Below are 71,933 nucleotides of genomic sequence, written 5' to 3'. Positions count from 1 at the left end.
TCCTCCAGATTCTGGGCTATCGTGGTACAAATAAAGCACCCTGAAAACCAGTGTTGGTGGGACTTGATAGCGACCTTCCATAAAAATCAGTTGTTTAGTGCCTTCCCACAATTTTACTTCATTGATTTCTTCCGGTTGTTCCTTGTTGGCCTGTATCATCAGTCTAGACAATGCATCTGCAACATTAAAAAGGAGTCCAGGTCTGTGGGAGACGATGAAGTCGAACTGTTGCAAGAAGTTCACCCATCTGGTGATACGTCCCTTAGGTTGGGCCATTTTCAAGAGATAAGTAAGGGTCTGGTGATCGGTGAACAAAGTAAACATCGCACCTTCTAGCTACGTACGGAAGTACTGAATTACTTTAAGGACTACAAGTTCTTCCTTTTCAGTAGTGTTGTGGTTGACTTCAGATGGCTTGAGGGTGTAGCTGTAGTAACCGACTACGTGTCGCTTATCTCGACCGGATGCCTCTGGACATTTCTGGTACAAGACGGCACCTGTTCCATAGTGAGGCGTCGGTATTCAGTTCAAAGGGTAAAGTGAAATCTGGTATGCGTAGAATAGAATCAGCAGAGATTCTGTGCACCAGATCACGGTAGACTCTCACATTCGTGATCCCACTAAAATAGAACTTCTTTCTGCGTTCGGCGCGCGAGGCAACTTGTTTTTATGGTAAAGCCTTTTATGAAAGATCTGAAATGTTCCGCTAATCCCAAAACACACGCAATGAGTGGACATCATATGGTTTTACCAGTTGGGATATCCTCTCGATGGACTCTTGTTCCGTGCTTTTGGTAGCCCCTTTCAAGACTTTTGCAAGAAACACAACTTTTCTTTGAAAGAATGCACTTTTCTTAACCTTTCTTAACTTTGAGGTGTTCCAAGCTACAGGCATTTAATACCTGAAACAGGTGTTCCTAATGCTCAGCCTCTGTTTTGGAGAAGACGATAATATCGTCTATGTACTCGTTACAAAAGACACCTAGGAAAGGCTTCAGGACTTCGTTCATAATATTCTGGAACCATGCTGGGGTGTTCTTCCACTCGAAAGGAAGCCGGTTATACTCATACAGATCGAAGGGCGTGATAAAAGCAGTGTACATTTTTGTTTCCTTGGTTAGCGGGATCTGCCAGAAATCTTTGCACAAGTCAATACGTGAAAAACTTCGGCAACCACCTGTCTCATCTATAATCGTGTCTATCTTCGGCTTGGGAAAGGGTATAAGTTCTGTCTGGCGATTGAGAACCCTGTAGTTCGGGCACAGTCTGCAAGTTCCATCTTCCTTCGGCGCAATTGTTATGCGAGAGGCGAAGGGTGACACCGAAGGTCGGATTATATCGGCCTCTAGCATCTCCTGCAACTCCTTATTCTACCATATCTTGCGCTTGGTTGACATGTTATAAGGTGATTTTCGGATGACAGTCTTATCAGTTAGTTCGAAAGGTACCTTGTGTGACTTCATCGCTTGTGGATAGCTTCCTATGCATACCAGTTCAGGGTAGGTCGTTGCAACATCCTCCGCGCACTTGACAACTCGTAGGTTATCTTTTCTACCCTGCAGTGCATCTTCCCTTGATAGTCCTTCCACTAAAACTGCATCGTCCCAGTATACGTTGATATTTTTTTTCTTTATATCTGGTCTGGATAGCAGAAAATCGTACGTCGCACCCTCTATCACCAGTACTTCACTCTATTTCATGACCTTGGAACTCGATGCTTATTGAGGCCCACTGATTATGCATTGTCACTTTTCCATCGTGACCGTGTACTCGTAGTACTCTTTCACTGTGCAGGTGAATTGCATCTACCAGCTTGACATTTATTATAGACACAGAAGCACCGCTGTCAACCAAAGCCATCATATGTCTGTTTCCCACTTTGACGGGAATGTGAAGTACGCTAGAGCAAGTTAAATAAACAGTCTCAGTTGTGGTCATCGGGTCAGACTGAACACCCTTGTTTATTAGTTTGTTGTCGTCGGAAACTCTTGAGCGTGCCAAAGTAGGAGGACAGGGTCGTTGTCAACGTTATTCACCCGACCTCTGGGAGCGTGCCACAACAAGTTCTCTGTGCTGCCTGCAAGGTGACTCGGTTCTCGCGGCTTACGGCTTGACCAATCCGCACCGGTCCGTCTGAAGCGACTGCTTGAGTTAGCTGTTATATTTTCTACTGAAGTAGATGATATGTCCTTAAGGCACTCCAGGAGCCCACCTGTAGTTTTAGGTGATCGTACTTCCACTTGCTTAAGGACTTCCGTGTGTAGTCCATTATTATTGCTTCTACGGCAGAAGAAAGCATAGGCTCGGCCAGCTTTAAAAGACGGCGTTTTTCAAAGAAATACTCGACGAGGGTACCCTGGATGAATTTGAAATTAAGCACGGCGTCCCATCTTTGTACTGTGTTGCTTCGGAATGTCGTCAAGAATTTATCCTTCCATTGGTTCCAAGAGTTGCCACCGTCTTCAATAATGTGCAGATCGTACCCCTTCCGTGCAACACCTCTTAAGTAACTACGCATGTTAGTAATATTGTCCTCATTAGAGAGCCAGTTGTTCTTCACAGCGGCATATTCATAGAATTGATGGCAACTTTCTGGACTTGAAGACATGCCGTCGAACTATTCGGGTTCTACAAATTTAATCACCGGCTTCTCAGCGTTTAGAGAACTTCAATGCGATGTCACCAGTTGGTTTTGTTGCGCACTCTGTTCAGTTCAGTTCAGTTTATTTTCTTAAAGGCCCATTTATCAGTGGTGTTACAGAAGGGGTGGGGTACGTCATGCAGCGAATAATTCAACGTAATACCAAATGTGATCGACATTTCCAAAATGAAAGGTACACTGTGCAAACACACACGCGATAAATGTAGAATTTCTATAAGAAAAATAATTATTTTCGCAAAACAGAATAAGCATCGCAATGGACAATGCAACGTAATAAATACTGAAACACTTGAAAACAAAGCATACACAATGTATACAATGAAAATCACACGTTAAATGATGATTTTGTACAAAAAGGGTAATTAATTAGGCAAAACAGAAGAAACATCTGCCATGAACATACGGAGACTATTTGTAGATACAGCATGGTGGGGAAGAGCATTCCAAACTGTCACTGTTCGATGCTTTAGCTAAAGAGCTTTCAAAACGAGGCTCAGATCTTGTGTCGAAGACCATGATTCAGAGTCCTGTCGACGCATCGGTTTAACTAATTCGTCTGAAGATCGCCAGAAGCAAGTTAACTTTCGCAGCACCCTTCCGACGTAAGTCGGCAGTCTCCATGAAGCCTTCTCTAAACCAGGTTCACGAGTTCTGCCGAGTTGAGTTCGCGAGGTAGTTCCACCGCTGGCTCATCTTGTGCTTGGTATCTCGAAAAGGTGATCTTCTATGCGGAGGTCTCCTCAAGGAAAAATGTCACCCACATGTTGGATTCGATTGTCAGCTACGCCCAAAATAATGTAGCGTTCCTAGTTAAAGGACACAATAGACGTAGAGCATTACTGTGGAACTGGCGTCCATCTTGCTTGCTTCCTATACCATAGGCGCATACCCACCACGGGGGATTGGCCAAGAAGCCCGCGGTTAAACAGGTGGGTGGGGGGCAGAAAACTTAGGGAAAAAGTACTGAGGAGAAGAACAAGTTTGTTCAAAGCAATACATCTGGAAATCATTCGTACGCCGGCTCGTTCCTTTCGTGGCATCCTCTTGCTGGTATAACACATAGAAACACCAAAGGGCCGAGAAGAGGAAAAAAAGAGCAATCACCCTTTATATCGCCCAGACCCAACTCGTGTTAGAACTGGCATTCGCGAATTATGCAGCTCCTGTTTACATATAATCACGCGCTCTCGTTTCGCTCTTTCTTCGCTGCATGCCTGTGCCACACTTTATTAACTATTATTTTTTTAGCTGTTATATCTGCAGCGCTTCCCTATTGTTCACGCCTCCATCTTCACATAAGATTGCGCTCGCCAACACTCGCTTTTCTTTTTTTATGTTTGCGCCAATGTGATTGGTCAGGAAACGCACAAAGAGCGCGCTTCACAAAAAAAAGTGGATTGTCTTCTGGGCCACAGTGCGCGGCGTCCATTCCTCGACTATACCAGTGGTCGTTCTACCGCTGAATACGCCACACTCCCCGTATACGACTCTTTTGCGCTTCTTCTCCCCAGCAATGAGTTACCATTTCAGAGACGTGAGTGAAACTGGCGAGAAGCCGCTCTGTACTTTATAAAAAAGGTGCTTCAGTGCAAGTTCCACAAGCTGTACGCCTCTCTACGCTTTATAACAAACTTGTTTCAGAGCGACATAACGCATTCATCGCCTTTTTCGGTGCGCCTTGCAGCCAACATATTTACTAACTGCCATCGCACTGCTTCTTTTTGCTATTCTGCCATGAATTCTTATACCGACATGTGCCTTTATCCGAGCGGCGACCCGGTGATATCATACAGAAGATCTGGTCTGGAATGTGATGAACATGAAAGTAAAAGTGAATACCTATTTTTGGCCACTCGTATATTTTTTATCCATGGTGCCCTGTTCCCTTAACTCTGTATTCTCGTAAAAAGAAGACATTCGCGTTCTTTTTTTTTTCTTTCCGTAATTTGTTCTTGAATTGCGCGCAGCAAGGCGAAATTTTAGATGGCACAGAAAAGCTCATTGAGCTAATCACAGTGGAGAGATGTTATGTTTCCGCCCAATTGGTTATCGATTTCTGTATTATACTGCACAAAATCTAGCGCTAGACATGTCAATTACGACATTGATTATTTTGTTGCGTTTCTGCATTTCTGCATATCTGAAAAACGGGTTTGCTTCTATTACAGAAAATTTATTCCGTACGACTAATACATACTCTCAACGTTGATTTTACCAGCTGAGAAAATTCAGTAAAGTATTTGGACATGTAATAATTCATGAAAACTTGGGCATTCTTCATGTTGGGATGTAGTGATTGAAGCGATGTGAATGAGCTCGCCAAAGTGAGAGGGTGCCTGCAGTCATCATATTCGTAATTCTGCAAAAAGAAAAAAAAACGTGTCAAATGAATCATAACGGTACCCCCTCAGTTACTTTCCTTTTTGTCTTGAGACCTCAATAATACCCTTTGAGTTGAAAGATTTTCCGCTATGTGGGCAACAACGCAATGCCGAAATCACAAAAATATATCTAAATATAGGGCATTGGTACCGGTAAACCTCAATGACACAGTTAGATAAAAATGGCCTGCCACTCTTAAAAACTTATAGCTTACTTGGATGCAGAGGCTGGGAGCAAAATACTTGTGGCTCTGCAAGCGTGTGCCCATTATTCAGTGGGACAAAAGTGGACGAGACATACACCACACAGAGTGCTAATTCGCGCTCTCCGTAGCGCGTGTTCGTTCATATATGTCCCTGGTAATAACAGAGCGTTTATCCAAACATGTGTAGAAACTGGCCCGAATTACAGATTTAGGTGCGCTAAGGTGGGTTCTTTCTCTGTGTGACGAAGCAAACGCACGGCGGGAAGACAAATCATTCCACATGCCCGTGCTATCGTGCTGGTGTGTCGGCCAATACAAAGGGCGTTATACAAGGCGTTTATTTCGCCGCTACGTTTGTATCAACAGTTTTGCACGCCCGCCGTTCATCAATCTCGCAGCATTTTATCCCCCGCCCCAAACATTCAGTAGGCAATTTCACCTTTAGAATGTGAGGTTTTAAATATTTATTCATTGCGGCACAGTGCCTTCCCGCTTGTCTAATAATCATAACAATGCGCTGTTCTAAAACATTTATTACTGCATTGACACAGGATCTTCCGCATAGCACTTACCGCATGAGCAGGAGCAAGAATTGGGCCAGTCTGAGGTGCAGTTGGGATATCCACCTCCGGGACACCGGAGCCACGCCATCGGTGGGCACGGGATTCCTCTGAGAACTAGAGATCGAAATTCACATTTAAATTAAAAAGACAACACAGAGCCAAACCATAGATGTTTATGTAAGTTTTCACGTTCATGCAAAAAAGAAAACGGGAATGAAATCTCTTGTTTAAAGGAAACGGACAGTTCAAGATGACTGAGTTGCCTCAAAGTGTGCATTATAAACATGCGTCCCGTTGGAAACAAGAGTTTAATTTTTCTATATTTTCCTTCAGAGCTACCTACAATACATGGCTGCAGATTTTTAAAAATTACGACATAATCACTCCAGTATACCGAGCGTAGCATGAAATCTTCTCAATAGTTACTCAATGGTCACTCTCTCCTCCCCGTGGCCTTCGCGAGAAAAGAAACGCGAACGTGTGCAACATTTCATGAACACTCGTAAAACAAAGCTCTAGAAAGCCGAATATCCTTACAGCAAGTGGTGTAACAATCTCTTCCACCATGCCAGCCTCTGAAACATGCTGACATTTCTCCTGGACACACTGGGAGGTGACACGAATCTGCCACTGAAATTAGGACAAAAAGAGAGTTCAATAGATACCATCATCATCTGCACGTACGATTCCACAAATACATATTTATTTCTCATTTCTTGCATTGTAAGGTGCGCTGCTTTGAAAATCTGCTTGAATGTACCGTTATCCAAAGCCACCTTCTGCAGCCTATTCTAGTTATGCAAGTTGTTACTATCGTAAACAGTGCTCACTAAAACGTTTATCCTTATTCTTAACAAACTAGTTTCTTTATTAACAAACCTTGCTTAGAAAGCTAACACGGCTAGGAATAGCTTCACAGTATTATTTACATATAGTAAACGAAACAATGCTTGAGTTCATTTTAACTAGACAAGGAATCTTATAGGGCACTTCACAAGTCATCTCTTAAGCCTGCTTGTAATAGTTAGAAATGAAGTATAAGTTGTTCATTGTAACCTTTAGGGGATGCTTACGCCGTTATGTCGTTGGAAACATGCATGCAATATTTATCTAGTCCTATTGGTAAACTAATATACTCAGGCATTAAGTTTCCTTCTTTGTTAAAATGTTTACTACAGCTCCCACTACTCTACCTACTCCCGTGTTTTTGTCCATGGGTTGCTTTCATTATATTCAAGAACGTCAAAATTATATTGTTGAACTTTAGTATAAAGCATGTCTCCAAAGTCGTATTTGCTTATGATGATCAAAGGCAAAATATTTGTGTCACACTGTTACTCTAAGCTATGGCTTAAAAAACTATTTCCACACCGTCTGAGGCGCTATTATGCATTCCTGCATTCAATGAAACGGTTAGCCCCACTCTACCAGTATCACTTCGCTAACTGGTGGCGCCATCTAGTCACATAAGCACGAGCTCTTGATTGAGCAACACATAGCAATATATTACAACTTAGTGCGATGTAACCGGTTGAATTACAGGAATGGCTAATCATCAATATAATCCGGCTACATTAAAGGCTCTATAATAATAGTCGCCCGACTTGCACCGACTCGCTTCATATTATTATGTAGATTTATCTGCAACAGCCGAGCGATATGACGTTTTCTTAATAAGCACCAAGCCCAGTGGTCTTCGGGACAATTTCCTGCTCGCCACAGTGTACACAAACTGCTGTAAAAGGACAGATAATTTCGTTATGTTTTATCATTCATAGTTCTGGCATTTTTCACAAAAACAGGCTTGAAATATACCTGTCAGTTGATTAGACAATTTAACCTTATCAATGCCTATGTTGTATTTGTTGGCATTGTTGCAATATGAAACTTTTTATTGTAATATTTAGTATATCTCAAGATCTGTTTTTAAATTTCCGACTTCGTATAGCTTGAAGTATAGGTCTAAAACATTGTTGGGCACATTTACTCTGAGGCGCGTATTTAAGTAATTGAACACCTGCAAATATCTTTTATTGGCATCTCGTTGGGGTGCGCTAAAGAACCAGGAAACCTGGCGTACTTCCTAGGGAAAAAAGATGAATTTTAACACCGATCAGTGGGAAGCAGAATTCGCTAGCTCGGACCCAGAGGTGCAGCTACCACATCTGATCAAGTCCGGTGGCCGGCTAAGGCCAGTGGGGCCCTGGACATATAGTCCCACTCATAATGATCCACGCCCCGTCCTCCTCCCCTTTTTTAATTTAGGTTTTTTTCATCTTTCTCACACTGAAAATTAAGCCATAGCACTGGATTAGGGTTACCGGTACAGCCAGTGCTTTTCATAGATCTATGTCGATGTTCTACGTATAAACAGTCGCCACTATAGAATGCTTCTTTATATCGCAAGACTCAGTACGTTTGAACACCTAGCCAGTAGGATTCTGATGTTCGAGAAAACGACACAATCAACTAACGTTTTCTTGAAAGCAATCAGAAGTGATGTAAAGACTTGGGTATATATTTATTTCTTACCTGGTATAAATTTGCTTGAAATCTCTGGGATATAAGATATAATGAGAATGACTGGAACTGCAAGGCTGGCCGGAATCATAATTAGCTGAAACAAACATTTAGAAACTTAAAATAACTGCAAGTGCCACTACTTCTGTCTTCGAAGTTTTCACCTACAGTATGTTTTAAGTGTGTTACGTTTTGTGCAGAAGACGAAGGTAATCTTCAATAACATGACAAGAAAACAAGAATTCAGGATCGCCAGTCAGCCCCTACATTCTGTGAAGGAGTACGTTTATCTAAGTCAATTACCCTCAGGGGACACTCATCATGAGAAGAAAATTTACAGAATGATAAAATTGGGCTGGAGTGCATGGGGCAGGCATTGCCAAATCCTGACCGGGAGTTCACCACTGTCGTTGAAAATAAGAGTGTGCAATCATTGTGGTATATAATTACGTTGCATGTCCATTTTATCGCTCATCACCCACGCAAGTAGCAATGGCCTTATCACGGGTTTTTTCATACTATAAAAGGACTGTGCGTCAATAAACACATGTTCATTCGCAGAGAAAAAATAATTTGCTCATTTCTTAGGCGGCCCTGCTTTTACATCCTTTCCTCTTCTTTTTAGGTAGCATGTTCTTTTGAGAAGTTCTACCCTCCTCTTTTGAACGGCAGGCTTTTGCTATGCGTCCAACGTTTTTGCACTTGAAACATGCCGCCTGTCTAAAACTGCATAAACGCGGAGCGTGCTTACCGTTGCAGCGGTAGCAACTGGAATCTTTCGCCGTGGTGTCTTGTTTCGTGCGAGTTGCTTGTATTAGCCTCTGGCTGTCTTTTGTCTCGTCTCGCCCCTGGTTGCGTACGGCTCGCTGCTGTTTTGCCGCAGCTTCTGCTGTCAGGGCGATGTCGTACGCCACCTGGAGCGTAAGGTTGTGCTCTGCGGGAAGCCGCTGCTGGACTGCTTCGTTCTCGATGCCGCATACAAAACGATCCCGCGCATCATGACGTCCAGCGGTAACTGCTTGTCACCAAAACCACAGTCTTCGGCTAGCTTTCGTAGAGCAGTAACGTAGTCTGCCACCGATTCTTCAGCCGCCTGGTTTCTTCTGTAGAACAAAAATCTGCCGTACAGCTCCGAAGGCCTCGGATGCAGGTGCTTGCGAACCACCGTCTTGATTTCGTCGAAGCTAGCTGTGGTTGGTCTTACTGCCTCCACCAGGGTTACGATGAGCCCGTACGCTGCTTCGCCGCAACAACTCGGCAGAACTGTTCTCTTCTGCTCGTCCGTTGTTACCTCGTTGGTGACGCAAAACATTTCCAACCGCTCGACGTACTCATCCCAAGACGCATCCGTGTCGAGACGATACTCGCCGATCTTGCCGACAGCCATCCCGCCTTCTTCGACAGTGGCCTCGCCGGGCCGGTCCGCCTCGTCGCCAATGTAGTAAATCAGCCGGATGCCCAGGTGCGAAGGACGCACGGTCCTTTCATTGTATGAAAAAAACCCGTGATATAGCCACTGCTATTTGCGTTGGTGGTAAGCGAAAAAATGGACATGCAACATCACTACATAACGCATTGCATTCTACCATTGCTAACATATGGGGCAGAAACTTAGAGGTTAACAAAGAAGCTCGAGAACAAGTTAAGGGCCACACTAAGGGCGATGGAACGAAAAAAGTCAGGCCTAACGTTAAGAGACAGGAAGAGAGCGGTGTGGATCAGAGAGCAAACGGATATAGCCGATATTCTAATTGACATTAATAGGAAACAATGGAGCTGGGCAGGCTATGTAATGGGTAGGGTAGATAATCAATGGACTATTACCCCCGTATTCAGAAACGCAACTTCGCTTGAAGTCATTGCTTGACTTGATTTAAATGACGCCTATTGTGAGCGTGCCGGAGCAAACGCAATGCGCGTCCCGGGCATGTTCAATCCAGGCGTCCTTTAAATCAAGTCGGGTATGGGCTTCAAGCTAAGTTGCATTTCTGAATACGGTGGTTAGAGTTACAGACTGGTGCCAAGAGAAGGGAAGTGCAGTCGAGGACGGCAGAAAACTAGGTGAGGTGATGAAGGTAGAAAATTTGCAGGCGCAAGTTAGAATCAACTAGCGCTAGATAGAGGTAATTGAAAACCGCAGAGAGGCCTTCGTCCTGCAGTGGACATAAATATAGGCTGATGATGATTATGGGGATGTTTTACACTAATGAAGGGTTCGAGAGGATAACAACATAGACGAATAAAGTACCTCCTCCTACGCAGCTTTAACAAAAATGCGTTGCGTTCTCGGTGGCAGTTTGAAAGCAAGAAAATATCTAAAGTGTAAATATCTTAATGTCTAACATATCTAATATGTAAAGTTAGTACATGCAAAATATTTTTAAAGTGGTCTGAGGCAGGGAGCACAGTTCTAATCCTTGAGTTGGTTTCTTCGAATAGGTGACCATTACTTGCACAAGAAACTGAAATGCACATTCGCGTAATTAACAAAGAATCACTAATTACCTTATGACACGTATAGCAATTTGCACATTCTAGTGGGTGAGCTGCAAAGCCTATCCACTTGAAAATAATTGTGTGAATGACACCATTTACAGGCTTTGCTCCAGTAAACTTGCGGTAAAATGAAATATCGTTCAACTTTCTTAAGAAAACGTCATGTTATGCAATAAAGCACCAAATACCTGGAACGCCAATGCGTTCTTCGGAAAGTTCGGGAAGTAATATCTCGAAACTGGTGCTACCCTGAGATGTCGTTCTAAGTGGATCGACCATGAGAACTCCGCGGCTAGAATTTGTAAATTGCAATATGTGCCATAGGGTAATTAGTTCAAAACTAAATTAGTGACTTGTCATTATTAGTGCGAAAGAATTATGTGCCCATTTCGCGAAAATCCGGTGGCGGCGTGACGAAAACATGGCACCAAAAATGGGTGACGGCGCAAAGAATAAACACATGCTTGGATTGACGTCACATTTCTCACTGTCTCACACAACCCAGCCTCGTGTTTCCATGTATGCAAGAGTACACGCAACACTTTTGATGGTGTGCGGGTCACCGTAGTCATCGTCGTCTATCACGCGCTAACGATCCTTCAATATGAAATGGTAGCGATACGCTCCGCATATCCATTTCTTGGCCAATCTCCCATAGTGGGTAGGGCCATAAAACAACAACAACGCTCTCGACGCCATATCGTCAGTGTATGCAATCAGGTGTACCACCACCATCTTAACTCAAAAGGAAGGTCGTGCAAGTTTACAACGTGCACGACGACATGCGGATGAATACCTAAGAGAAAACATACCACCAAAGCGACTGCAACGATTTCGCATTCCGACACATAAGCAGTCTATAAGTGTGTCTGTCGAACTTTTCTTTTTAGTCGATTGTGCATTTCAATATTTTGTGCACGTAATGTCCGCCTCTTCGAGTAGAACATCGCAAGGACTAGGATTGTGTGGCCACAGATTATTTAAAAACATTTTGAAAGAGTTTGCTGAGAGAACCAGTACAACGCAGTGGTTTTTCAACCTGTCTCAATTTCGAACTATTCTCACTCATGCTCTGCAACTTCGGATGGCGTATATAGCACAGCTCACTGCCCAACTGTCTGGAGATAAGGGAAGCTACAGAACACATCCTGCACTCATGTAACACTGCCATTATCTCTCCTTGTTTCTCTTACCCTCCCCCTCCTTCCTGGAGTGCTTGGCTTCACTCGGAATCGGCGGATCATCAGCGGGCCTTTGCGGAGCAAGCGCTCTTCTTTACTGGGCCCTAGTGCTGGCCCTAAATAAAATTTCTTCCTCCCCCTGCTCCTCACGCATTTATACATAACTGAGTCAGTGAATGTGCGTGGGTAGCCTCTTAGAACAGCTGCCAGCTTCTTCTAAGGTAGCTATTCTTCCTTATGACCAACTTCGGAGTATGAATATACACACGTATTCAAGAACGAAGACTGCATGGGTTTCGCACCGCTTTCACTCTTTATGTATCTTTTGCTGGGAGCTGTAATGTTTTAGAATATTTTCCCAAATCTAACACAAGCACATATTCACTTTCTAAAAAGCGACACTTTCTTTGCCTTCTGCTAGAGATCTAGTTTGTTTGGTTGGCCAGTTTACCATCGAGTAAAGCGAGCTCATCTCGAAAAGAGGGTAAGATATAGGTAGATCACGTAGATGGGTGCAATGAGAAATTTATCGATCTGGCCGATAGTGTAAGAAAATCTTTATGAACCCCGAAGCATGTTTAATCAAAGCTTCGCCTATCCCGATGACACTCTATTGCCGAGTCACGCGGCTCACGTGTGTTGTGACGTGACGGTTACGTTGTGTCGTGCCATCTTGCCACACAGGCATCTCATCGCTATGTTGCAAAATCTGTATGAACCCCGAAGCATGTTTAATCAAAGCTTCGCCGATCCTGATGACACTTTATTGCCGAGTCACGCGGGTCACGTGTGTTGTGACGTGACGGTTACGTTGTGTCGAGCCATCTTGCCACACAGGCATCTCATCGCTATGTTGCAAAACGCGGTGCATAAGATGAACAGTTACAAGAAGCGTGACCGCAAATTTACGCCACGCATCATCACAGCGAAACCAAAAATATTACTCTTCTAGCGTGGTTAAGAACAGTGGGCAGACAGCTGCTCCCAAATTTTGCAGTAACGTAAATAGCGGCACACTATTTCCACGTTGCAATTTTGTATGCATAGGCCACAATTTTGTCGTCACATGTATTTGGATCAGTTTGATGACAGCCTTAAATCTTGAGCAGTAGCTGTAATGCTCGAGCAAAGTAGATAAACAGTTTAAATCCATACTGCACAATACCAAAGAAACTTACTTACAGGCACCATACCATTCAACAGCGTCGTGGGAAATAAGGTGTGAACCTCTATTTTGGCTGCAGTATAATATATCAGGAACTCAGGATGGTCGCAAATTAAGACCTGTGAAATAACTGGCTAACTCGTGTATAAAATCAAGCCTTATATTATATCTTCTCGGTATTAGGTTCTCTGGCGCATTTTCTTGAAAATGCTATCATGCGAGTTTTTTGCAGACAATTGTGAGACTGCAGTGGTACTTTTTCACTTCTGCCTGAATTATGTTGTATTATTGGAATGCTTATAAAGACAGTCGAACATATCCTTCTGAAGCTCTGGATTGTGTTTGATGTGTTTTTATTTTTTCTGATAACAATATATGCAATTGTCTTCTCTATGCGTCAACAAATTCATAACCACATGTGTGCGTCAGCGCTTGTAGAATCTGTATGACAAGTGTGTGTGTTTCCTTATTACATATAGCCGTTTAAATTGCAAAGAAAGGCTGCGCGTTGCATGAAAAAAAATGGACGGAGAGTGCACGTGGACAAGTTTTTTTTTGTTTTTATAGAATTTAGGCTAGCTCCAAGGTTTTGTAAAAGTCACCAGAACATTGTCGCTGAAATCCCCATAAAATTACAATGGAAAAGTGTTTGTTTTCCAATATCAGCACTTCCAAGAACACTAGATCCCAGAAGAATACCGTGCTGGTATTGTAAACATTTGTTATAATCCACCGCTCGGCGGAGGGCTGTCTCGCCCACTAACGACAGCTGGAGCAGAAGTCTTGGGAATATAATCGATACATCATTCCCGCCCACGTGCCGTACTTTTCCGCCAGAAGATCATGCGACTGTTCTGCAGCATGCCCTCCGCAAACTACTTTCTAGCAACCTATGTCGTGTTGAACATGCGACACCATGAATTGCTTGTCACATACTTATTCCGATGGTGACGGCAATTTATTCCGAATAGAATATTCGACAATATCGCAGTAGTAGTAGTAGTAAAACTTTATTATATTCAGAAACCGGACAGGCTCCTACCCTAGTCCACAGAGGGGGTAGGGGGTTAAAGACGAAGTGTTTCCAGCAGGGTGGTGCCCATATTCCAAGGCCCCACTAGCACGGGCCATCCGCTCAGCTCGTTTGATCAGTCGTAGCTGATCTTCCAGGGCTGTCAATCAGGGGTGCCAATGCTGTCTTGGAACAAAATGCAGCCTAATCTACACACCTTTGCATGCTTTTTCGTAGCAATGACCCCTAGACAAGTTTTACCATTTTGTAGGAGGCTGTACCTGGTTCTATAGCAGAGATGCTCCGTTTTAATGTTTAATTAACACGCAGTTGAGAGTTTTGATGCCTGCTCACTGAGATATCTCGTGCGCTAATTTGAATCTGCATCCCAAACTGGCAAATCACTTTCGTAAAGGTGGGTTTCTTTCCCTGTAACCATGTGTTCAGTAAAAAAAGTATATCGCGCTAATTCCGTCCAACCCCAGCGATCCTCCTATACATGTATAAGTTATCCAGAACATTCTGCAGTATAGCCGCTATATCGTTTCTTTGCTGAACCACATAGGGCATGCATGTCGACTGCGCTTGGTAGGATGCATCTGGTTAAAGTAGGTAGCACGACAGACGCAAATACATGTGTTCAAAATACTGATCCGTTTTTGTGGCCTCCGAATGGCGTCAGCACGTTTAACTGCCAACTAAACTAGTAATATACCGGTCGTGGTAGCTGAGTGTCTATGACATTGCGCTGCTAAACTGGAGATCATCGGCATGATCGCGGCGGTGACAGCCACACTTCGGCGGGGGCAAAACACAGAAACGCTCGTGCCCACTATTTCGTGATCAAAATTATTTCATCGTTCCTTACTGCGGCACCGCTCACAATCAGATTCTGGTATGGAAGGGGAAACCCAATAATTCCACTTATTGAAATCGTGATAATGTCTCCGGTACAGCGTCATTGATTACCATAGAAATGCACATGCACAACGTGACGCGCAACATCAGAACCACACCACACTGAACACTTTCAAGTGTATACTCCATCTTCATGATACCGTGCTATGTTTATTAGCTTGTATAAATGTGCAATTTCTATTGCCGTATTTATAATTACGTATTATGTAGTTGCATATTCCTGTATGGCGTTCCATTTCTGAGTTATACATGTCTTTTATTGCATGCTCATAAAAGAAACCATGCACATATTTGCAATAGGAAGCCCTCTTACAACCTCATAGTTTTCGGGTTCCACTCCAATTGATGTGCCTGTTTGTGTCATCTTTCGTGGAACGTAGGTTATTATTTATTTGTGAAAATTTAAATCAAATTTGGAGACACAGCTGAAATCACAAATATACTGAGTGGTAGTGCTTCCTGTGGTAATAGGGAGCCATATTTCATAAGGCTCCGCCAATCACAGCTATCGCTGCAAGCTTGAAAATTTACTTTAGTTGACAGCTTGTTTTGACAGCCATGGCAGTATATGCGCTAAGCTTAGTGTCAATTCTGCAAGTGATGGTGCCCGTAAATTGATTATTCGTTAATATACGTTTTGCCATAGCAAGTGCAATTTAAACATGGCATTACAATCACCAGACTGTTGCGCAAATAAAAGAATTCTTTTTTTTATCTAGCAACGCAGTCAGAGCGAATCGCTTACTCAGTAAAACCAGCCTCAGAATGAATCACCCGTGTGCCTGTTTGCTGAAAGATCATCTTGAGCCTTACGAGAACCGTTTGCGTGCTATTTATAAGTCCAGTCAATTATTAGGTAAGATATTGTTGCTTGGAATAAAGCAGAAAAAACATGTTCGTGGTGTTCTGAAAAGGCACTTTCTGTCATCATACAACTTAGATATGGGTAGGAGAACGCTAGAGCTCTAAGAGAGAAATGACCCATTCAATCCCCCGACAATGTCCTGTGAAATTCATAAGCCTGTTGCGGGCACTCAATCAGGATTTTGTATAACTTGAACTTCTTCCTAATTAGTATATTCCCTAAAATCCCATTTGCCAGTAAAAGATTTATCGAAATGCCTTTCCTAAATATTACTTTAATAATGTTACAGCGAGAGCTGTTTATACATAGGAGATGGTGAAGAATGGTTGTTACAGAGCTGGGAAAGTCGCGGCGGGAGGACTGCTGGAAGCCCTTTCCTCCGTACTTGTCTGGGGCACATCAAGCAATATGGCACCAACGTTTACATTGAAGAGACGCTGGCGGTCTCTCGAAGTGTGGTAGCAGCGTGCCTACAGACACTACAACAAAAGAAAGCAAGGGGTTCATCGCTCCAAATCTTCCGGAAGCTTCTCTGGATTCGAGGTGCTCATCCTACCCTCGGGCACTGGCGGGTCTTATGCGAATTTTTAAGCTGGTTCACCCTCCCCCCGCCTCCCGGTCACGATCAAGGCGCACTTTAAATTCCGTGGCGTTAACGGCCATGCAGGCTGCTTCATACGGTGTACAGGTACGGTTGACGTGTCCACAAGCGTGGAGGCAGCTTCACGTCGATCAGGTTATTCGCGCACTATTTGTCGTATAGTGGCCGCAAGGTTATAGGATGCCCGAGGACTCTCGTCAAATCTTGCTCCAAGGTATCCTTCCGTATGAGGAAGTTGTAGACGCCCTTAGTAATTGATTTAAGAAGGTGCCCGACCTTGTATTCTTCTTTCATGCGATATCTACAGGCTTGCAATATTTCATCATTTTCTCTTACAGCCTGTGCAGGTCTCCTCTGGGACTTAACACACAGTATCAAGTTTTCTAAGTGCGCTACTTCTCTTTAAAGGTGGATTCCGAAAACGCTGCTTGACTTCTTCGATGAAATTTTCCCATGTGGCCCGAGTCTCTTTGTGGTTTTCATAGCAGATCAGCGTGCTCCCTTCGAGAAAAAATGCCACGTTCGTCAGAAAAATATTGGAATCCCGACCGTTCTCGCACCTCACTCAATTGCAGAGGCTTAGTCGCTTCTTCGACGTCTCCTGGGACTTTTACAGCGAACACATGGCTCGATGTATTGTTGCAAGTTAGCACCAGACGAACGCCGTGTGCTGTCGCCGTCAAACTTTATCTTCAGTGAAAGTGCGGGTATTCTGGCTTTCACTTCGCTCCCGGTACTTGGCTCCCGGTATTTTGCGAATACACTCAAAATACCTCTAGGGGCCAGTCGCACGGCAATTTTGCGTGTATTCGCGGGCTTCTTTCACGGTCGGAAAACACTTTTATTGCGATAGCAATTATATGGACGCTACAAACAAATTTCTGCCGTCATCGTCGCCATCGCCGTGAGGTTCCGTATAAAGTCCAAGGGCGATAAAAATTGGAGGATGCTTAAGGTTCGCCTTTAAGACTGGAACGCGATGGCGTTATCGGGCGCCATTCGCATCGCATTTTTGTTTCAGTAGGATTCACCGCCACACACAGAACGTGGGAAAGAAGCTTACGAAGACCAAGCTTACACCGATCCCCTTAAGGTCGGCTTCACTTTTAAACAGAAGTGCATTGCTGGGAAGACGGTTTTTTCAGGGCCAATATAAGTCGTCTTATATTAAAATGTTAAGGCCCTAGCACCTTTTCTTATTATTTTATTTATTGTTTGCTATTGCCCCGACGCGCGCGCGTGTCCAAAACGCATTAGGCAGGTGAAGCCCCAATTTTACCTGCCGAAGATGGGAGCGCCATCCGGATAGCATTTTCGCAAGTGAATTATCCGAGCTCGTCGTGTTGGTATGGTAGAAATGCTCGAAAAGAGGTTTGTGTTGAGTTTCCTCGTAACAGAATTATGTTTTCTCATACATTCAAGTTACAATCCGACGCCACCATGTCTGTAGGTTGTGGTTGAGTCGTACTTTACCATTTTACTGACGGATTTCATTGTGAAAAATGCAATTTTTCTTCACCAAAACCCTGCACCACGTGGAGGGCCTGCGCGGTCTCGGGGTGGTTCGGGATGATTTTCTCCTTCGCTAACACCTTGCGCGAACGCGGAGGGCCTGCGCGGTCAGGCTAGTTGGGGATTATTTTTTCCCCCACGGACGCCGACATCCACACCGACGCCGACGCCGGATTTTCTGCGACACGGGGCCCTTAACGCTATCGCATTAAAGTCGCCGCGTGCCGTATGCTCTATGTGCGAGTGAAAGCGTGCGACGGTGAGCCGGCAATCGCGGCTCGCGCACGCAAGGGCGGGAAGCCGGAACGGAAGTCATGCACAACGCTCCGGGGGAGGTGGAAGGCCGCGCTTTACTGAGGCCGAGCGCACCCTCCGGGCCAGAAGTCTCCAGGTGGGCAGGTGGAGAGCCCGCGCTGTACTGCAGCCCCGTGCTCCCCGTGGCCGGAAGGCTCCGGGGGGAGGGTGGGAGGGGGGCGGGTGTTCTGCGCCGCGAGCGCCAGCCCCCGCGGCTGTACGGGCTGTATCTTAAAAGCCATCTGCGGCGGGGGGAGAGTCCGGCCTCCCTGTGTTTTCGCGGCTAAGTTGCGAGCGCCGGCACGAAGCTCTCATGCACATTACTCTCTTGCACATAGGTTTAAAAGAAAGGTTGAGTTCAACTTGTGCTGGTTATAACCGTATTTGTGCCACTATAGACGGACACCATATTTAGGACTCAAGAAACTCCCAGGTGGACGTAGGCTCTGGCATTTAATATTAGCCATCGAAACTGTAAAAAAACATTACTGTAGCCATTACTCTCCCCTGACACGCAGCAAATAGGTGCACTAACTTTTTGTAGCTTTGTTTTCGGCGAGACATCGATGATGTCATCTTTTTTGAGCAAATTTGGTGCACTGAAATAAACCACCGGGAAAGCCTACACTTGCCTGTATTTAGTCTACGAACATACTTGTAACACATGTTCCCATGACAGATTTGTGCCTGTACCATTTGGTGAGGCTGATCATCTGCGCCATAGTCAGGGGCAAGTGGCTGCCCTCATGAAACCTGCCCCCTGAAGGGCATCTCTCGTTGTAGTACTCCCCCTCCCCCCCAGGGAGTAAAATGCTGGCACTGACCCCAAGACCAGGTTATTCATTTGTTAGCCTCATGATAGTGCTACATATATGAGAAAGGTGTAGCTTTGAAGTTGCCAACGTTAACATTTTGTGAACAATCGCTCAGAAGTACTCTTAGTGCTTCAGACCCGACACAATCAATTTTTTGTGTGTTCATCAAACGCTTAATATATAGTTATCCAAACAAGAAACAAGTTCAGGGGGAAATGAAGCATTTATGTGATGAGAACGAATGTCAAACAAGGACGGTAGCTCCAGCCTGACGATAGTCCTCGTTCAATGACTTCACATAATATATAGTTAGGCATTCAAACACAGTGAAGGTATCTAAGCAGGTCATCAACTATCTGCAGGCGTCAAAGCGAACGTAGGGGCCATTGCGTGATCACGCAGAATGCTTAAATAGCTAATGACGAACAAAACAGCTGACGGTGACGGACGTACGTCGTTATAACACGTACCACGCCTTTTTTCATCTGTTGAAGCGAGATCAGGCTCCACTACGACTTCTCTTGTGATTGAAGACGGACGGCACGTAGTCAGGATGGTGGTGGAAGCGTGATGGCTCTCCTGCAAAAACGTGATAAACTTCATTCAATCATCTGTCGTGTGCACGCGTGTACGGTTGCACTCGATTGGTGCCTAAAACTTCACTCAGATAGCAGGTGCCAAGAGCTGTTATAGCATATCCCCGAAAATGCAGGCGTCTTAACGAGCATTTTCTTTACTTCGTAGCTAACAAAAGTGCACTAGATAGTAATTGCGTAGGTGCGGTGGCCACAACCGCTGGCGGCCATTTTAGCGACGGTTAGACCAGCAGCAGCTTCCTGACGGCGCTGCACCACATTGCTTGTGACTACATAGAAAAAGCAAAGTAACTTACCTTGTAAGATATGCCTACTGCATACCCGAGAGTTGGCGGATGGTTGCCACGAGGAGCCGTCGAGATTGACGCGGCTCAATGCCTCCATCCATTTTGCTCATTTAGCAGCATGTAGGCCGGCGGCAGGAAATCTAAACAGACTGCCAGCTCCATCTTTGCTTCTGACATTCGCGCAGCCTGCGGCAGCACACCAGGTTCGGCATTGCCTGCGATTTGCTGCTTCCGTTCGCAAAAATCACGGAGAAAATTGGCCAACACACAAGCTCCAATGCTCTCGCTGCGGGAAAGAGCGCGACCACGAGACCCTCAAAAGAAATGGCGTCGTATGCCATCCCACGATGCACGGCATGGCAACAGGCCGCGCATGCGCCGTAGGTGCACCTGAAAAAGGCCCATTCGCTCGCTGCTGCACTGACTCACTCCAGCGTTTCGACAGCGAGTCCGCGGTGATCGTGTGCGATGCGTTTAGGTTTGCTTGTGCACGCGTGACACCATGCTTGTTCATTTAGTTAGTCTGCCTATGTTACAAGTTTATACGGCCGACAACTACTATCCTTACTCTGTATAGCTGTCCACTAATTTACTATTGCAATCGACGCTTCCCCTTTCGGGAAAAACGGCCACTTTTTATGTATTACGTATAGAGCAACAGAACGCTGTATCAGGAGTTTTTCATGTTGCTCTAGAATTCACACTTTTCATGTACTTATAATATTTGAGAAGGTTCCTAATTAATTAGGAATAAATATGAAATTAGGCGGAATGGAAAAAGTCATCTGAGTTTCTCCAAGCGATGACAAACAACATTACCTTGGTTCTATCCAGCTGCGTGGAATTGGTGCTTCTTCAAATCTTGGTGCATAATAGTTGAGACACCCTGCATATGCACACGCTGAACAATGCTTTAGTGCAAAAAGAGCAAGATGTGTCTCTGCATAGAATAAGGTGGACCAACAAACTGCACAGAGAGTGATCCTGTAGTTCTAGCGCACACAAATGTGCACGTTCATTTTATTGAAATAAATAAGGTTCAGTGAAAGAGGTTTATTTTGTCTCTATCATTTGATACCTCGTAATGAAATGTCAACTATTTATTATCTGCTTCTTCGACTACTAGCCGCATGGGATACAAACGGGTAAGTGCATGTTCAAAAATCCCACGTGGTCAGAACTAATGCGGAAGCCCATTACGGCATGACTCGTAATTGGATATTGGTTTCGGCAGGTAAAACCTTGGTGTAAGGCTGCTGCTGAAAAGTGCGAGTTATTTCTATATTTGGTACTCGGTAAGTTTGTGATCCGCGTTTTCTTTCACCCTGGTGTCGCCGAACGGAACGGCGGCAAAGAGGCGGTGAAAAAACGGCTAGTTGTATGTTGCTGATAGTCCTTGCTTGACGAGCGAAGCACACAGGGATAATCTGATTGCCAGCGGCGGGCGCCCGTCGTAGTGACGGCGCCGAGATGAGACAGGTGTGCGGTTCAGCACTACGGCCGACTATCCCGGCACGTGGAGGGGCGATTACAGCCAGCAATTCGTGACGTGTCAACGACCCTGGTCGATTGCGAAGCACGGTTCCTAAATTCTTTCGGGGACACGCTTTCAAGTGGTGTCAAACGGGACGAATGCGATTACGGTTAACCAGATGTACTTGCGAGCGGGCTGGCTCTGAGCAATCCCGAGGGGGCGCAAAACGACGCGATTAGTGCCCGTTAGTGCACAAAGCTCACCTTAACAAGAATCAATATCGGTACTTCGTCTCGTACATCTCGTGTGGTATGAGCGGACCAGATATGCGCGGTCCAGGCGTGTCATCGGCACAGAACTCATGAACGACGTACCGATCATTCCCGGCGCGCGCCCTCTCCTATTGTAACAGTTGTGGCAACCCGTTTCGGAGACTGTTGCCAATTGACCACCATGAAAACCTTCGCTGAGCAAGCATTTACTCAACAGGGGCACGTGAGCCTAAAGCGTCGCGTTGACAGCTTTCAATGACCTATGGCCCGCAGCTACTACGCTATCGGTTTTTCCAAAAGGTGTGCAGAGGAACGAGCGGGGAAGGGGTCACAGCATAGGTCAATCGCCTTATCTTGCAGATTCTGCCTCTTTATTCGCATTTTATTGCGCCCGTTGTGTTGAGCTGTGTGGCTTTGCGAGGTGTAAGATTGCTTTTTGTTTGTAACCCGGTACCTTGTTGCTTTTAAGGGCAAAGCACCTTAGGGCTGTGCCTTGTCCCTCGTCGTCGTCCGTCGTCTGTAGCTCTGCTTTGCATGGAGACCGCTAGGGGCACTGCGGTGCACAAGGGCGTTCGTTCCCGACGCTACAGTTGCTAGAATGGGGCCACTGCGCCGACGCGCGCTCTCTTTCTCTCTCGTCCGTAGTTCTGGTTTGCATGTAGTCCGCTAGGGGCGCTGCGGTGCACAAGGGCGTTCGTTCCCGACGCGTGCTCTCTTTCTCACTTCAGCCATCGATGATAACGGTCGCTTCTGATAACGGCGCACCCGCTATGGATGAAAAGGTGAGAGTGGCGGCTCAACTGTAAGCGGAGTCGAGGGTTCGCAAAGCTGCTGCAGCATGGCGACGCAGACAAAAAAAATTGTCGCAGTTTCACCCGAAAGGAGAAGCATCAATTGCGATAGCAAATTAGTAGAGAGCTATACAGAGTAAGGATAGTAGTTTTATCAGCTGATAAACTTGGACATGCAGCAGCCCCAGCAACGCGCAGAACTGTTGTCGACGCCGTCGGCGTTTTGCCCGCGTTCGCACCGAACTCGCGCGGCGTTTTTATATAAATACGCATTTGGTGCCGCAGCTAAACATCGCCTCCCCTCCCTCCCTCCCGTCCCCCCCCACAGCCTTTCGCGTGACGGAAACAGTCACGTTTGCTCTCTATATATGGAAAGGAGGAAAGAGACGCTTAATTCTGCAGCACTTCAGGGAGCACGGCGCAGAATGCGTGTTTGCTCTCCGACGTGCGTTCGCTCCCTGTGAAAGCGCGCGTCCCTCGCGCCCTTTCAGTCGCACATACAGCGTCCGGAGCGCGGCGACGATTTCATCGCCGTTGATGTCATACGGAACCTCACGGCGATGGCGACGGCGACGCCGACGCCAGAAATCCGATTTGGAGTGTCCATATATTTGCTATCGCAATAAAAGCGGACCCGCAGTCTAGGGCGTAGGAAGCTGCAGCAAAACGGCAACGCCGGCAAGCGGCCCCCGAACTGAGGGCTCGCGAAGCTGCAGCAGCACGGCAATGCCGGCATGCGGTCCCGGAGCGGAGGGCTCGCCGGCAAGCGGACCCGGAGTGCATTCTAGCCACTGTACCCGGAGCTTAGGGCTCGCGAAGCTCGCGCTTGAACCGAGCATCGGCACCACCAACCTCAGGTAAAGAACGCTTCCGGCGTTTTGCCGCCGCTTCCTGCGCTCTCGCCGCCTCTGGGTCCACTTGCCGGCGTCGCACTTGAGCCGAGCATCGGCGCCACCAACCTCAGGTAGAGAACGCTTCCGGCGTTTGGCCGCCGCTTTCCGCGCTCTCGCATGTACAGAGGATTCATGGTTACCTGAATGATCACCCGGTGCTTCGCCCACTCATCATCATTCACTTCGTAGATAAGCGGTGTTTTTTGTGTATGTTGTTTTTTTTATGTACAGGAGCTAACGCCTTGAACCGTGGTAAAATAAGTTGGGCGTAGACGAGGAGGAATGCTTTAATAGCTGACGGAACTCTCACGCTACAATCATCGTACATGATTGGTGATTGGTGTGCCGGTGGACCACTCTGTTAGCCACTCGTTGGCGATTGGGCTGTAAATGTTTGGGGCGGGCACTAAAGGATAGAAAACGCGGTCACGTTGCCCCGACCAGGCCTTCTGATCTCAACTTGCGGTGTTAGGCACCATCGGCTCTGCCGATGTGGGGTCGCCCTTTCAGTGCGAGTCCCAACTTGGATTTCTATGTATATATATTGTAATAAGTTGTAAATGCAAAGTTCTATCAAGCTTCATCCGTATCTGCTTAAAATCCATCCGAAGCCTCCAGCGAACCTGTCGCCGCTATCCGTAGCGTCAGTATTCTTCACTTGCGTGGACCATCTCCGGTGGTGCATTTCGGACGCCCAAGTGGCGAAGCAACAACCGTACCCTCGAGAGAGAGCGAGAGAGAGAGAGAGAGAGAGAGAGGTAAAAGAACCTGGACACAACTCTCGGAAATTTTATGGGCGAAGCACCTTAGGGCCGAGCATTTTACCTCCCTCGTCCTCGCCCGAGCGTCACTTTCTTCTTCAATAAAATCACTACTACTAGCTGTGGTTTGCATGGAGTCCGCTAGGGGCGCCGCGGTGCACAAGGGCGTTCGTTCCCGACGCGCGCTCTCTTTCTCACTTCAGCCATGGATGATAACGGTCGCTTCTGATAACGGCGCGCCCGCTATGGATGAAAAGGCGAGAGTGGCGGCTCAACTGCAAGCGGAGTCGAGGGCTCGCAAAGCTGCTGCAGCACGGCGACACAGAGAACAGGCGGACCCGGAGTCTAGGGCGCGGGAAGCTACAGCAAAATGGAAACGCCGGCAAGTGGACCCGGAGCTGAGGGCTCGCGAAGCTGCAGCAGCACGGCAACGCGGGCATGCGGACCCGGACCTGAGGGCTCGCAAAGCTGCAGCAGTACGGCAACGCCGGCAAGTGGACCCGGAGCTGATTGCTCGCGAAACTCACGGTTTAACCGAGCATCGGCGTCACCAACCCCAGGTAGAGAACGCTTCCGGCGTTTTGCCACCGCTTCCCGCGCTCTCGCCGCGTCTGGGTCCGCTTGCCGGCGTCGCGCTTGAACCGAGCATCGGCGCCACCAACCTCAGGTAGAGAACGCTTCCGGCATTTTGCCGTACGGGGGATTCACGGTTACTGAAATGTTTCCCGGTGCTTCGCCCACTCATCATCATTCACTTCGTGGATATGCGGTTATTTTGTTTTGCGGTAAACATCATTTTTATTGCAAGCAACATAAACTCTACTGGTTCATGCGCATCACCATCAATACGCCATTGAACGTAACTCCTTACGTCGTTCCCTATTTCTTGGTATCGCGTCTAGGTGACCTTCAGGCTTCAGCATTTTGTATTTTATAGTACGTGTATATTATTCTCCTTGTGCGCGTTTATCTTCTAGGAAAAGGTCGAGCTGCCGCTCATCGTGGGAGAATGGCTGCCGCATGCATTCCACGCCATTTTTATTCTCACATGACTGTTACGAAACAACTTCACCTAAACATGTGCTGCCGAACGAGCGCGCCCTGTGCAGCTTGTGTTTCTCACTCGGACATTGTTTGGATTGGATCACTAACTGCTGTCTATGGAAAATATGATTCACATCTTCAGATCCAATTTGACGACGTGGCTTATCACGGTACATCAGATGCCACTGCTTAAATGTGCTTCCAAGCTACAGGGGCCATCCTGAAGATCGGGGCGACCAATGTTAAATCGTCGATTGTAGCAGTAGCACTTCCGTAACTCACCCCTTTACGACCAAGGCAACAGTTTGCTCTCAGACTGCGATTTCTCACCGTCAAAGTGATGGCTCATCTTGAGTCACACAACACAAGCACGTGACCTTACATGTAGACTGGCACGTGGAAGCACATGCTTTCCGTTCAACGCGCACGGCAAGGACTGGGCTTGTCTGGAATAGGGCACTGCACGGGCCAATGTTTTCAGCCCGTGCCCGGCCCGGGCCCGTTTTTACGTTGGGCTGCCCGCCCGAGCCCGCCCGAAAGTTTTATGGCGAGACCCGGGCCCGGCCCGGGCCCGGAAATAATCTGCCTTACCCGCCCGGCCCGGCCCGCCACCCCTTTACCTTAGGCCCGAGCCCGGCCCGGCCCGAACCCGGCCCGAGACCGTAGAAGACCACCGAGCGGCATTTAACAAATAATTTAAAGAATAGAATGAAATTAATTTATTCTTAAGGCATAAATACATGTCATATGCAATTATTAACACCATTTGAGCGGTCTGAACGCAAATACCAGTGCGCAAAGTAGTACGAATGATCCTGCCGAGCAGCATCGCCTGCAGTTTCCAACGGCGCGTCCTTGATGCGGCCCAAAACACTTCTATCGCAGCGCCGCCACAGTATTTTTCCACGTCGGGCGCCTCACTGCAAAGCATGCGCCACCCCAGTCGTTCGTCCCACCTCAACCGTATTCTAGTACGCTCTAGCCGAAGCGCAGCCACGACCGGTCGTGAGCGCAGCGCATGGATGGAGTAAATGGAGAAAGAAAGCTTCTCGTTCCTCCATGGTGCAGCGTAATGTGCTGCTGTAAGGCCGCCGGTTGAGAACATGCGTGTAATCATGGATGGACGCAGTGCCATATTTCAGCCGCGTGACGAATTATCTTATCTCACCAGTCATCGTTTTACCAATTCGCCTTTGAAGAATCTGGAAGTGGCGAATGCGCTTGCACCGCACTGAAAGTATTAATTACATTGATTTAGGTAAGGAATACAAGGGCATCCTTTGATTTGAGATGACTTCGGTCTTTCAGAAATTTTACATTCTGTTCAAACAGCATAAAATACGAAGGAAGACGTAAGGGAAGTACACAGGAGTTGCACGGCTAGCTTCCAGCTGCGCCGGGGCAACAGATTTTTCAGATTCGAGACGCGCGAGGATAACTCGCTGCACGTTACATGCACACCACTAGAAAGTGCTAGCCCGGCCCGGGCCCGCGTCAAAATACCCGAGCCCGGCCCGGGCCCGGGTCAAAAACCACATGCCGTGCCCGAGCCCGGCCCGAGCCCATGAAAAAATTTCCCTACCTGGTCCGACCCGGCCCACAGGCCGGGCCGGGCTCGGGCTTTCGGGTAAGCCCGAGCCCGTGCAGTGCTCTAGTCTGGAATGAGCCGGTTCAAGTACGTAGTGAGGCGAACACACATGTGTTGGTATAATGTGGCCTTTACCTGGCATCTCTACTAGACGGTTTCAGCATACCATTCGGCGATTGGGTCAGCGTAATTGTATCTCTGATCTTTTCTCTTTGTGTATTTCCAGAAATATCCTGCTGATATTATCATGATTGTGCTGCACATTGTGAACAAGGAAATAAGTGATACTTAAATAAATTAGTAACAATGAAAGAAAGAATGGTGCGCGAGATATAAAAAAAGTATGGGGGTAATAGCAAGCAAAATATACCTGAAAAATTATTCCCATAGGGGTGATGCGAAAATTTGAACACTGCACATTTGACTAAATGTTTTCTATTGCACAGAGCGATGCCTATTACGTAGTTGCAATGTTATTCTAGAATACAATTGTTTTTTAAGAACTATATTACGCTATTTTGTAGTTCGAATCAGTGATGGACAGAAAATGCAAATGCGCTTGGTGAGTAATTACGCCTTCCACTCGCTTATTAGACAACGCCACGTAACACTGTGTATGCCTGTTGGAGGTGCTAATACTATGGCGGTTATGTCTAGTTTCTTCATAGTCAACATACGCAGTCAGACTCCTACCTACCTGTTCAAGTTAAACTGGAATATGTTCCTACCTTTTTGCTTGATCAATAACAAATTAAAGGAGTTCCATTGATCTGACGCAGAAAGAAATTCGAACAGCTATGATGTTTCTATTTCGCGGGACGCAGCCAGGGCAGAGTGTGATGACATTATTTAGGCTGCATCGGGGAAGGCGTTATTTTTGTGTGCAACAGTGAATAAATGTGACGCAGCTTTATTAAATAATTAATCCCCGAAAACCTAAGAAAGTGACCCTTTCGTTAAATGTGGAGAGCATTTTCTCAGTCATTTACGAAAGATAACCACATTAGTTCAGCATGTACCAAATACACTAACATATAAAGAAAACCTCTCAGCAGCATCTTTCTCGAATTTTGAACTAAAATACAGTCACAATAGATCGAGTGTCTCCCGAGAGTTTTAAACATTACAGAAAGCACGAACGCGAGTAAAGTCAGATGGAAATTGTTTGGGATATGCAGGTGGACGAAGCTGCTTCCATGTGTGACAGAGGTCAATACGCATAACATATCGTTTTTTTTGTGATATCGATCCACCCAAAAAAAGTAATAGCCGTGAAAAACGTGTACGTATGTTTCCATTTCGAGTAGAATCCCTTCTTGTTCTAGTTTTTACAAGGTATTTAAGTAAGAGTTAACATATAATTTTAACAACTTTCACGAGGTAATGGTAAAGAACCGCGATTGTTCTATTAACAAAGCTTTAGCACTTAGAACGTGGCTTGTATTAAGCTTTGAACGTCCTGCCACTTGTCATTTAATAGCTTAGATTTATTACATACTTATTGCTAGTTCTGGAAGCTAAGAACGTAATGTAAGATGATTTTGTTTAACTATTCCTGGAATTGAGGCATAGGCACTGCACTCGAAAGAGCCTGCTCGCCATTTGAGAGCATGGTTCATTTTATGTTCATGCTGTTGAATGATTCTCGAAACGGAACCAAAAATGAATTTGCAAAGATCCCTCGCCGCCCCACATACACAAAGTATGAGCAAACTACACCACGTTATCTCCCCCTGTAAGGCGTTCAAGTTCTATTGTTTCCAGCACCTGCAGAGAGAGAGAGAATAAACATCTTTAATATATAAACGCAGCTTTGGAGAGGCGTCCTCATTCCAAAATGCCTTGAGCTCGGGTCGCTTCCTGGGCCCTCGCAATCAGCCGTTGCTGACCTTCGAAGTCGGAGCTGGCCAAGGTTCTCTCCCAAAGCTCGTTGGTGTGGTAAGGGTTCGGAGGATTGAGTGGTGCCTCTCTGCAGCCCCCTACTATGTGCCTGAGGGACCCGGGCTCTGCGCAGAAGCGGCATGGCGGAAAGAATTGTGTAGGGGCTATGAGGTGGTTTTTGGTTGGGTGGGGGAATGTATTAACCTGTAGAGCTCGGAAGAATCGATCCTGCTCTCTAGGGACGTGCGGTAGGCTGAAACCCGAAATACTGTGTCTATTCTGTTGATTTAATTGCTAAGATAAATTCATATATCAATCGACAATCGTGCATCAGGTATAGCGCTCCTTCATGTTTTCTTAAGTGTTCTCATGGAAACTTGTGATTGAGATTTCTTCATTTGCACGCTATTATAGTTATGCTGCAGTACTTGCAGTGTGACCCACAACCTCTTGGAGCCTTAAAATAGCTGCTAATAAATGTACAATAAACAAATAATTCTGGCCTATTTTTTGTTTTCTCTAATATTCATAGCACATTAACAGCACAGTACGTCTCTGCGAGGTTTGCTATGTAATAATATAATTTCTTCTCATTTAGCGTCTTTCTTAACCTCCAAGTTTCTGACGTAAGTCTTAGTGCCGGTATAACACATGAAGGGCTACTATGCTTCTCCTGAATATTGGTGAGCTGCCGGACATTATGTTGCAACGTGCGATCTATGAATTACAAATTGTTATGATTATTTTTTTAAACTTCTCTCAATCAGTGTCCCTAGTGTGTAGTTGGCCTAGTTTAATGCACCAATGCCCATATTTTAAAGCTGTGTATTTTTCCATAGGCCAATTATATTAGTAGGAACCATTTCGTCGACAAAGCCACCACGGCTGGCCCTTTCCTACACCGTTGGTAGGCACGGCTGGTAGAATAATGTCGCCCTGGAACCACCTGAACATGCAAGTTAAAAATTTCGCTAAAGAATTATGTAAATACTAGGTTTCTTTAATCGTTCCCGAGTATGTGTTTAATGAGCATTTGATATTCTATGGCATACACTTAATGTATTCCATACAGGCATACACTTATTTACCGTAGATACCATGGAGTAAGCATTCTCACCTAAAACCTTGTAATCGAGACAACATAAGTTTCGTGTTCTAGAACGTCCATGCATACAACACTCCGCTTCAATTGGAGATAGTAAGCAACACTTGTTGCCACCACACAGCTGAAGGGAACACTCAAATTTGCCAATATTTAGAAATGTCTGATTCTAAATTTTTAACCGGGTGCACTAAGCGTCTGCAGTAACAAAATCGCCATGTGATAGGAACCCCTCAAAACATTAGGCAACAGCAGTGCCTTACTTGGTGTCGAGGAAGAGGCCTGAGTCTAGTCTTTAGTAATGTCAGCTTTTCGCCTCGCTAAGCGACTCGGCCGAAACAAAACAAAACAAAAAAACATGAATTCAAACCAATTCGACAAACTGTTTGACCACTGTTAGTTTATTTGATACGATGATAGTCCGTCCTACCTTCGTATGTGCTTGTCCGCACGATCATGATTACAGGGAGCTGTGTAGTATTGATGAGGTCGCTTACACAGGCTTGGAAAACGATTTCGCTGCTTCCGTGAACATGTTCCTGAGTGCAGATGTAACTATTTCCAAGAGCAGAGACTTCAGAGGCGAACGTAGAGATTCCTGAACAACACTCATGAGGGTGTGCGCAATGATTCCAGAGCCATCCATATATATGCTGATGGAATCAACTTTGGCACCGTAGAAGTTCACCAGACTTATCGTAGCCCCGCTGTCACTGGTTTCAACGCTGAAGACGGTTTCGGCCTGTACGCCAGCCAGAGATACTGTAAGGTTTCCGGACTCACCGGGGCAGGATGTTTCCCAGGGCAGAATGATATTGATGGGAGCTTTAAATCTTATCAGGTTGCCGACCTTACGCTGTCGAACGCATGCTCTCAGCTGCCCCCTTACCAAACTATCCAGTTCAGTCAAAAGAGCGTGGTTGAATCGAACTCCTGGAAATAAAGTGATGTTTCCCAAGCCCACCGCAAGGACGTACGTTTCTGGAAGAGTTCTGAACATTTCTACCAAGGCTCGGTGTTGCAGTTGGGTGCATTCTGCATAAAAAGTAATAAAGGTTGTTTATTTATGGCGAAGGCAGTGTAAGCAGCAGGCACTCATTCATGATTCCACATCTTTCTCGACTAACACATTGACGCGGCTTCAAAATGTATTGGACACGTTGTCTATGAAGAGTTTGATGAAAATTCAATAAATTTACTATAACACGATACAAAAATATACCTAATAAGGAACCACATTTTAGAAAGCTTATTCTGCTCCATTTAAAAGTGGCACAATATGTGTTACAGACGAAAATATTGCAGAGTCACGTATTACGGACAGTATTATATACAATTATTGATTATTGAATAATCAAAGTGGAATTCCTCTACTATTGTCAAATGGCCTCTAAAATGGGAGCACTGCATGTTTTCAGGTGGCGCTACCGCATTCTACTTTCTCCTAAAATAATAGCTTTCATTTAAAGAATTTCATTAAGTCTTCTGTTCACAAAAACAAACTGCCTTGTGCACACGAAAACATGCCAATTACGCACTTACCAGCATTTATGTCTGCTTTGCCCGTTGACGATAACAATATGAAGACGCAAACAATCCCGCCAACTCGAACGACTGCCATTGTGATCTGATGCAGAGTAAAAGAGAGAAAATGCATGTTCATAGCCTACACCTGGGTAGCCAACTGATTATCACAATTTCAAATATCATGTAATGCATTATAGTGTAATGATATAATTAATAACATTTCATTTCCCTTATTTAGTTTCGTTTGGCGGTCCTGCTTTAGGAACACCCGAGTGTCAGAGTGGTTTAACTAGGTCGCTCGACCGCAGGAACTTAACAAGCACCTTCGTCACTTTGTAGTGCGAGCAAGTAAGAGCCAGCACTCTAAGATCTACTGAAAAAGCGACTGGTCGTCCAGGCGAACCAATGCTGACGCGAGGGGCGTTATCCTGGAGCTGTAGCGAGTAAAACCGCAGAAGACAATTTTGAAACATCTCTCTCTCTCTCTCTCTGCGTGCGCTTTTGTACAACGAATGCGCTTTACGCCGGGTTGGACGAAAAATAGATCGCGTGTGCGTACGTCACGCAATATTCGTTACGCAAATCTACGATATGGTGATACTTTGCAATTTTGTGCCTAGCTAATGGTTTGAAAAGTAGCCATAGAAAAGTTACAAAGGTTTGCCATATAAAAAATTCCGCTTTCATTCCACCCCGCCAAAGTGGACGTGGGGCGAAGCTTGTGCGGACGTTAGACGACGTTACACAAGCACCACCACCACAAGCGACGTACATCAGGTGCGCACGAACGTGAGCGGAAGCGCACCATACATCCTAATTCTTCTTTGCCGTCCACCAAGCACAAGTGCCTTGTTGAAGTAAATTAATGTTGAAAATTTTATTGAGGGAGAAAATGCGTCAAGTACGACTTGCACAGAAGCTGCATACAAGATAACTTCGGATAGTTATTCGAATATACCAGAAAACATAAATCTTTGACGCGGAAACTGAAAGACAAAGCCCTTTCCAGCTGCCCTTCGAGGTCTGTCTGAGTGGCCGTGGCCGTTTGGTGGTGGTAGGGTTAGCACAGCATACATACTATTTCAATATGCATTCGAAATAATGCACATGTAGTTGGAAGACTGGTTGTTCATACAGTTGTATATTGATTGTATTTGTACACTGGTCGCATATTGTTTTGTTGTACTTTAATTCTGGTCGTATATTCTGCTACTGCTATTTGTCAATGGCCACAGTAGTAGACAAAATCCACTTGTTATTTTCTGCCGTTGTGCATGTATTACATGTATGTTAATTTCAGTCTTGTACAAGAACACTTCGCGGAATGAATGCTAATATGGTGCTAGAGGCCTAGTCAAGTGACTATAAAATGTCACCTTTTGCCCCAAGCATCGTGCAAATCTTCTATTGTTAACCAAATAAACAAACAAACAAATAAACAATCATCGTCATTCTTGTAGGCGCTCCACCCTGCGCAAGTGCGTTATTGAAGTAATAGACATTTCTCGAAATAAACTGTGTCACAAAATTCATAAAGTACAGTTTACAGACAAAATACAGACATGATAGCATCGGATTGTATCTCGAATATGCGAGTAAAACATTCTGTTACTCGGAAACTCAAACAGAAACCCCTTTTCCTGCTACTGTTTTTTGAGTGAGCACGCCACGAAAAACCCCTACCAACTAGAGACTAGCAACTTCGCTCTAAAAAAAAGTGTTCCTAAAGAAGTATATTTGGTACAATGAGGGTAATAAAGTACCACTTGTTCTGTAGCTCAGTATTTATGTGGTAATGTGGCTGGCAACCTGGAAACCTTCTAGCATAGTAAAGGTGGTAGTGGTTGGAAGTGTCTTGCAGTTATTGCTTCCCGTATTGTAAGTACCTAATGGTTAGAGAAAAAGGCTGAATTACCCAAAGCGCCGATATTTCTTTATAGGATCTCCAGATGTGTGTTTTCATATAGTGCCGCTATTACAACGGAGTATGATAATCAAAATTCCTGGTACAACACTCGACAAATCCAGCATCTGGGATGGCATGTGGACGCCAGTTGTTGAAACTATTAAAACCAAGGTTAGATCCATCGATGATTTGGATTTCCGTCTTCTTGAGTGGTGATGCCTAATTCACAGTGCTTCTCGGCGCTTTCTCGTATTTGTGTCATGAAGCGAAGTCCCCCTCCGTGTAATGCGTACCACACAGACTAATGCCAACTTTTCATTTGGACTGCAGTGCAGAATTGCTGTCACAACCGGTATTGGGACAATCGAGCTAACGTGGCGTTTTTTTTTTCTTTCTTAATGTCTCGGTAACCAAATGAGTACTTTCATTGCGCACTTTTATGCGAAACATGGCAGGTGGCGATACATCCACGAAGAACGCTAGCCAAGTACTCTCTCGTCTCTTCATTGTGTTGTCAGAAGCCGTCCAATCCTGGGCCTCAGTTCATGAACGCACCCGCAACATACAAGTCTAGGGTTGCGTTGTGTCCCGCAGGCTGTACTCACGGCTACCTGCCCTCATGTCGGCATCGCCACTGACCGGGAGTTGACGTCATGGGTGTCCTTCTACTACATTTGGTTCCGACAGACCGGTGCCCCCTCATGCACCGAATTCAATGGAAACTGCTCACAATGAATACCCTATCTGGCCACATGAGTGATTTCGTTTGGTGCCTCAGCTGGGATTTACTTCCTACTCGGGGAAGACTTGAGAGCTTGGGAATCGTGCGCGTCTCTGCACGTCCCAACAGCCGGATAGTTGAACCAAACAGACACATGACAATCAAGTGTGTTATCGTGCGCGCATTTTGCCGCGAGGTTCATACGGCATTCCCGGGCCAGTGCATGCGGGTCTTCGTTTCCACGGCCGCTTGCCGCACGGCTGTTTCGCGGGTTTTCTGATGGCGGCGGGCCTGTTTATCCTGTAGCAAAATCGGTTACGAAGCTGTGACAGGCGACTGTCGCCGTCAGGCAGGATGGCCTATGCTAGTCCGGTTAAGGCGAGTGATGCTCGCCTTCCTTTGGGACGCTCTGGTGTTCTTGGTGGAACGCGAGTTTCTCCGTCACTGGTCATACCCTTTTGCTTTTGTACAGACCGACGAGTTCATTGGTTTTTCACCCAGAGTCGTGATAAACGCCGCCTCCGGTACTCTCCCAGTATTTCTTTACCTATCACGTTGCTTACTAAAATTGTCCGTGGTACTCGTACCTCTGTAGGGCCTGTTTCCTAGTTTGCAATTTTTATTATCGTGCACGATGTCATGCACCTACGTTGATAATTGTTATTTTTGGAATAGATTGTAAATGAGGTTTTTCTAAATAGGGTTAGAGATGTTAGAAAGTTTGCTTTATTAAACAAATTGTGTTCTTGATGACATTTTTCCTTGTAATCAGGAAATTTAGATGTAATTTATTTTAACAATGAGTCAATTTGTAAAAAAATATGACCGCTAAGCCAGGAGTGCTATAAGAATGTTACAGATGCTACTTCTTGGAAGTGTCGTCAGACTAACACAATACGCGTCTATGGGCGACGGTCTTCCCGGCGCGTTTCTGGCAGTTTTTTCGAAGGAAATCCCTATAGCCGCTCGGTGGCACCGCGGCGGCTCACACGGTTTTCACGCGTCTGTTTAACCTTTGGAGATGTGCACAGGTGAGCGCGGGAATCCGCCAATGTAATAACAATGCAGTGTCACCACGTACGCACACATTATTGCATCGGATATACCTAAGACGCCCGGTACACTTCGGGGCGCTATTTACACTACGCAGAATCATAGGCCCCCAGAGATGTGAGGGCTCGCAAAAAAGAAAACAAGACATTTTGGAAAATGAACTTTTTTTCGTTGAATTTTATAGAGAGAATAAAAAAGCAAAATAGCAAATGGTTCATAGTGGCCCACTCAAATTTATTGTAATTATTTGTCTGATTTTGTGAGTATAAGCGTTCAGGCGTCAGATTTCAGCCAATCTGTGTAACATTTGTGATGATGGCGGTGTGCTACATCTCAATTGCTCGTTGCTCACAAATAAGACCTCGATATGTGTCCCTTGTGGACAGAACCGGACCTTCCAAAGGTAAAAAAAAGCAACAGCAAGAGCAGTCCTGATAACCCCATCATTAATAAAGTTCAACCAAAGCCAGTGTTGGAAGTGACGTGTGATGCCTTTCCTAGTCTGTCAATGGACGTCTGAGTGGCTGCACATAACGGAAAATGCCCTTGTTTTAACCTACTGCCAACGTACACCTGAGTCGGGAGATTGGAAATTCAGTGCAGTATTTTTGAGTAGATACTTTTTGACTCATGTTCCTTTGTGCCAAACTAAGCGCAGCAACATACAACAGTTTCAAGTAATTTTCACTGTAGCGGCACAAAAGCACACCCTCCCTATCCATTGTATGTTTATAATTTATTTAGTTATTAGTTTGTTTCTGCAAAGACACAGCTTGCCTTCATTTTCAGTCTCATTCTAACGATGAAATAATCGGTAAAAGTGTTTACGCTTGACTCTAACTTTCAATGCAAGCATTTATGCTGTGATATTCTAAGGTGGTAGGCTGTCCGGCTGCACCACTTGAACTGACTCCTTTTAACGTAGGGACGAATATAAACAAGAATTTGGAGGCGTTGCATTCAACAAACGAATTCCTTCACTAGATTTGATGTCAGGCCGAGAAATTTGACACTTAAAACAAAGTAAAGAAAATGTGTCTGTGGTATTGGAACATCACACCTCGCAGTGTTGAAGATCCCCCATTTACATTGAGAAGTAAGACAAATCACGCAAAAAATTAAATCTGGGTTGCACTGCTGCCTTGGGGTTCCCCGCACTGGCTGGTCAAAACGTCATACATTTTCACGGGGTTTGAAAAGATCCATAGTCAACTGTTTTTCATTAAAAAAGGTGCCAGTCTACACCGCATTGTGAATAAAAAAAACCCTCTGGGGGCTATAAACTGCCCAAATATAAGACCCAAATTTTAAAGTTGTTACGTTACGTATGCATGAATCGTCTGAGGCAACCAAGAAAAAATTCAGAAAAGGAAGTTTCACGTTGATTTCTTCAGTTATTTAGCAGTTTTTTAATAGAATAAACAAACACATTTGGAAGACTACCTTACCATTATTAATTGGTTTCAATCGGGTCGCAGAAGAGAATCTATTTACGACTGCTGATTTCCCACCGACATTCCGCACGTCTAAAGTCACCCACAAGTTTCACTTATTCTTCCTGTCATGGCGAACCACCATCATGCTCTCGACCACGTAGCCATCTTGAATCCGAACAGATAAACTTTGCCTAATAAAATAAAAAATGGCGCTTTCCTGGGGCGCCATAACGCTAAAGCTATTCCAAACTTTTCTATTCCAATTCTGCTATCAGCCCACTACGATTGGTCAAAACATTTTCGGCCCACTCCCAACTTCGCCTGTCTGTCACACGACGTGACGAAAACCGTGATAGCTCCCCATCTGATATAACGTGTACACACTGATTATGCATAAATAAACCGGGCAAAATAAAAATAATTATTAATGATTTGACGTCTTTTCACCATTAGCCCTCTGCTATTGGGTAATGTTTTCGGGCTGCACCCACTTCGCCTGTCTGTCACGCGACCTCACAAAACCGCGAAAACTCACCGCGTCAAAGTGACGTGCACGCGAAAAAATTCATTAATATGCCGAACAAAACTGACAATTTTTCTGAATAGCCAGAGACTGCCCCGTTCCGACAGGCTATCAATATAAGATGGCTGCGCGCCGATCGCTCAGGGCCTCGCTACTCGCACTTGCAGGTGAGCATGTATTTATTTGCGCATGATAAACCTTTTTTGCGTGGCAGTAAAACTTTATCGAGCCCTTTCGGCATGCGCACTACATCGCTCTACCAACTCTTCTTACTTGCTGAGGATCCGTTTTAGCGGCATTCTTATCCTTCCGTTGCACGCCGCCGCGATTTTCGACCAGCCACCGTCAGCTAAGTAAGACGAAGTGGACCAATCGGAGAAGCCGGCACCACCCTCTTCATGCGGTTATCTATTTTCATTGTGCTGGCTCGGCCCCATCGAAACCCTCTTCCACTAGAGCGTGCTTCTCGCCTCTTGTCAGCCAATTAAATAACAAACACCTCTCAGTGCAGGCAATGTTATTCGTTTTAAAAGCGAACAAAGGTGACCTCCTCTAAACGAGGAGAGTGTTTGATTGGGTTGTTCAGACAACGCTGCGGGTCACCGCCCGATGCTTGCGTCGGTGGTTACGCAAGTTTGACGTCAGGAAATTGGAATAAATACAGTTTGGAATAGCTTTACGTTATAGCGCCTATCGTTGGTACATGGCTGAGAAGGGAATTCCCGCGAATAAAACGCAATGCATTTATATAGAACGTGGACATCTTGCCATATCTTTTGAAAACATGTCTCTGTATGCACACTTGCCTGCTCTTATATTTAGTTCCATGTTCTAAGAAAGCCAGTTGCTTAATCTTTCCTTAATTTATAGAAAAATAGATAGCAGAGGTGTTTAGAGGTTCAAAGTACCACCATACTTTGATCTGAAATGCAACTAAAACAGCTTAGACTACCCATACATTCATAGACCATCTGTAATTTAGGTACTCATCCGTACGTGTTTACATTCCATAAACTGTAGTGGTGTCTGCTTTGGCGCACACAGAGCTTCCGGCCGACAATGTCACGTGAACCACTTTGTGCTCAAGCTTTGTATGGGAGGACGCTGTGGAAAGTTTCACGAGATAAAATGGCATCAAGTCACCTCGCCGCACCCATTATGATGCGCAGTGCACTATACATGCATGCAAGTGTGCACCGACATTTCACAGGACGAAGAAAATGCATCACTCTGGAAACTAAAAAAAAACGGCAAAATTATTGAAGCCTTTACTTTTAAGGCTATTCCGCATGGCACATGTATCTGAATACCTTTCTTACCTCTGTGACAACAAAGAAAGCAAAGATTAGTGTAATTGGTGACAATCGAATCCGTCGGTAGGCTCGAGGACGTGTTCGTTGGGCATGCCAGGTTGCCATAAGTATATGCTCAATGTTACAGGGAAATAAACAAATAATATTATTTGCTTGCTGTGCATTGTCTGGGTAGATTCTTCACTTTATTTTTTGTAGCCATCTGCGCATTAATGTTTTTATATAAAATGCCCGCAGTTTGTATGGGCATATTTCAAATACTCTAATTTCGCTACTTAAAAACTTACCTGGACGAAAAGCTGACGCGGTTAGTATGCTCCACCTGGAAACGCATGATCATTGGCACAGTAGCTTCACATTCTGGTCTTTTACCTGCTAAAATCACGATGTGAATATGAAGCACGCCAAAGCGAGAGACTCGGGAAATACTTTGACCATCTGGGGTTCTTTAACGCGCACCTAAATCTATATAAGTACATGACCGTTCTTGCATTGCCCTCCCCTCCCCCCCTCCCCCATCAAAATTCGGCGGCCGCGACTGGGATCAAACCAGCAACCTCGAGACGAACAGTACAGCGTATTATCCACTGGACTGCCATGGTGGGTGGTTCAATACCTCTATAGTAAGATACATAATTTTTTCATATGATAGAGTGCCTGGAACAACATTGTTAACAATGAAGCCCAGAACGAATGAACACCGTCAATTCCTAGCTGTTAGCTGTATAACGATGCATAAATCTCGTCGAAACTAAGCGCCGAACAATATAGCCACAAAACGCACCGCGGCCTCACTGGTTTCTTACTTTGGAAATGTCGCGTACGATTTGAAACGCATTCATTTTTAGGTAGTGCCTCTGAAGCTTGGCTAATACAGGTGCTACCCTAATTTGTTCTTCATGTTACTCGGTTCGTGCAATAACTAAGATTTTTTGCCTAGCATATACCCGTGTCTGTAAGGAGCCGCTCACAAACGCAATATGCGATATTTGTCGCCATATACGATGGAGGAACCCATATAACTTAAGAGCAAGCTTCCTAAGTCACACATTCGCACATTTGTACTTCTTAAATTAGATTATCGGGTTTTACATGCCAAAACCAGTTCTGATTATGAGGCATGCCGTAGTGGAGGACTCCGGAAATTTGGACCACCTGGGGTTCTTTAACGTGCACCTCAATCTAAGCACACGGGTGTTTTCGCATTTCGCCCCATCGAAATGCGGCCGCCGTGGCCGGGATTCGATCCCGCGACCTCGTGCTCAGCAGCCCAACACCATAGCCACTGAGCAACCACGGCGGGTGTTTGTAATTCTTATTATTGGTATTGTTTTTTAGGAGTTTCTTTTTTTTAAGTTTTACGCATCGCCCTTACAATAGCAACTACTAGAAAACAAATGTCAGTCTTTGTCACGATTTTGCAACTTCCACGATAAATTTCCACGAATCTGCACAGCTCGCAATTCTGCTGCCAACCGATCTATCAATTGCGTTGCAGATTACCTGCAATATGCCCGTGTTCTGGGAAAACTTATGCAAGTCGGAAGCGTACTTTTCTGAAATTTAGCGCAGAAGGTTATGCTGGCTGCAAGTTTTTTTTTTCTTTTTTTTTTCTCTAGCACTACCACCTTCCCTATAAGACTGGTAGTACTGCTTCAAGCGGTCGCTGTGTGCTTGGCAATAAACAGCTGGTACTTCGTCGCACCATTATCCGCGCTTTCTGGGGCAGAATCCCGTATCCAATGAAAGTCTACATCATTTTAAAGTGAATCCAAAGAAATGCCTGTAAGAGTGAACGGCGGTGTAATACAAGCATATCCGTGAAAAGGCCAAACCCTTCGTTGGCCTCAGGCAGTCTAATGTTGTAGAGCATCCTAGGCGAAACATGACCGTTCCATCAATTTAACTGATTGACAGTGTTTGTTGGCTATCATTGGCGTGCGACAATAGCGGAGTTTGAGGCTATAGGCATGCTCATGTATTGCGGAGGAAACGCCAAATTGTGTGCTCACACAGATAGCGCTTTAGCGCTGACTGAATTGTGGAAAGCGTTATGACAAGGTTTTTCTTTTGTCAGTCATGAGAACTAAAATTACGGTTAAGCCGATGGTATCCAAGAACAGAAGAAACATGAGCATAACATCAAACAGCGCTAAGAAGACAAGGACAGGAACCGAAAACACACACAAGACGAGCGGAACTGCAAACTGAAAAATTGATTGAAGCAATAGCTAGCTTTATCATATGTCAAGAACACCAATGACAACCATAAGGTTGAAGGGAATGCCTACTAGGTCAGCAAGTACAGCTGTTTATCTACAAAAACTATGTCAAGTTTTGTTAGACTGAGTGACGCTAAGCTGACACATTTATTCTGTGAAAACTTTCACTGTAGCATTGCTGCAGTGAGGCTGCTCTACTAAATGAAACTTTACAGTGGCGCCAGTGAGCACGCTTTAGATAGTGGCCGCGGGCCGCTTAACCCGTGGTATGCCGGGTAACGGATTACCACCCTGCTGCGTTTAGCTCCCCCATAGCGCTGCAGAGACACATTAACGCACGCGCGTGTGAGATTGGTAATGTAGCAGCATATACCTGCTGTAAACGAAACGCTCATGCCTATGGGATTTATTACATCGTGGGCTATATAAAAAAAATCCAATCACATTTACATAACGAAGCGTTTTGCGTGGACGTGGTATTTTTACCATTTAGGTGATGTTCATCCTTTTAGATTGTAGGGACGCGTCTTCAACAAAATATATCTGTGCGTAATTGAGAAATGAACTGGCATATTCGGCCTTCCTCTTTGTTGGCTTGTCGCTTAGTGTATATGAAAAACGTGAAGGTGCTGTTCCATTCAGACCTAACGGTGGCAAATTTTCTCAGATCAGCGTACACGTGCACGCTTGCCATTGCAGAAATGAAGCGCATTCGCGTGGGCATCTCTACAATGATCAAAATATGTACGGGGTATTCTCTGACTGGCGCCACGCGTAGAAATTTAGTAGGCACGATAATTTGGACTACTTCACTCACACATACTTTACACTTGCGAAGCATCGGTAGGGATGTGGTCACCGTGCCATTCGGAAGTCTACAAGCTTTTATGACGTATTGCGCGTACGTCATAAAATGACTTACGTTGACAATATAAAAAAACAGACTAAAGCTTACGCATAACAATTTTACTATTTTAACTCCTTTTCGCACCCGTAATAACTGTTTTAAATACTCATTTCTTCCACGAACGATTACTGATTGGAATAACCTCACTAACAATGAAGTGTTGCAACCTTCACTCACGTTATTCGCAGAACATATTACTTAGTGTGCGTTACTGCATTTCATGACTTTACTGCGCTATTGTGTATTTTATTTTTACTGTTTGATATCTTGTTCAAATGTTGTATTCCTGATGCTGGCTGCAGAGCTTCAACCTGCTCCCTTATTACTTTTGTTTACATTTTGCCAGTTTTGTGAAACTGCTTAATTCTTCTTTCCCATCCTGCTATAATCCCGATACCGGAATTGCAGTATCAATAAATAAATAAATAAATCAATTCAGTGCACAGCATGCCTACGCTTGATGCAAACACATTTTGCTAGACTGGCAATGAGGTAATATGCAAAAGTTCACCAAATTGTTTCCCCAAAGCATTTTAAGTGTTTGTAAGCGCCACATAAAGAGGGCAACCGACGCTGGAATATGTATTTCTTCATTGTAGAATAATAGCTTTAAAAATGCTAATAAAAGTGGTGGCACAACTTCACCTCGGCTCGCTCTCTTATTCTCCGACAATGTGTATACTTACGTGGCATCAAAACAATTTATGAAAGATTTACAACGAGTTAATCTATGACTTGTAGCTGTCTTCATCGATTTATACTTTCGCTCACTGAATACAGAGACCTTAAAACTGAATGATTTGACATACCTTGAATAGTAAAAACCAGTCAAACGACGAAGGACAGAGAAGAGACGTGGCACGCACGAGGACTGGACTAACAACTGTGCTTTATTGAGAAACCCCGTCTCCCAGGAAAACCCGGCGAGCATGCGCAGCTCAAAAGCCAACACCCTCACACAAAGTTGATTGCAAAACGCCACGTAGCTAACGCCAGTGCGATAGGAAACTAAGTTCCTTCTGCATCAGTGAGAGAGAGGTGGAACTGATGCAATTATCCCCTTGCAAATTGATATGGCAAGCTTCGAGAATTTCACGCTCCGTCTTGCTCTTGCCTCTACCAAGGATTTTAACATTGGAAAAAAGCGGGACGCAGCCGCATTCCCGACAATGGCGAGGCAGATTTGCTCCATCAGAGGTGTTCAAAGAAGGTAGTGTTCTCGCAGCCTCTCATTAATACACCGGCATGTTTGAGCGATGTAAACTTTTTCACAAATCAGCGGAAGCTCATACACCACACGTGTAGCACAAGACCGTTGTCATGACAGGGGGGGGGGTCTATTCCTGCCACGCGCCACACGTGAACAAAGGCCTGAAAGTTTGCAGGAAGCAGGAAAAACAGCGTCAACACCCGGCCTCGCAGCCACTTTCTTGACGTTGTGTGAGACCCTATGTACATAGGGCATCACTTCAAGTCTTTTCCGTTCAGCCGCCCTTGGGTCAGCCCTTTTTCGCTCTCGCCTCTTAATCTTTTGCAGCAATGTTTCCGCCACTGCCTTCAAAAGCGCTTTTGGGAAACCAGCGGCCACCAAACACTCCAACTGGTTGTCAAAACTTGATTTTATGCTGTGGTGGCAACTCTTTTGCAAGGCATTGCGAAAACAATTCATAGCAATCCCTCTCTTAACGACTTTAGAGTGTGCGGACGTGTACGGTAACAACGCCTTCTTACTCCACGGCAAGAAGCACCAGCACACATGGCCATCGTCAAGAAAAGTTAGTTCAATTTCTAAAAATCTAATCGAGTGGTTAGTAGGCAGTTCCTGTGTAAAGCAAAGTGCACTCGAACAAGCCTTAAAAACCGTTAAGACCTGGTCTACTACGACAGGCAAGGAGTCATTCGGTGAAAGATTTAAAATAATCAAGAAATCGTCAACATATCTGAAAACTTGGCACACACGTTTATCAACAAGAGAGCCTTGAAGTATGTTGTCAAACTTCGCTAAAATATCTGGCATAGAACTGGTGCAATGCTAGCCCCTATACATATTTCTTTCTTCTGTAGGAAGAGGGACTCCTTGAAAACTACTACGGTGGAGGAAAGGTACACTGTTAACAGTTCCAAGAACGCATCAACAGAGTCTCCCAAAGCATTTTGGAAGGCGACTAGGCCATTCTGATCAATCAGTTCACGCACCGCCGCAAACAGTTCACCATGAGGTATGCTGTAAAACAGGTCATCTATGTCCACTGAAAAGGCACTGTTGGCACCAGGAATGCCGTTGCTGAGCACTTCAACTACTGCCGTAGTATTCACTACACTGTAAGGGTCCTGCACGGAAAGGGAATGCAAGCGAAGCTGCAAAAACTGACCCACCACCTTCTTCCACGTGCCTGTCTCTGTAGCGATAGCCCTTAACGGGCACTCAACCTTGTGGGTTTTTGCAGTGAAGAACACTTGGAGTTGAGTTCCTTTGCATTTCTTCACCTTTTGAGACAGGGTTAACAAATTATTGGCCTTTAGGAAACTAACAGCTGAAGACTTCAGTTTTGAGGGCTTCTGTTGCGTAGGCTGGGAGTTCTTGGCCACTGCAGCCGAAGCTTTCTCGCCGAAGGCGATTGTGGGAAGGACCACAAAGCCCCCCCCCTCCTTGATAAACGTGTTCTTCTTCCCACTCTCTTCTTGATAAACGTGTGCGAAGTTTTCAGATATGTTGAAGATTTCTTGATTATTTTAAATCTTTCACCGAATGACTCCTTGCCTGTCGTAGTAGACCAGGTCTTAACGGTTTTTAAGGCTGGTTCGAGTGCACTTTGCTTTACACAGGAACTGCCTACTAACCACTCGATTAGATTTTTAGAAATTGAACTAACTTTTCTTGACGATGGCCATATGTGCTGGTGCTTCTTGCCGAGGAGTAAGAAGGCGTGGTTACCGTACGCGTCCGCACACTCTAAAGTCGTTAAGAGAGGGATTGCTATGAATTGTTTTCGCAATGCCTTGCAAAAGAGTTGCCACCACAGCATAAAATCAAGTTTTGACAACCAGTTCGAGCGTTTGGTGGCCGCTGGTTTCCCAAAAGCGCTTTTGAAGGCAGTGGCAGAAACGTTGCTGCAAAAGATTAAGAGGCGAGAGCGAAAAAGGGATGACCCAACGGCGGCTGAACGGAAAAGACTTGAAGTGATGCCCTATGTACATATGGTCTCCCACAACGTCAAGAAAGTGGCTGCGAGGCAGGGCGTTGACGTTGTTTTTTCTGCTCCCTGCAAACTTTCAGGCCTTTGTTCACGTGTGGCGCGCGGCAGGAATAGACCCCCCGCGTGTCATGACAACGGTTACATGTCTTGTGCTACACGTGTGGTGTATGAGTTTCCGCTGATTTGTGAAAAAGTTTTCATCGGTCAAACAGGCCGGTGTATTAATGAGAGGCTGCGAGAACACTACAATTCTTTGAACACCTCTGATGGAGCAAATCTGCCTCGCCATTGTCGGGAATGCGGCTGCGTCCCGCTTTTTTCCAATGCTAAAATCCTTGGTAGAGACAGGGCAAGACGGAGCGTGAAATTCTCGAGCCTTACCATATCAATTTGCAAGGGGATAATTGCATCAGTTCTACCTCTCTCTCACTGATGCAGAAGGAACTTAGTTTCCTATCGCACTGGCGTTAGCTACGTGGCGTTTTGCAATCAACTTTGTTTGTGTGTGGGTATTGGCTTTTCAGCTGCGCATGCTCGCCGGGTTTTCCTGGGAGACGGGGTTTTTCAATAAAGCACAGTTGTTAGTCCAGTCGTCGTGTGTGCCACGTCTCTTCTCCGTCCTTCTTCTTTTGACTGGTTTTTACTATTCAGTATGTACCAACTGACCCAGACAGCTACTCTACTGCAAGACATACCTTGGTTCAACTGAGGAAGCTACCAACGTGCAAATATGCACGATATAATGTGTTCTTTGCGAGGAATAGATAATACATTCACCAGCATTTTATATTAACTTCTCCATCACCTTCAGGTGCTTGTCATGTCACTAGTGGTAACTGAATACCTTTTACAGCCAAGCTACAGTGTATATGGCTAAGTTTTGGCGGATTGCGTCCGTGGACAAAACGACACGCAGAACAACTTTCAGCGGCGGATATACATCGACTTATGTATAAAGTGCCTTAGCACAGGTGTCAAAACGGATGATGGATGGCTCATTGTTATACCCCTCGCCATCGCTGATGCCTCTTTCACAAGGGTCGCGACACTAGGCGGTGGCACGTCGCACCAATCGTTGTGGCCCTTTGTCTCGTGACGCAGAGATCGCGTCAGCGCTGTTATCAGCAGTTGTCCGTTGGATTTGCTCTGGGATGGACGCTCGTTTAACCACATCTTCCACAATCCTGGCGTCAGGATCCTGACGATGCCGTGCAGTATGCCGCCGCTATGAACGCTGTTGCTCATACGCTAGTCTATGACGGCAGGGTGGGCTTGACGCAGCAAACCCACTACCTGGCCATCGCGCCGGGAGAACACAAGACGCCGGTGTCCTTGCTCTTTGACGAACATGCCGAAGAGGCTCAACATAATCAATAATGATAATATATAAATTCGCTATAGCAATATTCACTACAGCAGGCCCACCACTGTCGCAGCTTCGCTGGCTTCTATATTCACAGTAGTGGAAGGGCTCTGAATTTTTTTATGATGCCTACGTCTGTTTTCAATAAAGCACAGACGGGACTAGAATTGCAATTCCGCATGACATTGCCTGCATAGAAGAAGCCAAACATAGCAGGACAACTGCACAAAATTGAAAGTTTCTCAGCTTTCATTTATCGTTTGTTCTTTTTAAGCGTCGGAGTTTAACGGCCTTCACAGATGGCACATTCGCTAAACAATGATGCCAGTGGTGTCGGATAGTACTCCTCGCAGGAAGTTTTCGATTTTTTTTTCAAAACTTACTGCGAATTCACCCTCATCAGCTAGCAGCTCTCATGCTCCATACGTCTTTGAATGCTGTCCAGTATTTAGCTACACAACACTGGGTATCGATATATAAAACTAAACGACATTCAAATAAAAATTCGTTTTGCATTGGCGCCTGCCAGCCACCAGCCAGCCCGTTGTGTACGCACTAGAGTTGTACTGTTTTTAGTGGCACGAGAATCGAGTGACACTCTTGTTTGTTGGATTTCATGGGTTTCATCATAGCTATGATATCAGAGCATACGTTTAGTTGCAAGTTGAGTTACTGAAGTGTCTGGAATAATGAAATTACTTAGCTGAGACGACCGGGAACGAATTTCAAAATAAATCAGAGAAAATCGAAGAAATAGTACAGTCCAAAGTTCATGTGTTTCATTATAGATTTGAAATCAGAGCCTAAGTTTCGTTACAAGTTGAGCTACTGTAGTGTCTGGAATAATTAGAAATAATTAGCCGAGAGGATCGGAGACGAAGTTCAAAGTATATCAGAAAAAAATGAAAAAATGGCTATTCGTTGGCTGTCACTTGCCTATTGCAAGGTATTGGCCACGTATTTGGCCTAAGCTAAGCACTACCAAGTCATCCCCAGCATTTGCCGCAATTTATTGATTATTCATCGATTAGGGATTGGCTATTTATTGGCGATCGCAAGTATTGGCCACGTATTTAGGCTAGGCTTAAACACCTTCGCTATTTCACAGGGGCATGCACCATTGCGCTTGGACCCTTTCTGCAATACCGCCTGGATCGGCCCCCGTTTTCTGATCGCTCTGCACGGACTAAGCACTCCGCTGTTAAAAATGACATAGCTGTCATGCCTTATGTCTACCCTAGCTTATTCATGCGTGCACAAAATGGGCATTACCTTTATTAAGCAGATTACGTGTTTTTTAGAAGCAGGTTTTCCTTGTGTTTCCGTAGCGACTGCTTTGAAATGCTTCAAAAGGTCATGCCTCAGCACATGATGTGTTCGAGTTCGCACATTTCCGCAGAATGTTTTCTGAGTAATCGGAAGACAATTGTGGCTATTCATTACTTTCGCACTCCTTCACCTCGGCTTAAGAAATTTAGTATAGAGTAAATATGTAGTCACCGGTTTGCTTAAAGCAGATAATGGGTTAAGAAAGAGAGCCGTCGTCGGTGAAAAAAAAAGAAGCAGTTGTACTACAGGAACAGATCTGACAATTGTTATGCGAAGCCTACAAACAAGTTCACAGAATGCCGAATAGGTATTTTTTATGGTTGATTTGGATCATTTCCGCTAAGGTGCCATTTATTTAAGGCAGACAGGTCGTTGAATTATTCACCAAAAAATGGCACATGTATGCTTGTTTACCCATGGAACACCGTCTAACCTCTCGTGGCATTGTCGGGATTGCAAGTACACTCCTAAATTTGCACACAATATAACTTTAGTTCACACATAACAGCGAACAATGTCGCCCTGTGGTGGAAGCTTCGAATGGCTTTAGAGAAGTAACATCTGCGCAACTGAACCATCCGTTATTTTGCGCGATGAATGCTCATGCCTCAGCACTTAATTTTCAGGAGTGTCAGCACGTGTTGAAGACGAACTGGTTAGGTATGCCTTCCCTTGGACATGCTCAGATAAGTGTTTCTTCCTTTTCGTCGCCGTCGGCGTCGCCGTCGGCGTCGCCGTCGCCGTCGCCGTGAGGTTCCGTATGACGTCATTTGGAGATGAAATCGTCGCCGCGCGCCGAACGCTGTATGTGCGAGTGAAAGGGCGCGAGGGGCGCGTCTTTCACGGGGAGTGAACGCACGGCGGAGAACAAACGCGCGTTCTGCGCCGTGCTCGCTTAAGGGCTGCAGAAGTAGGCGTCTCTTTTCTCCTTTACAATCACCATATATGTAGAGCAAACGCGCCTTCTTCGGACGCGCGAGAGGCCGTGGGGGAGGGGGAGGGAAGGGAGGCGACGTTTAGCTGCGGCACCAAGTGCCTATTTATATCAGAGGCTCCAGCAACAGTCACCAACGCCGCACGCATTTTGAGCTAACGCGGGCAAAACGCCGATGGCGTCGACAACAGTTCTGCGTGTTGTTGCTACCAAAGCCGCTCACCTTACTTCGTATGACATTGCTGTGTTGCTATCGCATTCATTGCTTCGCCCTTAGGGCGAAACTGTGACATTTTTTTCAGCCATTGCGGACTTTCATGTTCCGATGCTGCCATTTGAGGTGTTTTTCTTTCTTACATCTTGTGTTTCTCTGTACACGCCTCTGTATGTATAAGGATGCACTGAAATGCGTAGATGTTCATCTTCCTGTTTCAGCTTTTCTTCAAAAAAGGCGTTAGTTCCTTGGAATAATATGACACAACTTTGGCATATTGATGGGTTAGGATATCTATGTCTTATGACATGGATATCCTAGCGTCCATTGCGTCCATGACATGAGCGTCCATTGTTATTTTCGACAGACGGGGTTAAAATCTGAGGAATTGTCATCTAGTTCGTAAAAAGAGAAATTATTCTGTTAATTGTGGCCACCCCTGTGTTTAGTATGCGCCTCCTGTGAGGCTTCATGTGCACATTGAGGGAATGGTTGATAAGTGGCTAGAAGAACGTGATGATAGTGTCGATCTCACGTCTACTTCTTTCTGGCGTTTTACGTGCCAAAACCAGCTCTGATTATGAGGCACGCCGTAGTGGAGGTCTCCGGATTAATTTTGACCACCTGGGGTTCTTTAACGTGCACTACAACGCAAGCACACGGGCGTTTTTGCATTTCTCCTCCATCGAAATGCGGCCGCCGCGGCCGGGATTCAATCCCGCCATATCGCTCTCAGCAGCGCAATGCCTTAGCTAAGCATGCTAAGCTTTCTCACTTCAGCATACACGCATCAAACGCCTTCTTTTATTTGGGCTTTCGCATGACTCATGCTTCGTTTTTTCTACAGTTTATCTGGCGTGTGCTTATTATGCCATCACAATGGTCGCAATTATAGAGAGCGGGTTTCTAGACGCAGTTTAAATGCTTTCATTTCAGGTAAGATGCTTTTTTATTTATACGACCTCTCGGTCCGCGACGATAGATCGCCGAGCGTTTAACCCATTGCGCCACAAACGCATTTGCAGAGAGCTACACAGACGCGCCTTATATATCTAACACTCCTCCGTGTACCCGCGCTCTTGCTCGGGGCGGTGCCGCCGCCTACGAGCAGAAAAGAGAAGTACTGCATTATGACACTAACGCGCACCGACAGTGAACGCTTCGGTGGTCTCAGCACTACGACGCCTCGATGCCAGCATTCGAAGGGACGCTGGCATCAAGAAGCACTACCAACGCCACCTAGGTGGCGTTGGTAGTGGCGTTCACCGTACTCAGCACAGCGGAGCGTGGCCTCCGCAATTAGCTCTGAAAATGTTTCTGAAGTTGATCGCGGAGGCTGCAATTACGACGCGCTGTACGCGCTGATTTGACTCGGTGACGATTCAGTTACGTGCTTTGTCTTGCGCGTTGTATTAGTGTGTCAGTTACGTGCTTCGTCTTTCGCGTTGTGCTAGCGTGTGCAGCGTAGTGCAGTTTTACTTCGAGTCAAAATATTGCATTGTGCTTGAGAGAGTGACTGTTAAATTGCTATTTGTTGCGTGTGAAACTGCTTGAGCTTTTCTTTTCAGGTAAACAAGCTATCATGTTTAAAAAAAATTCGACAGAGACACTTAAGAATGCTCACGTGTGGAAATGCGAAAGCATTATAGTCGCTCTGGTGAAATGTGTTTTTTTTTTTTTACACGTTCCTTGCCCGCACAAACTCTCGCCTGCGTTTTCACTCCACCTCGGTAAACCCTAACGAAAACACGCCAAGCGTCCCAACGCGCTCGCTTGCCCGCTAGGAGTTCATAACCCGAAGGATGGCTCGGCGGCATTCAATTTGACATTAAAGCTTTTTATTTTATACGCTGGTTTCATAAACTCATGGCGTGGCGCCTCCTCCCACCCATTGGCTGCGCCGTCACGTGCCCAACGACGCACGCATAGGCCACACGTTTAGTCAGCCAGATGACTGCGACGTGACGTGCGCAATAATGCACGCACTAGGCACACATTTAGTCAGTCGGAATCGTGGAGCCACCATGGCGGCGGGTAAGCGTGCTTGTCTCGCACTCCGGAGGCCCGGCTTCGATTCGCACCAAAGGCATTAATTTGTTTGTTTACAGAAACCTCCTTCAGAAATTGGGCGTCAGTTCTACTATTTTTATGTGGTTTTACTCTTTTGACATCGGTCATTTTTGGCACCATCATTCCGTCACGCCGGCGGCTATAGCGCCGGATTTTCGCGTAATGGGGCATGTAATGATTTCGCATTAAAAACTACCTATACAACGTCCGTAGCGTACCTTCGCTGGTCCTTTAATTTGCTTCAACAAAATGTATTTATTACGCAATTATACTTACGACAACGCGTACGACAAAGACAAAGTAATTTCTAAATTTTAGGTTTAAATGACGTCGTTGAAAGGTGCATATATATATATATATACATATATATACTCGCCAAAAATCTGTTCTTATTTTTTTTACTTCAATTTCTCACCATAGCCGGATACCAGCGTTTGCTCTATGAGCATGGGCTGCTATTACAAAGAGCCGGGTTGCGGCCTTGTGATTACAGGTATAGATACTGTGCTAGAATATAAACCTTGGATAGTGTAGCCATTATAAAACGTAAGTCAAACACCTATTTGTATTCCTTAGGATATTTAGGTTCAGTTTAAAATATTTCAGGTAAGCATTCCCAGCACCACTGATTGCAAGGGTTGTGTTTGCCTCCTCGACATACTGAGCCCAATCGTTAAGTAACATTACATTGTACCGTTTTAATGCTCTATAATATATTACCACCATCAGCTACATCTGCTTTAAATATAATTAGTATTTTTGCCCTATCAACACTAATTAAACCGTCATGGAAATATTATTCATCATCGTGGGCACTTTGAAGTGAAACACGAAATCTGACGAGAAATAATTCTTTATTATACCTATTTTATTGCGGATGATAGAACTCAAAGAAACTGAAGTGACCAGCAAATTATTTGAACTTGGTTTATTTATTTCGCAAGCTGCTCGAGCATCTTCTGCATCCTCCATGGCAGGTTCTCGATCCAGAAATCCTTGACAAAGGCTGGCATAAGCTTGGCCATCAAGTGTGCCACTGTCTTGACCGTATCTCCAGCGCCTTCCAGCTTGACGTCCATGGTCTCAATCCACTTGGGGTGGACCCCCACCGGCCGGAGTGTCACCTTGCCGTCGACTTCCTCAACGTCGAAGTTCATGCAAACTTTGACGTGGTTCGCTTGGGTGCCCAAGATCCCAGTCTTGCCACCGCAGTACTTCCAAGGAACCAACATCTTCAGTGGCCCTCGCGAACCCATGACAATGTCTACGCGCGGCTTGCCGTTCTTGCAGAATACCCGAACAGTGCCGTACCTCTTCAGAAAGGACAGGCCGCTGAGCGTCAACTCACCAACCGTGAAGCCGGAGAGCACTTCGTTGTGTTTGGTGGCCTCGTTTGGACCGGGAAATGAGTAGTCGTTGGGAACCTTGGCGAGGAACTGGTCGACCAGCTCTTCCCAGTCTTCATCCGGGATGCGGCATTTTTCTGTCCCCAAAAAAGTGGATTGGACATGTAATTCTACACAAGACCTTTGCTTCTTCTTTATTAAGTATCCGAAGCTACATTGTATGGACATGACAAGAAGGTTTCAGAAACTAAGAGAACATAACATGGACTAGCAGTATCACTCTTATACGGGTGTCACATGGCGCACTTTTTATAGGCATCAAGCCTGATCGGGATCAACTTTATCGGACGCGATTGGCTCACTTGGGCAAGCTTCGATAGGCAGCCAATTGAGGGGAAAATGCTGATAGAGATCTACCTCCATCGTGATCGAATGTGGCGCCTATGACACCGGTGTTAGACTTCCTATTACATCCACTATCACTTCGGTAAATGCGTGTACTGCTTGTCTCATTAAAGGACATTAATTAAAGAACTCTATTCGTGCATGGTATGCAATACAAGCATTCAATAGGTTCAAACCGATATTATTTCAACTAGGAAATCATAACGTTTTTTTTTCTTTATCTATGATGGCCAACTTCGACCGAAATATGCGGGGAAAAAGCAACCTACCTCAAGCGTGTTTCCACGTTCTGATTAGGCAAAATTTGGGTTCATTTTTTTCAACATCTAATTCTGAAGAATGTATGCGACGATCTCCACTATTTTGAACAAACCTCTATATACTTCGGGGTCTGGTACAGGATTTTTATAACTATATCTCTTACCTTACAGCGTGCGTTTGATCTGATTTACATGTGAGCGTTCGCATGAGTCAAACGGTAAGTCAAAATACGCACCTTTCCCAAAATATCGCAATTATACTTCGAAAATAAAAGTTCTTTAGTAAAATTATTTCTAAATTTCCTCAGTACAACTATACATTTTGATAAATATTCGAGGAATTTACTAGATCTGTATGCGATGTGTCCATGTCGCGTTTTTATCGTTTGTGTTTTATTTGTTCTATAATAAAAAGCTGTTGTTTTTAATTTCGATATTGTCGTTTCACAATAATTCTCCCGTATTTAAAACGGAAATTGAATTCACAAAGTAACAGTGAACTACTGCTCGTGCATTTAAGGACATCCTGCTAATTTAGCTGTTTTCTTTATTGACCTAGAAGACTGCGTTCCGAGTTCCGTATTCAGCGATTTATAATACTAGGTGGATTGAAAACCACCCTTTCGGAACGTATTTCTTTCTGTTTACCTTCTCTGGGCATTCGAGTACTCGCCATGACAAAATGATTTCGAATACCAACATAAGAGGAGGCGTTTGTATTGCAACACTTCAATGCACATGACGCTAAGTATTAAACAGAAACGCTTACCTGGAATCGCTGCAACAGTTGCTGCTAGCACGCACAGAAACAAGCCTACTAGATGACTCGACGCCATTTTATTTCTTCAGAAATCCTGAAATACGAAACATGTGTCAAAGATTTCCTCGCCAGTATTGCTGAGTAAGCACTCAGATACCCTATTGCAGGCTGCTTTCGATGCTTTCTTTTCATGCATAATGTCATATCTGCACATGCCTTAACTAGCCATATCTTAAATCATAGAGGTCATATTTAAAAACAGCTAGGCTTCATAACTTTTAAAACTGGCGTCTACGCTCAACCTGTAAGCGTAAGCGCGTGATTTCAAAATAAACTGTGCGGCTAGCACGGAGTTCGCTCTATAAGTATACTCAACATCACGCCATAGTTATACGCAAACGAAGTAATGCTCAGCTAGAGGAATCTTAGGCTCGTAAGCTCTTCATAAGAACATGGAAATGGAGAAATTGTTTTGCAGTAAATCCATGCATGAATTTTTTAAAGATTCAGGTTCTATTTGTTACAATTTATTTAAACAAAATACACAGTAGGCATCACTGATTAGACGCTTAGCCGGATCGCATGGCCTGGGGTCTACAGTTAAGGTGCATAAAACAGGTGATATGACAAAATATTTTTAACAGCTTACGCAGCTACTACAGAAATGCAATACGTGAAAAAATGTGTAATCCAGTGACAGTATGAAGAAGATCTTTATTTATTTCATTCGCGAAATAAAGAAAAATTACGTGCCAAGTTTACAACTTTTAACTCATCAATGAAAAGGATAACCCAGTTATGCATTTCATTTAAAAATAATCAAAACAGGACAACGCTGATGTACCTTTATCCTTTGAAATATACCACTCATATGTGATTAGAATTTCTGCAATACACTCTTAAGCATTCTAATCTTTTACGTAAGCTGTAAATTCATATATAAATGTGCCTGCTTTACGTTTCCGAAGAGATGCAGTTTACAGAAATGCGATATCTATTTTGGAGCTGAGTTACGCATTTGTGAATTTGGTGCTTCAGATTTCTGTAACATACTAAAGTTCAGTAACTTGGACAAAAATGATCTTTTAAATCAAATTTCTGCACCGTTGACTCTCTAGAATAGAAGTTTGTGTCTCTGAAATTGAACGAATTTCCTTTAAAGCATTCAAGCAGTTATCTTGAAAATGTCTTTCGTCGTTTCACTTGTTATTGGAATGAGGAAAACTATTCGACCGCAAGCTAAAACGTCACCTTGTGGCTTTATACCAGGCGCAATTTGAATTAACTAAGGTAAGGAAGGGCTCCCTATTTAACTGCTAACCACCGCCGTAGCTCAGTGGCTACGGCATTGTGCTGATGAGGTCACAGGCCACAGGCCTTGACAGCCTATCTTCGATGGGGGTGCAATGCAAAAACGCCTGTGTATCGGGGGCACGTTAACGAACAGCAGGCGGTCAAAATCATTCCGTATCCACCGGCTATGGCATGCCTCGTAATCAGATCGCGGTTTTGACACATAAAAAGAGAAAAAAAAACCAATTTGTTTATATTCATATTTGTTTCTTTGTATTGGTATTTGCTTATTTTCTGATAGTACAAAGCGCATGCATTAGCCTTTTTGCACGCAGCACCAATTGTCTGGTTAGAACATGCACTCTTGACTTTGACTCGTACAATGTTGGGTCTGTATGCTCCCTTGTATTGAATCCACCAAAATTTAGGCTGGTATGGCTGTTTAGTGAAGTCAGGCATGCCAGAATGCTGGCGGCATTTTTTTTTCAGGAAACATTCACCTGCTAAAGGTGAGACTTAAACATTCACGGCAGAACAGGAGAAAGTTGAGCGCTTACCTTCGTTGCTTTCGCAGTACTGCGTGAGCAGGTAGAGCTGGATAGATGCGCGCAGCACGCGCAATAACCGGCTGAACGGGAAGGTATCGCCAGTTACTCGCAGTTATCACTTATATACCCGGGCATCCTTGAGCCTATATTTAGAAAGAAACATAAACAGCCCAGCCGGAAGGTTATCCGAAAGCCCGTGGCACCTAAATCGAACTCTAATGGCTTGCTCCGCGCGCATTCAGCGACCAACCGTGCCATTATGGATGATCCCCGGAGCCACCTTTGCGAGTGGGCTGCAAGGACGGACGAGAAACATCAAGCAGCTGGGCGCCGTTCATTCGAAGCACGTATTATTCGAGAAGTGCGTGCCGCCTAAACCACAACCAAACAGCTTTGCCAAGGTCGTGCGCACCAGGTAGGAAGTAATACAGTTGGAGGGGTTACAACTTCGTTGTTAGGAAGCCCGGAACGTGTATGGGCGCTCGTAAGATTTAACCACTGTGGTTATCTAAAGTAAGATGACATAGCACCGATAGTATGTTTTTCTCTCCTTTTGTTATTGAGGAAAGGCGAAGGATTAAACGCTGCGCAACCCATTTCTCTACACGCCCGTGCCTAAGCAAACAGCACGCATCCTTTTAGGTACAAGGTGACCTTTTTTTTACCGTCGTTGTAACTCCTCAGGATGAGCTTTTCTCTCCTTTTTTTAATGCACACTCTGCGCTCTAAGCATTGCAAACCCAAAGAAAAATCGCGTCGCTTCAGTGAGATAAATAAACAACGAAAGGCTTAGTGTCCTATGAATGCATGCTGTTCGAACATCAATCTTAAGGCCTCTCACAATAAGCAAAAAGAAATCAAAATGTGAAGAAGGAAAATAAATTAAAGCACGCAAATAACAATACGTTTTAAGCCCTTGGTGCTAAATACGATTCCCTTTTGTTAGATTTAAGCTTGTTGCGGAAAGAAATTGCCGGTTGGCATTAATAACAGTCATTGCGGGTTACTAAGTGCTACCGCAGACCTGAAAAGGAAGGCGCACCAAAAACCTCGTGGCGTGTGCTATAGTTTGCTACACAGGGCGTTTCAGCGAACACTTTAAAACTTTTAAAAGTTGCCTGTGGCAGATAGAACCATTCTAGTTATTGAGCTGGTTTACTCGAAGAGGCGGACATTACTTTCCCAGAAAATTGAAACGCATAATGGACAAAAATAACAAAAATTCTCTAATTAGGTTTTTAACTAATTACCTTATGGCCCATACTGCAATTTACAAGTTCTAGCCGTGGCGTTCGCAAGGCGGATCCACTTGGAATGAATTCTCACCATGACGCCAGTTTCGAGATATTAATTCCCGAAATCTGTGGAGAAATACATTGGCGTTCCCGTTACTTTTGTGCATAAGTGCATAAAACTACGCTTTGTTAAGGAAAAAGCTGGAGCGCCAATGCATAGTCCAACTACACTTGAATATTTGAAACCCGTGACTTTTTGCTGAAGAACGAGCGATGGAGTTCGGGCGCAAAAAACACAATTGAAGTTTCGCTTTCTTCTAGTGAACCCGTTTTCGCAAAGTTGTTTTAAGGAAACGACAGTTTGAAACGAAGACTTCGTTTAAACTCATTTACTGTTTCTTGTAAGTGCCTCAGAATGCGAGCTTTATCGTGAGAATATAGTGGTAGCTAGACCTAATATTAGTATCATCGAGAAAATCAGTTCCATAATAAAACATTAAAACCATGTACCGGGATACTATAACTGGTACATTGTGAACACATTGCATTTATATGAAGTTCCCAAGGATGGCTTGGTTGGCTTGTTGGTAAAGCATGAGTTAAAGCAACACTACCGCTGTGCCCTGTTGTTTATTCATTCTGTCCCTGTCTGTGTGCGCTGTTATACCCGCTTAAAATGAATTTATGTACAGGGTGTTTTACGTAACTTGAGCCACTATTTAAATATATGCAAAGTCACGTAGCTGGACAGAACGAAGGTAGTGTTGTTTGCCGTGGCTTGGAGATATTTGAACAATATTTTTTTTTCATTACGCCTAATTAAATAATTAGTCTCAAATAATTATCAACTTCTCAATTATTGTAGCTACATGCAAAGTCTCAAGGAGAAAATTGTAGAGCAACATGAAAAACTCCGGATACAGATTTCTGTTGCTCAATACCTGCTACATAAATGTTTTTTTTTCGGGCGTAGAAGAAGCCCGCGAATACAAGCGAAATTGCCGCGCGACTGGCCGCTCGTTGCACTTTAAGTGTATTGGCGGGCATCTTTCACGCTCAGAAAAACACTTTTATGTAGCTCGTATTGAGCAATCGAAAGCTGCATAGCGAGTTTTTCATGTTTTTCTACAATTTTTTTTAATTTCTTATTATCTTCACGGTGAAGAGACCGAAAGTTGCTACCTCAGTTCTCATTATCGTGCCGAGACGTGGAACTTCGCAGTCCGAGTTGTCCCGGCTAACATCAGAGGCACTTGTCGTACCTGTGAGTGGTAGACCCGTTTCATGGGAGGAATTCAGGTGAGATGCTTTAGTTCTTGGCAGGTGAGACGTCATTACCATTGCTAGGGTTGAGCGTTCGAGTAGAAGATTTCATTTCATTCGCTACAGTGCCCCGCGGACGGCTAACTTGAGTTAAGGATACATACAAGTTGAGAATGACGAGCGGTGGTTTAAAGACAAGTGTGGTGTTTCTTTAGGAGCGATTCTTTAGATTTTGTCTGTATTTAGCCTGAAACCCGATTAAGTGGACCGAAGGTCGGTTAACGCAAAAAATGAGGAGAGTGCATATGCTCTAGGGTTTAACTGGTTTTAGGGGGAAGCTGTACACCTCTACCAGCCAAGGAAATTTTGTGTCACGCCAGGCTAAAAACTGAATACAAACAGCATATCTCCTTTTAAAATCAGGCATACAGTATACAGCTCAGCACTCGTTTTCAAAAGAAAAACCACAAAACAAGCATCAAAACCGCATGATGGATGATAAGGCACTTATGAACAATGGGAACACCCTCCGACGCGTTCCGGTAAAGATGAGGTATGCACTTGCTTCGAAAGGGCTTGACGTCATTCAAAACCATCGTGAAACTATAGTGTCTCTGGTTTCACTCTTTGTAGAGCCACGCGTGTGAATTCAAGTGACGTCACAAATTGTAATCGTTGCGGGTGTCGTTTACAGCTTCGCTGTCCAACCACCTTCGCAGGGTGAATAAGAGCCACAGTTTTTAGTGACGTTTATTTGATGGCTGTAGATCGCGAACCTGAAAGAGCTGGCCACATATTGTGGTCAGAACATTTAGATCGTTGATTACTACCTCGGTTTGATTGACCGCAACAACTGTCTTGATTCACTTGCAAACAAATTCTAAAAAAATAGATTTAAAGTTGAAGTTCACGTTTGATGAATACGTTGACAGTTGTATATAAATGTTAGACTTGATTTTGCAATTTTGGGAATGGCTCATTTGCTGGATGTAGGACTCATGGCCTGTGAAGCGAATCCCTGAGATCAGCTCGGTCAACTCGCAAGTAGTAAAGAATGTCATCGCCGTCGGTGGCCTGAATACCGCCTAGAGGAAATCATGCCAGTGAGTAAAGCATTGGCAGGTTATAGGAGCGATCAACTCTATCACAGGGTTCTGAGTACAGCTGGGCCATCCTGAGCAAAGCGGTCCTATGAAAATAAATGTGGGAGCAAAGGTCTTAGTTTCGGAAAAAAATACTAAGTATGGGCTGCCGGCTAGAGTTCGATGTTTGCAAGAGGAATGCTACTGTCTCGAAAATGCGGGAGCAATCTGTGGTGGCAATGTATTATTTTGGGCTAAAAAAGGTAGCTGCGCTAGTTCTCCGCTACTGCGTACAGACTCGAGAGCGCTGCGAGAAAGCTTCATGGTTGAAGTGACAACGCGCCATGAAATAATGTTCGCTTTTAGGGCAAGCTTCGCTTATAACAGTACGTTTTTACGCGTGAAATGTGACATTGGCAAGACCGCTCGCTGTTTCTATAGGTTAATGGACCATAAAGCTTCTCTGTACGACCAGCCGTCATTTAACCTATTCTTTTATTCTAAATAATGCGGCTGCACCCCGGTGCTGTTCGATAGCCTAGTTCTTTCTAAGTACAAAGAAAAGAGGGCACATGAGATTGCAGAAGCGTTTTATCTAAAGAACTCGGGTGGAATGTGCGTTCCAAGACTATCGGTAATGTTGCATGGCAGAAATAAGAGTATCCAGATGACCATATTCAGAGCCAGTTTGTGGTACTCTCCGAGAAACAGGTGGATCAATGGTGAACATTGATCCACCTGTTTCTCGGAGACTATATATGATTTCGAGAAAAACCCCAAATCAGCAATATGCCCCCTTTTCTTTCCTTCGTGTAATGTTTCTTTTGCGCCGCTTGCTTCAAGAAGGAAATACCAAATCACCCGCCAATCCTATCGTGGGATGTTATGCAAGAGTGGCAAAAAGGGACAGTGGTGCTTTTTGGCGTCGGCAACTTGGACGCAAAAAAAGTGGGTTCCGACGCACTGCAGTGGGCATGGTTAACGGGGTGAGAGGCACTGCTTGTGTGTGTGTGTTTTTTTTAATGCGTCCATGCAGATTTCTTAGCTACCTCCATACAATTGTCCATTGTATTAGTGTAAACAGAATGTTCTACAGATCATGTACCTATAGTCTCCCGCATTTAGTGGGACCAAAGCGCTACGCCTCAATTAGCCAAAACCTTCGCACTTTGGATTTGTGCACCCAACGGTCACAAAAGCCTAACTTTCTTAATAGAAACAATTATTGCACGCAGTTTTCAAACACATCATTTTTGTAAGCGAATAATATAAAAAGCAATAAACGCTGTCAGTCGACGAGTTCCTGTAAAGTTGGGCTACGGTTCGCACGTATAAAAGGATAAGTAAGCTTACCTTGATAGGCGCAGATGGAAATATTGGTGGTGATGCTAGCGGTGTGAAACGCTGAGGCAGACTGTAGGCTAAAGGAAGTGTGTCGGCGCTTCTTGGGACTGTGACGTGCAGAGAGAGTCGGCTGGCTGATTATCATGTCATGGCGCTTGCATATGATGCGCCCATAAAAATCACTGCACATTGCGTGCAACTGACTGCTTATCTGTTTTGTTTGTGTGTGTGTTTTGTTGATGATAAAAGTGCGACATACAGTCTTCCGGTTCTTCAAACACAGAGTGGGCGTGTGCCTGAACGGAAAGAGCAGCGGACGTCCGGCATCTCTGCTTAGTTCTGATACTTCAGCCAACGCTCTACAACGCAGGTAGCGAGATCTCTGCAAGAAGGCGGCGCCCAGTTTTGAGCGCACGATACAGTTTGAAATTGCCAGAATCCCTCTTCTATGACGTGTGTTCCTTTTTAAACCGAAAAATTAATCTTCCTGTTTGGAATAGTTGACATATGTACATAGAAGGTGGACTGTAACTTTATTTTAACGAAATTATTACCCTAATGGCGCCAATAAGGGAATGCATAACGTGTGGATAACATAAAAAATAAGAAATGTAATTAAAGCCCAGTTGCTACAATTTCTTATTATGTCGAACTGCATGTGATGGCGGCCGGATATTTGGGTGGCCGTTTCTAGCCTATACCCTACTTTGCCTAAAGCGGCGGTTCAGGGGATATTGCTTTGTTTTTTTTTACAACAAAGTTGTGGGTTACATGGTGGACGTTGCGTTGTTCGCGAACCATTCAAAAAGAAGTAAGCAGCACCTTCTCGTCGTACAGTGCAAAAGGTTTACAACGCCTAGAAGTTATAGTACTATACCTGTGATTTTCATTTAACGGTTCTAAATTTAGTTCCGGTTTAAACGGGTAAGCCATGGAAAATTGTGTAATAGGATGGTTTTTTCCGACCCCTTAATTACGATGATTGCCGTGTTAGATTTCACGCACGAGATAAAAGTTCAACTTGCATCGCCACGCAAGGTCACGGATTACGGTGCCTTCTTCTGACAAAGCCTGCGGTTATAGGATATCAGCAGCACGCTTATAACGTGGCAGCATTTGGCAACCTTCCCTGGATAGTTAGGTCTTTAAAATGATAAGTGCCCCGTGTATTCAGCTCATAGCATCATACATTCGAAACGATTAGGTATATGTAGAGTCTACAACAACCCTCAAAAATAAATTTTTCGCTACTGCAGCGAAGAATGTGCATGGAATAACAGCACTTTAACGCATGTGATAACAGCACTTGAAGAACAACAATTTCCTGCAATAATAATTTTAAGATAACGGCTATATGAAAGACAACGCGCAAACTAATCTATACGAGAAAATTTATATCTGGTATTTTAGATGACCTTTGCAAGGTTCCTCAAATATGACCAGGTATCTGCACTTCTACAACCAACGCATTTTCCTCGCAAAGAATGCAGAGCATGCATTCCGACAAAGTAAACGATTAAGTTTATGTAACCAACCTATTTTACAGTAAATGTGCTTGAGAGTACATTATAGATAATACTTCGGAATAACGGAGAATGTCATTGCAGGAACACGTCATGTAGCGTGACAAAGTGGCGCATTTCACTGGATCACGTGCAGAAAGCTATGATAAATTGAGGTTGATACAGTCTATGACGCAAAAACTCCAGGTATTGTTCGAAAATCTCAGTCTGTGAAGCGTTACTTGAGTAACTTTTTACATACGGAAGTAGCGTGGAAAGGGCACATATTATAAAGAAGCAAGAAATATCAAACATTACAAACTGTGAAAGTTGTAGCTTACGGTAGCAGTTCGCAAAGCTATGAGAGCTACAGAGGACTACAGCGTTTAAGGTGTAATATTATTCCTTGAGATTTGAGGTAAACATGAGATACCATGTAGTGATATACAAATAAAAAAACTCAAGAAGTTCGTGATATCTAGAAATACAGATAATAACCGGGAGTATATACTAGTTACGGATAGAAAACAGGAATATAATATGTGCGTTAATATTGTAATAAGAATTTGACAAAATTACTCCACAGAACAACTAAAGCAGCAGCGCCAAAAATCTTAAGGAAATGTAGTTCCGCTGGGCCAAGTAGGTCAGTAATAATTCTTATGCGGCAATCGTGATTTATACCTTATATGGTATTATTGCTTACATTGGTGAGTGGTCGTTTTGCGTTCGTACACATGCAACTGTGCATTAAATCGTCGTCCTGCTATTAAACAGCTAGAAAATGGGAATATTAAGATGACATTTTGTGTTTATCATTATGTGCGTTACTAGTGATTTTTATGTGCTTCTAATGACTCTAAATACACGTTGTACATTTAAGGAAAATAAACAAAAGTAAGAAATGTATGATGTAATTTACTTTCGTGATGACTTTCGTGTGTTTGCTTCTGTATTAAGCTACAGATAGAGCAACTAAAAACACACTGTGTTGACGGCCTCTCTAGTGACACGTGCCTCGAGATCTTACCGAAGTTCGTAGAAGCGTTGCGAGCCATCGGAATCAGGTGGCTTGAGTAAAAATCGGACTGAAAGTCGCTGCTGAACAAGGGCCCCGTTATTCATTCCGCCAGCCATGAGCACCAATGTTTCATAAAAACTAAGTGGTTGAAATCGCCCAACACGTTCTCACGAACAGTGGCACCAGCCGCGATGACATTGCCGCTGGTGGTGTGGCCGCGGCGGTCGGCCGCTGCTATAAATACTACTGACATCTTTGTTTTTATGAAATCACGAGTAGCGAGACTCACAGCGGCCACCCGCAGAACTAAAACGGTCGTAGTTAAAACAGTACCGTGAGGTCGTGTCCGGTGATGACTGGTTCGTAGTAGCACGGCCGAGCAATCATCAACGACCGCGACGAGGAGAGCAGGACAGACGTTGCCGGACATTAGTAAGTCTGGGCATCTGCCAGCTTTGGCGGTAATAGTTTGCAAGAGGGGCCAAAGTTTCGCATAGGCTGTGTTTCTTGTTGGCGTGGCCGTATTGACAGGACGCGTATTTTACGAAACAATAAAAGCAAACCCCATGAGTTGCGAGAACGGAAGGTAATGCGTACTTGTGAGAGCTGTGCGTCTCGGAAAAAAAGAACGGTAATAAAGAGTAACATGGAGGCCACCCTGTTCCCAAGAAAGAGTTGAAGATGTCAGACGAACTGTGGCGGCTAGCGATCACCAAGTTCTTCTTCAGCACGTGTCCTGCCTGGGCTCAATAGCTTTAAGACGTGCGATGGCTGCCTCCTTAAAACTCGTATATGCAGTGCTTCACTTGCGGATGCTACGGGAACGACTCGCACCTCGATCACGACACGACTTGTTAAGGAAGAGCATCGAGCGACAATTCATACCGACGTGACTCCGAAGTGATGGAGTCCATGTGGAGCATGCTGTCCGCCTGAACGAAGGCCTAGTGAGGACTAATGCGGAGAACTTTCATATCATAATTTCTAGCCGACGTCATGACGAGAGAAGTTGTAATCGTATGGCCTTCCCTAAAATAGACCTCCTGGGAATGGAAATGCGCGGGGCGTGGTGCGTCGCTGTTAAGATCGGTCCGCCTATGGCTTGTGGCGCGACGCGCAACTCACCCGTGTAACCACTCAAGCGATTCGGCCCAAGGCGTGGTGAGGCACCAAGCGTCTATTACTTGGTTACGGCTACTGAGAACGCTAGAATGACGAAGAGCGTCTTTATTTTAAGATAAAAGCTATCATATTCGCTCCTCGGGAACGCATCCCCAGGCGCGCTTTGCTCGAGCACCAATGCGCCTCTCCGAGAAAAAAAAATTGCTGCAGTATAGTAGCGCCCGGAAGAACCGTTTTCCCTCCTGAAAGCTGAACTTTAATTCCACATTTTAGCGTTATATGATTCAATATTCTTGTTAAGAAACAAAATACGGGTAAGTGTAAAGAATGTGCACAATCTAAATCAATAAAGTGATAATGAGAGACTATCTACCACAATCTGCGTTGGGAAAGGAGGAGGAATAAACGCTTAATTTCGAAACAGTATCCCAGGTGGGATCCTCTAGGTGGAGGTCTCATTCCAGGAACCATCTGGCCTTCACTGCCTGCTTGGCCCTGGCGACGAGGCGTCGTTGTTGTTCCAGGTCCTCGGAGACGAGCTTGACCTCCCACGCTTCGATGAGGTCTTCGCGTTCTTGTCTGGCGTTACAGTCTTTTGGTGAGAGCGATGAGTCTTTGTTTAGGTGCCATGGGCACTCAAGGATCAGGTGCGCCAAGGTGTCCGGTACGCCGCAAATTGGACAGAGATATCCTTGTAGTGTCGAGTAGATTTTATGCATGAGTATGCCGTGGATGTAAGTGTTACTTTGCAGTCTTCTGAGTGCCGTGGATTCTTTGTTCAATCTTGGGTGAGGTGGTGGCTACACCCTGCGTTCCAGCCCGTGTTGTTGAAGGATCGCTGAGTAGGTGATGGGCACGGTCTCTGCCCCTGCTGACGCTGGCCGAGCGTCTCGAGAGTAGGAAGGGTTGGCCCGGCAGGCATGATCGCGGACCGCGGTGTGTGCCACTTCGTTCCCCTCCAGCCCCTCATGCCCAGAAACCCATGTCACGCAGGTATACGGGATCGGAGTGCTTCGGCGCTTCAACCAATATTTAGGGCTTCTGTCGACATGCGACCCTTAGCGAAGTTTCTGACAGCTGCTTGAGAGTCGGAAAAGGCGCCAGCTACGTCAATGCACGTTTTAGTTGCTAGGGCGATAGCCACCTCTTCTGCAGTCTCAGGGTTTTGTGCGCGGACTGTGGCAGACGCTAGCTCTCTGCCCTGGGAATCTACTACGCTCAGGGCGTAAGCGTTTCTTTGCGGGTATTTGGCTGCGTCGGTGTGTCTGGCGTCCGCATCTTGCCTGTGTCTTTGCCGTAGGGTATCCACCCAGGCTTGTCTTCTTTCCTCGTGGTACGTGGGGTGCATGTTGCATTGGATTGGTGCTATGCACAGGGATTCGCGGATGTTCGGGGGAATTCTTTTTTTTCGGTCCGTGGCGGCTATAAAGGTTTCGCCGTAGCTTAGGAAAATATCTGTTGTCTTCGAGGTATGCGGTTAGCCAGTTGTCTATCATGTGCGCGAAAAGTTTCCCTACGCACGAGGAAAGGGAAATCGGGCGTAAGTTTTCGATGCTGAGGTGTTTGTTTGGATTGGGGATCATGGTGATCTCAGAGTGCTTCCAGGCAGCCGGTAGCTCTCCTTTCTCCCAATATACATTGAAGTACTGGAGTAAGGCTGCCGTGGCCTGCTGCGAAAGCTTGCGGAGTTGCTTGTTGATGATACGATCTTTGCCTGGGCTGGTGTTTCTGCTGAGCGTCGATAGTGCTGCAGAGAGTTCAGCCTGCATAAAGCGTTGGTCAAGTTCGGGGTTTGCTTTTCCACCGTAAGCTTTGCCTTGTGCCGTCGTAATACCGCGTGGGTCGCCGCTCATATTTATTTATTATTATTGTATTACACTTTTCTTTTCAAGATTGTTATTTTTATTTCATTGTATTTTTACTGATATTCCCCTGCTGTATTCCTTTTTCTATATATACATGCGCAAGCACCTAGACCTCAGTGGTTGTTCCTGGGCATGATAAATAAATGATTGATTGATTATTATTATTTTAATATTATCATTGTTTATTTATTTAGGTATTTAGGTACAGCAGCACATAGTTGACGGGTAATGTTAAACAAATTAAAGCCGTGGCTAACCATTACGGCGTTTCGCAATCCCTATAGTGTCTCGCTATGCGTGAGGGATGTGCCTTGGGGATCAATTGATTCCAATAAAAAGTGGGGGCTTTTGTCTGAACTGAGAACATTCGAAACCTTCGTCCTAACCCGTCATAGACTTGTGTCCGAGCGTTTATGTAATAATTGTAGTGTCTAATGAAATACAGCCGAATTATATTTACTCAGCAATGCAAAATTCCGTACTTGCGGTTTTTGATGCTACTAAGCGCTGGGTATCGGGCTCAGACTTGCTAAATTTCCTACAAAAACGATGAATTACGTTATGGATAAAGGAAACACGACATGTGTTGCAGTATTTTCGCAGTAGTAGTAGTAGTTTCGTTTGCACTAGCTACCGCAGTGGTAAAGAAGTAGTTTAGAATATAATGGTCAATACCGAGAGGTTGCATCAAAGGCAGTTTTGCTTTCTGCTACCGATAACTTCGTAATTGATAACGAAAATACATAAAGTGATTATGACCTCCTCGCTGGGTCCTTACATAGCTCCTTGTAGATGCGCGCCTTCTTTGACTCGGCGTTAAACTTATGCAAATTGACCTTTGCTATCTTTGTTTGTCTTTGCGTGCACACCTATGTGTTTGACTATCGACAGGGCTCTCGGAGGCAACTTTTGTTTAGCTGTTTGACTTCTGATATTACTCTGCTCCTTTGCTGTGTTCGTCATTGAAAGCTGGACTGAAGTCGCTGCTTGCAATAAAAAAGTAACAGGTTCGTTATTGGTAACAGCGCACCTGAAAGCCGAACCTTGCCCAATTAAAGAGGAGCGGCTTTACCGCTCATAATTTTATTTTCATAGGTTGGATGTCTTTTTGTCGCACGGTGAAGAGCGTAGCACGCGGTGAACATCTCATTAGCCAGTGGTTTGTAAGAAGCCTAAGGGTTCGCGTACACCACAGGAAATTATCGATTCAAAGGAGACGTATTATGATGTCCCCTTCGACCAATACTCATGTCATTGGAAACCGTGAAATACGTAATGTGAGATGTTGATTTTTCAGCTTGGTAAACATAAGAACAAGAGCATCAGTTCGTCTGTGTTTGCGTAACTAATTACTAGTCTTGCAATGTTCTTTGCAAGACTAATGTCATAAGACCTGGGCTCTGTTGGTAGAGATCACTTTCAATGTACGCCAGCAAAACTGACAGAAATATCTGCCGTTAGCTGAAGTATCTGGCAATACCCACAATTTCGCAAACCTTACCCCAACGACTGCTCTTCATGGCACAAGATGTCTACTACAAATACATGTCTGTACAAGAAAAGGGTTGCCGGAGAAAAGCAAATGGACATTTGACTCGTGATTATTCACATGTCATGACCTTACTATTCCAAGAGCCCGCTTTCATATTACGTTCTGCCGTCATCACCATTGAACGCAGCAGTACGATTTTTATACTAATATGCTCCGACCTCGCCCAAAATGTGGGCGCCGAGATATCCCTATATGTTGCTCAGGCTTCGGTGTAAAATTGTTGACAAAAACATTTCGCGGAGCGGAAATATTAGCTGCTGAACGGAAAAGCGAGTGGAATGTGTTGGATTGATGAGATCGCCCATACAGAGGGCTTCGACATTTGACTCTTTACATGGTGCCATAATTGGGCCATTGCCTTTGACAGAATTCCGTACAGTTCACAACGTATGATAACAAAGCGTATGATAACAAAGAACAAGCAAAAAGCGCATGTTCTCTTGATACTTAAATTCCGCACAGCTCTGATGACAAGCAGAATTTTCCAGGCGCCAGCGGCTGAGTGCGAATGTAAGTACTGTTTCTCTCATCAGTCATCTTTGGTGCAGGGAACCTCTTTTCATGATGTGAGACTGTACTAAATACTCTTCGGAGTATAGAGGGCTCTAGAACATATCTTCCTCAATGTTTGAACGTTGAATAATGTTTATATAGTGCAAATACTTGTGCAGAACGTTTACATAAAGTTTGCACTGTTCTGAGAACTATTTAGGTCCTTCTTTCCATGATCAATCCCGGCCACGGCCGCATTTCCATGGGGGCGAAATGCGAAAACACCCGCGTACTTAGTTAGGTGCACGTTAAATAACCCCAGGGGGTGCACATTATTCCGGGGTCCACCACTACGGCGTGCCTCATCATCATATCGTAGTTTTTGCACGTAAAAAACCCATAATTTATTTTTTTAGCTTGGGTCACTACGTATGTAGTACTTGTGGTTGCGATGCGGTCATGGTCCGTCACATTCTCTTCATTCCAGCTTCGTCAATCAACTTTCGTCATGCTCTCGTCGTCAAATAGTCGTAAGGCATTCCCTGTGACATGGCCATCATGATTCCGTTGTTCCCACTCTACCGTTGTCATCCCAGCTTCGCCATATATATCACGTGATGACATCCTAGTCAAACATTTTAACGCCGACTTAGAGTAGCTTACCAAGTTGTTCAATAACTTGGGCCACTAGGTATGCGCTCATGATTCTAATGCGGTCATGGTCGTTGCATCGTTTTCATTCCAGCTCCCTCATCCGAACCTTGTCTCGCCGCCGTTGTGGGTATTGCAACGTTGTTATAGCTTCGTCATCCGACTCTCCTCATGTCATCATCGTCACGCCATTGTCATCAAATGTTTTTATATTTCTTCATGTGAAATATTTCACAACATGGTTAACTACTACCAATGTTTTGCCACTAAACCCTCTCTATATTGGACAATGTAGCGCGAACGGGGCAAGGGAATTGTTTCGATCCACAGTCCTTTTTTGTATAAAATTAAGTAAAAGCAGTTTCTGTCATCGAGCATGTGACCGCACTATCACAAAAGCGTTCGAAATGTTCGCCTGCTCGAGTGCTACATGTAAAGCGTGCCTTGCGTGTTGTACATGGCACCTGCTTGCAAGAAAGGCCAAGCGAGATGAAAATGTAATGAAGCAAAGCTCGCTTTGTGAACCGTCCTGGACTTTCGCAACCATATCTGTAGGGTGCTGCTGCCGTCTTATCGAATAACTCATATTTAACAATAATTGAATGACGTACCTCAGTGGTGGTATCAAACCTATATCTTTCTGCACAGCAGCTCGATCATCTAACCAATAAACCACAGTCGCAGGTATACTCCTATCGAGCCAACGCAAACTAGCTCTTTGAGATGATTATCGCACGTGTGACATTGTGGTGAATGGGTGCGCGAGAGCGCATGTGCGCATGTCAGTTGCCGTTATGCCAGAGACGCTCGAATGATGTGGCCAAAATCGTAGCAGTTGAATAACCACTTCACAAAAGCTGCACTTCATGTGCATTCTAAAATGTGAGTTTGATCTGCATATTTTTTTTTCTTCTCAAACGCGGCTATAAAACCTTGTCACGAAAATGCCAGATTTCTCCATTAAGATACTTTTAAACATTGTTTTCTTTACTCATTCAATTTGTCTTGCTGTTTTACAATCATGTTTTATGGGTTCCATTGAAGTCGTGTAAGCGGCTGTGCAAATGGCGACTTCTCAGGTGTTATTTACAAATTTAATGTGGCTGTGAAATAAAACAGTCACTGATTTAATAAGCTATTTCTTCAAACGACGCTGTCTTTTCTGACTAAATGGTGTTATTTGATGTGTCTTGAGTGACACCCTCAAATATATATTCGCAGACCGATAGTCTACAATGTGCCCTGTTATTAATACTAACTTTCCCGATGCAGCATCTTTGTAGCGCTACTATGGGAAACGCACGTGGCGTATGGCTGGTATTCGCCATCTTGAGCCTTTCGACAGCATCCGCTGAAGGTAAGGACTTGATATGTTGGCGTGGTATTGCTTACATAGGGGAATGAAAAGGGTAATGATAGAATCAGTCTTCTGTGATAAGATCACTAACCCAGTTTGAGCGCAGCTACATAATTGTGCCACGCGCAGTGTCCTTGAGGGAATATGGAAGACATTAGGCAAGTGCTAGTGTTTTCATTTACCTAAAAGAACAACCATCACAGCCTATAAATAGTGCCTATGTATGACCAATAACCACAGAAACGATTATTACCCGAGTATCGAAGCCGTATTCAAGTAAAGCGCATCTGTGCCACCTCGTCACTGTGTCACTTCCATAGGTTAATTATATTTTTCAGTTATTCCTATCCAAAGTTCCGTGACCTGTTCAACCGAAACGCTTTGTTTGTTAAAAATTATGAATAACTCCCTCCGCTATAAGCCAATGCATTGTGTGCAAGGACAAAGAGTAATGCCCAAAATTTTGCTTCTGTTGAAGATATTTAGGAGGCACTAGTACCCGATAAGTTATTCCGGCAGAAGCTTAAGGTGTCGAGTGGGATATGAAATCGCTGCAAGCTGTACGCTTTTCATCACTCGTTCACGAGTTGATTCGGAAAACTTCACATCACGGGGTAAAGAGCACGGTGGAAAGCTTGCGTCCGTGAGCTTTTAAACCATAAATGCGTATGGAGGCGCTCTTCAAATATTACTTTCAGGTGTGGTATATCTGCCACATCACTTTTGTTTTATTCACAAAAAACTTGAAGAGTCTCAATGAAATAATAAATACACAAGATTCTAACCTAAGAAGAATGGTGCTTGCTAGCTGTATTTCTCGAGTTATACATTTAGTCGTTACCACATCAGTCACTGCGTGTAGTTAAACGCTAGTTGTAATGCACATGGCCGGTTGTCTAAAATAACCAAGGTATGTGCTCGTATTTTGCATTCAAGCTTAAATTCGGCGCACCTTAGCAATGGTCCACTTAAAAAAGAGGTAATATGTTTATTCTTGTAATTATTTTAACACGAAAGTGTTTTATGCCGGGGTCCACCAAGACTTCACTGACGTATTTCCGTCACGGAAATACGTCATAGAACATAATACAAAGAAAGAAACCAGAAGAAAAAGTTCCACAAACATGCAAAACTTGGAAATCGAACCCACGACCTCTCGGTCCGCGACGATAGATCGCCGAGCGTTTAACCCATTGCGCCACAAACGCATTTGCAGAGAGCTACACAGACGCGCCTTATATATCTAACACTCCTCCGTGTACCCGCGCTCTTGCTCGGGGCGGTGCCGCCGCCTGCGAGCAGAAAAGAGAAGTACTGCATTATGACACTAACGCGCACCGACAGTGAACGCTTCGGTGGTCTCAGCACTACGACGCCTCGATGCCAGCATTCGAAGGGACGTTGGCATCAAGAAGCACTACCAACGCCACCTAGGTGGCGTTCACCGTACTCAGCACAGCGGAGCGTGGCCTCCGCAATTAGCTCTGAAAATGTTTCTGAAGTTGATCGCGGAGGCTGCAATTACGACGCGCTGTACGCGCTGATTTGACTCGGTGACGATTCAGTTACGTGCTTTGTCTTGCGCGTTGTATTAGTGTGTCAGTTACGTGCTTCGTCTTTCGCGTTGTGCTAGCGTGTGCAGCGTAGTGCAGCTTCCGTATGCGCGACGGTTGCTCATGGTCATCGACGTTGGTAGTCGTGATGGAGGAGACGTGCCACCAGGCGTCAGCGTGGGTGCATCAACGCCTAAGGGCGCTTTAGCCACAAAACACCAATAGACATTATATATCAATGTGCAATAAACATTACACTACTTCTGTGAAGACACGTTTCACTTTCGTGTTCTATACCGATTCCTATATAAGAGGGATCAACCACATTTTTTTTTACCACAGAACACTGCAGTGGTCAGACCGAGACTCTCGAGCGAGCCACGACAAAGCTCATCAATCCCTTTCCAGAAACCTTTCCCTTCCCTGGTGATGCAGAAGCGCCCCTGTTACCAGGCCTCTTTGAGGGGCCAACTTCTTGCTTGGCTTGAAGTATCTGTGTGTTGTAAAACCTTTCCAAGTGTACTGCCAACAAAGGTGATCATCCGAGTTATTTGTGTCTTACAAGTTCAATTTATGTCAGTTTATTCAAGGTGTTTAAAAATACATCATGTTAGGAGCAAAGGCAGAAAACGATGTTGATTTATTTCGTAAAAAAGTATGTGCCCTCCCCCTGGCATACGCAAGAGG

General features: G+C 44.8%; 3 protein-coding genes and 1 pseudogene across 3 annotated transcripts; all 4 read right to left on the bottom strand.

Annotated features, from left to right (window-relative positions):
• Positions 1-4,820: 4,820 nt before the first annotated feature.
• Positions 4,821-6,642, bottom strand: LOC119459564 (uncharacterized). The gene is made up of 3 exons (XM_037721275.2): positions 6,350-6,642; positions 5,822-5,926; positions 4,821-5,021 (listed from the first exon to the last, which is right to left on the bottom strand). The coding sequence occupies exons 1-3, from the start codon at positions 6,377-6,379 to the stop codon at positions 4,836-4,838; spliced, it is 321 nt and encodes a 106-aa protein (XP_037577203.2). The 5' UTR covers positions 6,380-6,642; the 3' UTR covers positions 4,821-4,835.
• A 1,224-nt stretch (positions 6,643-7,866) lies between these two features.
• On the bottom strand, positions 7,867-9,775 carry LOC125947147 (uncharacterized; annotated as a pseudogene).
• Positions 9,776-30,268: 20,493 nt separating this feature from the next.
• LOC119458179 (uncharacterized) lies at positions 30,269-60,256 on the bottom strand. The gene is made up of 3 exons (XM_049670824.1): positions 60,141-60,256; positions 31,423-31,507; positions 30,269-30,915 (listed from the first exon to the last, which is right to left on the bottom strand). The coding sequence occupies exons 2-3, from the start codon at positions 31,499-31,501 to the stop codon at positions 30,374-30,376; spliced, it is 621 nt and encodes a 206-aa protein (XP_049526781.1). The 5' UTR covers positions 31,502-31,507; positions 60,141-60,256; the 3' UTR covers positions 30,269-30,373.
• Positions 51,433-55,365, bottom strand: LOC119458178 (uncharacterized). Its single transcript, XM_037720007.2, has 3 exons — positions 55,217-55,365; positions 53,376-53,460; positions 51,433-52,078 (listed from the first exon to the last, which is right to left on the bottom strand). The coding sequence occupies exons 2-3, from the start codon at positions 53,440-53,442 to the stop codon at positions 51,528-51,530; spliced, it is 618 nt and encodes a 205-aa protein (XP_037575935.1). The 5' UTR covers positions 53,443-53,460; positions 55,217-55,365; the 3' UTR covers positions 51,433-51,527.
• Positions 60,257-71,933: the final 11,677 nt, after the last annotated feature.

The sequence above is a fragment of the Dermacentor silvarum genome, chromosome 7 (assembly GCF_013339745.2).
Source record: "Dermacentor silvarum isolate Dsil-2018 chromosome 7, BIME_Dsil_1.4, whole genome shotgun sequence".
Classification (NCBI taxonomy): Eukaryota; Metazoa; Arthropoda; class Arachnida; order Ixodida; family Ixodidae; genus Dermacentor; species Dermacentor silvarum.
The sequence above is the reverse complement of the archived record's forward strand: the minus strand, read 5'-3'. Positions and strand labels throughout refer to the sequence as shown.

Excerpts from the sequence above, each read along its gene's own strand:
- LOC119459564 (XM_037721275.2), bottom strand. The coding sequence starts at position 6,379 with ATGGTGGAAGAGATTGTTACACCACTTGCT. Across the intron at positions 5,927-6,349 it reads AGATTGTTACACCACTTGCT|TTCTCAGAGGAATCCCGTGC; the intron begins GTAAGGATATTC and ends TTCGATCTCTAG. Across the intron at positions 5,022-5,821 it reads TTCTTGCTCCTGCTCATGCG|AATTACGAATATGATGACTG; the intron begins GTAAGTGCTATG and ends TTCTTTTTGCAG.
- LOC119458179 (XM_049670824.1), bottom strand. The coding sequence starts at position 31,501 with ATGGCAGTCGTTCGAGTTGGCGGGATTGTTTGCGTCTTCATATTGTTA. Across the intron at positions 30,916-31,422 it reads CAAAGCAGACATAAATGCTG|AATGCACCCAACTGCAACAC; the intron begins GTAAGTGCGTAA and ends CTTTTTATGCAG.
- LOC119458178 (XM_037720007.2), bottom strand. The coding sequence starts at position 53,442 with ATGGCGTCGAGTCATCTAGTAGGCTTGTTTCTGTGCGTGCTAGCAGCA. Across the intron at positions 52,079-53,375 it reads AACTGTTGCAGCGATTCCAG|AAAAATGCCGCATCCCGGAT; the intron begins GTAAGCGTTTCT and ends TTTTGGGGACAG.